The 70,885-nt window shown below is 48.7% G+C and overlaps 1 protein-coding gene across 1 annotated transcript; it reads left to right on the forward strand.

Moving 5' to 3' along the window:
* Positions 1-9,967: 9,967 nt before the first annotated feature.
* Positions 9,968-34,347, forward strand: LOC140691659 (small ribosomal subunit protein uS3m-like). The gene is made up of 5 exons (XM_072955523.1): positions 9,968-10,004; positions 10,867-10,927; positions 11,336-11,543; positions 32,246-32,357; positions 33,913-34,347. The coding sequence occupies exons 1-5, from the start codon at positions 9,968-9,970 to the stop codon at positions 34,194-34,196; spliced, it is 702 nt and encodes a 233-aa protein (XP_072811624.1). The 3' UTR covers positions 34,197-34,347.
* Positions 34,348-70,885: the final 36,538 nt, after the last annotated feature.

The following is a 70,885-nucleotide window of genomic DNA, read 5'->3' on the forward strand; positions in this document are numbered from 1 at the left end:
TAATGTGGAGAGGCCGAGGGCTGTCTTCCAGGTGAGGGCATAAGAGATCGAGGCAGATGTTTGAAGGCTTCTGACAGCCAGCTGCAACCTGGGATTCTTGTCTTTGTTTCTTTGTTCTGCTTGAGCTGGCTTCATTGCAGTCCTGGTGTGGTAGATCAGAAGCCACCTGGCAGCCTGTAAGCCGTCCGGGCCCCTCCTCTGGCACCCTGTTCCTAGCCAGCACCACGCAGGAAGATTGCAGGCGGGGGTTAAGCTAGCAAGGGGTCCTTGAGCAGGGAGAGGGTTCTGAAAGCTGTCTCAGAAGGGCTTTCCTCCCCTGCCTCACATCCTCTTAAAAAATTCACTTTGCTTCTACACAGAAAGACTGCGTGTTTGTTACTTAGCAAGCACTTCCAGAGTGTGTACCCTGAGGCACGCATTGTTCTGAGCACTTGACAAACATTAACTCCTTCATCTTATCAATTGCTTGTACCCGTTTTTGTTTCAAATGGGAGGTGTTAAAAGAGCTTGTCTGCCGTCCCTCTGCTGTGAGGTGGGAGGGCTTGAGATGTCAGCTCAGGCGGTGGCCCCCGCTCCCTGTGCTGTGCTTCTAGACAGACAGACATGGAAAGGGTTTGTACATGGGTGCTCCCAGGGCCGGTGGTGGGCTTGGAGAGGTGTTCGGTCCACGCAGGAGCTAAACCAGCAAAGTGCCCTCTAGGAACTCAGCCACATCTCCTTAGGGGACCACAGAATTTAGCATCCAAACTGAAATCGGGGGCTGTACCCCAGGCAGCAGAACCGTCCTGGAAGCCCTGGTGTGCACCCCTCGCCAGAAGCCCAGGCAGGGCTTTAACAAAGTGGGAACAGGCCGCTGATCGCAGCGTCCCTTCCCCGGGGAGGCTCCTGATTCCCGCAGTGGCCTTTCCTTCCTGTTAACTCAGAGTTGCCTGTGAGTTGCATGGGGAGCCGGCGAGGACCCTTGTTTCATCTTCCCCCTTCCCCGGTCACTCTGCGTACATCCCAGGCCCCCGGGCCATGAGCGTGGCCACACAGTAGGGGTCTTTTGGGGTCATAAAATTCTATGATGGTCTTCTGTCCCCTGGTTCATGTGAGGCCCTGAGAACAGCGCCTTTAGGAAGAGGGAGAATGCTGAGATCCGCCTCCCAGAAGCCCTGGTGAAGCAGCTCCCAGTGGCCGTCCCTGGGCTGCAGAGCACCTTAGAAACTGGAAAAGAAAAGAGGTTGGAAAGCTGATGGTGCCTTTGACCCTGGGGAGCCATTAGGCCCCGAGCATACGCGCTCCTGTGGGCCTTCATCAGAGGGCGTGGCTTTCTAGCTCTGTCACTGCAGTTTCTTCCCAGGGGCCGGGTTGTTGACACTTTTGTAATAGACTGAGTGGTGTTTGTTCTGGCTTCTGTCCTTCCGGAAATGAGCGCAGACCTGCGCAGCGCCCCGTTCAGTGTGACACCCTCCCGTGCCAGTGTCGGGGGTCCCGCTGTGCCCATTCACGGGGGAAAGAACTCTGTGCCAGGTGACCTTATTAAGAGACTGGCATCAGTAGCTTTCTGACCCTCTCCTGGAGCCAAAAGCTGGAAAACTTTAAGCAAGGCCACCGTGTGTTTCATAATTATTCTGGCCAATGAACAGCCCTCCTTGGGCTAGAAAGAAAGGAGTGGTCTTGTCTTAGAGAGAGAGGGTCGGGAAGGAAGCATTGTCTTTTGCAACTAGGGAAAAATAAGAGAGTTATTGAGCATTTTTCTCAAGTCCTTTGTATTTTGAGGCCCAGGAGTCTTGAAATGAGACCCAAGTCATGTTTTTAGAGTGTTTCCTGTTGCCACGAACGTGGCAGCCTCTGGGTGCCAATTTTCTGAAATCCATCGTTTCAAGCCTCCCGCTCTTGAAGAGTTTTTAGATTTCTGGGCAACATGCAGTTTGAATGAGAAAGGAGCCTGTAGGGAGTCTGTTAGGGCTGGAAGCTCCACGGGAGGCCGGGGGCACGAGGATGCGAGGTGGCAGTGATCAGCGAACCTGGTGGCAAGGACACCACTCCGAAGTGGGGCAAACTGGCTCCCGGTGTGTGAGGAGGTCTCAGAGCTCTGGGCCCAGACCTGGGAGCCTCGTGAGCCCTTGCTGTCCTTTGGTTTGTACACAGCTTGGGGGGGAGGTCGGTCAGTGACTCCAGAAGTCCATAGATTAGGCTGGTGGCCACTGGATATCTCACCATGGGGTGGCACGTCATTTTTTTAGAACCCATGTGTGTCCTCTCAATGAGGCCTACCAACATCTTGCTCTGACCAAGCCCCTCCTTTTTCTGTGTCTATCACCTTCAAAACATGGAATTTACTTTCCATAATCTAGTGGTCCATTGTGTTATCTGAAACCGTATCTGGCACAGAGCAGGGACTCAGTGCGTATTTGAGTGAATAAATAGATCAGGGGGTGATGACCATGGAGAAGAGTCTGAATAGGTCTCTAGAAAGAGAGGGGAAGGCGATCCATTAGCCGTGGGCTCTGAAGGGGGCCACGTGTGCTTCAACTTGGAGCTGACTTTTATTTGAATATTTCTAGGGCTGGAAACTCACTGTCTCAAAACAAAGCATCAACTCTGCGGCCCATTTCCGCAGTTAAAGTTTTCTGTTAACGTTGAGCGGAAATGTCTGCGCCGTTGCGCCTGGCTCTAGCTCTGTTCCTTGGGCTTTTTCAGAGGAAGTGCCATCACGATGATGGCCCCTTGGTGTCTGAACACAGCTGTGCTGGTCCCCACTGTGTTCTCCCCCAGGCTCCATCTCCATCTGTCGTTTCTCACAAGATGTGGTTTCGAATTTGAAAACCACCAAGCTGCATGGGCAGCGCTCAGGAAACCATCACTGTCTGAAAAAAGTGGTCCTAGAAAACGGCCCCTCAGAGTGGATCCACTTCAAAAGAGGGATCAAAATTTCATAGCTGATAGTGGGGGGAGAAAGCTTGATGGAGCGTTGTTTTGAGAAAGCAGAGCCCAGATGAGAAAGATGAATTAATTTGTTGTTTGTCTTATCATTTCTCATTTCTTTTCTTTTTTTCCTTTGAGAGGGAATGCAATTTGGTTTCTTCATTTTTCTTTTTTTTTTTTTCAATGGCAGTGCTGGGGATGGAACCCAGAACCTCATGCATGCTAAGCACGCTCTCTACCCCTGAGCTGCACCCTCCCCCAAAGATGAATGAATTTTATCCTAAGTACCCATTTTTAGAATTGAGTCAATGTGGGGGCGAGGAAGGGAGATTCACTTTTCTGCTAAAATCCTGTGATGTGTAACAGCACAGTCTTCACTTGACTTTGCAAGTTAAGGGCATGATCATAGTAAGGGTTTTATTTCTTTTTTTTTTCCCCCAGAATTATTTAGTCTCTTAATCAAAGCCCACCTTACGTCCACCTCCAGCTTCTCTTGGTCTTTTTAATTCATATCACTTTTCCTTTGGGCATCTGTTGGGTTATTTCTTTTTAATAGGCTTTATTTTTTTAGAGGAGTTTCAGGTTCACAGCAGAATTGAGCAGAACACACAGAGTTCGCACAGAGCCCTCCCCACCCACACATATGTCCTCCCGACCCTCAACATCCCTCGTCAGTGTGGCATCTTTGGTGCCATCGATGAACCAACATGGGCACATTATTATCAACCAAAGTCCACAGTTTACATGAGGGCTCGCTTTTGATGTTGTACATTCTGTGGGTTTTGCCAAAATGCATGATGACATGTGGCCACCACTATGGTGTCACACAGAATAATTTCATCGCCTTAAAATTCCCTTGTGCTCCATCTGTTCCTCCCTCCCTCCCTCCTTCTCCCCAAACCGCTGGAAACCATGATCTTTTTATTGTCTCTGTAGCTGTGCCTTTTCCAGAATGTCATTTGGTTGGAATCGTACGGTTTGTAGCATTTCCAGACTGGCTTCTTTCATTTACTAATGTAACTTTTAAGTTTCTTCTATGTCTTTCATGGCTTGGTAAGCCTTTTTTTTTAACTGCACATATATTTTTAAATTTTAATTTACATATATGTACTGTTTATTGTTTCTAAGAATGTTCAGAGCTTTAGCTTTTTGAACTTACATAGTTATCAAAGGAATGAAGCCACTTGTTGGCTTGTTACCAACAGGTACCTGCCACATCCGTTTGTCTGTTTCATAGACTTCATGAGCCACTGCGTCTTTGGGAGATCTGCATGGTCACGGTCATGGTCACTGTGTTGGACTGTCCTGGGATCCTGCCCTCTGAGGTTGACCCGGAGCAGCTCGTGCGACATGGCGCTGTCTGAGAAGGGGTGACTTCGGTGCTGAGTGCATTTTGTCAGCCGGCGTGCCTCCCATCTCTTCCCCGCTGGGCCTTGTCTGAGCGGTAGACACGCTCCGCCCTGCATGTGCCGTCTCTCTGGCACTGTCACCGCCCCCGTTTGGACCTTTTCATCCCGAAGAGAAGCCAAGAGTTGCACATTGAGTTTGCAGTTGCAGAGCTGTTTAGCATCATATTTAAAACCTAAATTGAGGATGATATCTTGATTCTAATTATATTTTACATTACTTTTCATCTCAAGTTCTTAAGCCTGTCAACATCTGTTTGAATACTATTTTTTTAAAAAATCCAGTATCCTTTATGGTTTTGCTACATCAAGGGTGAAGTATATGGTGAAGATTTTTGACACCGATATTCTTAATTTTTAAAAGTCAGAATTTAGCTGTAAATATTCAGTGTTTTTAAGTGCTTGATCACTTGCCCTTGGTGAAGAAAGACCCAGCAAATGAGGGCCTGGAACTCTGGCAAAGTATCTAAATGTGGGACTTCTTTGCACTCATGCTGCCGAGCAATCCAGAAGCCTTATGCGACACCGTTGTTTGGTGACCAGGAAACGGTGACCCTTCGCTACTTAAGGAGTCAGGTGGTGGATGAACACAGGGAGGCAGTGGGTATGAATATATACACTTTCAGGAAATGCAGCTGTGGACTTCAGAGCTTTTGACAAGGGCACAGAACTGAGGTAGTATCTTATAAATCAGGTTGGACGTTGATTGATGATTGATTTTGAACTTGAAGCACAGAAGACGCCTGCTGGTGGTGTTTTGTTTAGATGGTGTCAGTTCATCTGAGCCGCCGTAACAAACTTCAGAACACTGGGTGGTTTGCAAAGAGCAGAAGTTCTGGAGGCTGGGAAGACAGCAGCCTGGTCCAGTCCTGGTGAGGGACCTCTTCCTGGTTCATACCTGGTTCGTACCTGGCACCTCCTCACGTGGTGGGAGGGACACACAATCTCTGCGCGGTCTCTTTTATAAAAACATTAATCCCATCAACCCTTGTGATCTAATCACACCCCAAAGCCCCCCACCTCCTAAGTCACCACATCGGCGTTAGGATTTCAACGTGAATTTTGAGAGGGGGGGGACATGAACATTCAGGCCAGAGCAGGTGGCGCCATAGCCCCGTGTTGTGGGACCTCGGCACTTTGTGGATCGGCTGGGAGCCTTTGTAGTAAACTCAGGCTGTCCTTGGCTTAGCTGAGCCCCTTGTAGGAAGAGAAGGCCCTCGTTGTTGAGGGAAGCGGTGGGAAGGGCCACCGGTTGGAGTTTAGCTCCGCACAGGTTGCGCCAACAGATTGCGAACACGGTCAGCTGTTTGTGAGCAAGGTTTTTCACCCGGGTTTCCTGCCAGAAATGGAGGCTGCACATCTGCAGAGAGGGAGGGCCCCAAATACCTTTTTGTTTAAAAATGATGCTTTTTGGGCCTTTTTAGGGTATATGTGACTAGGCTCGGTCATTAGCGGCCGAAACAAAGGAAGATTGCGATTACTGTCACCTTTGGCTCGTAATTTTTGCCCTGGGTAAGGTCATCAAAGGGTCCCAGCGGGCATTCTCTCCCCGCGTCTATGCTTTTTTGGGTGGTGGGCTGGAAGGCAGCAGCCACGCAGGTCACATCTTGACTTTTTAACCAAGTGACAATGAGTGACACCCTTGTAGCTCATCTCAGTCTCGTGGCGTTCGGTGATTTGTGTCCAGTGTTGTCCCAAGAATCAAACCAACCATGGCTTCGCAGAGGGTGGGGACACATCGCAGACTCTTATGGGGGGTGGGGAGTGTGTTTGTGAAGTGTAGTTGTGGTACCTCGTTTCCTCAGTCAGATGGAAAAGAAGCAGGGCTGGCAGGGTGTGGCGTGTATGAGGCAGGTCCCCCAGCCTCAGGGCACCCCTGTCTTTGATGAAGCCTCTAGAACCTCATTCTGCTGTCTGCTGACCTCAAGATACAGTCCAAGGAGTTCAGCCTTACGCTCTCTTTTCAGGAACCCTGGCTTCTTTTTTCTGTTTGTTTTTTTTTTTTCAATTTATTTCATGTCGCTTTCCTCCTGACCACTTTTCTCTAGCTCAGAGATTGTCAAAAATTGGGTTTGTATGCTCTCTGGAGGCATTTTCAAAACCCGTATACCCCTTCGCACATTTTATGGAATCCTTTGCATTACAGATTTTAAATGATCGATAAATTTATTCCAGTGAGATCAATGGGTATTAATCGCTCCGGTATTCTGAAAACTACTTGAAATTAAACTAGAACATCATTCTTTTAATGCATCCAATGGAATCAAAATACCAGCTGCAATTTGATACTGATTCTTGTGGATGGAGAGCGTCGCCTGCCGTATCAGTAGACAAAGGATGCTGCGGCCGGCAAGCCATCAGCCACTGCAGCTGCCATGACTGGGCACCCTGAGGGGATTCAGGATGCAGAAAAACAGCATACTGGCCTTAGTAGCTAAGGTGCACGTCAAAGAAATGATTTCAGAGTCCACACTATTGCATCTTCCCATGGAGAGAAAAGTGCAAGATGTCTGGTTTTCTTTAATTAACAGCAATGTTTTGATGTTCAGACTACCTGGTCTTTGTTGCAGAAACTCCGATATATCCCTTACCTCTTTGGAGCAGTCCCTCCAAGCTATCTGAGAGGCTGTCTCCAGGGCTGAAGTCCTCAGTATGTCCGCCAAATAAAACATAATTCTCAAAAAAAATTAAAAATTAAAGAAAAAAAGAAATATGAGACCAAACCAAAAATAGAAGGGGAAAAACCCCATAATTCTCAACTTTCAGGTTGTGCATTTTTCTTCAGTTAACATTATCATTCCTTTAAAAATAGACAAACAAGCTCATCTCTAACAGTTGGAAAATTTATGTCATCTCCTTTTCTCTGACCTTCTGCTTCCATTCTTTTTACCCTGCAGAACTCTAATGAAACCCATGCTTAAGTCTGTTTTTTTTAATATCTATCTTTTTTTGTAACAGAAATACATATCTTGAGTTAATTTTAAAAGCATTTCCTCAGATAAGCCATTCAAAGATTAGAAATTGGAACCTGACTATAACTCAATAAAAAAAATTGACTAATGGATTTATCATTACACATTTGACTGAAACAATAACTACATTCCAAGCTGAATAGTCTTCAACAGACAAGTTTACTGGAAGCGAATTTCTGGGTGAGCTGGGTGAGGATTTCTTTTTTCCAGTTAGATCATGTATCACTGGTAGAAATGGAAGAAGTTTTGTACTGAACTTCTTTTGACTCATGTGCCCAAACCTCATAGTCAGCTGTGATCAGGTCATTTTTTCACTTTAGCTGGAAGCAAAGAGTTTAAGAGCAGCAGTCAAGTGTGTCCTGACGGAGACCACCTCCTTGACAGACCCTCAGTGAGCTTCTTCTGAGGGTCTCTTGACCAGGCCCCTGAGTTGCCCTTCTGGGTCGGTCTGCACAGAGCCAAGTTCAGCAAGAATCTTGCCGAGTAGCCCCCTACCCTTGGTATCCAACTGCTTTGACCTGCCTTCAGCAAGAATTCTGTTCAGTCAGTTTCGCAAAAATGTCCCCGCCCTCAGTACGTCCTCCCAGTGATTTTTCCACTCCCTGATCCCGTCGCTCTGCTCCGTGGCTGTAAACCCCCGTTTGTCCCCGTTGGGTTTGGAGTTGAGCTCTGTCACCCTCTCTGCAAGTGCAGAGCCGTGAGCGAACCCTTTCCTACCGTCTCAGCAAGCAGCAGAGTCAGTCCCCGCGGACAGGGTTGGTATCTGATGCCCGGGACAGTTTGCAGTTCGAGGACAGCGCATCCCAGTAAGAGCAGGAGTCGGGGGGGAGGTGTGCCTTGCTTTGTAAAGAGGAGAAGGGTGACCGGGAAAGGGGGACCACCTTGGTCACTTGACCAGCATCTTCACCAGAACCTGAGTTTCCTGGCAGGTCAGTTTTAGGAAAAGAGGGCCTATGGGAGTTACGGTCTAGAAATCGGGTTTTTAACAGCACGAAGGAGTGTCCATTAGTTAAGTCTCTGATCCTCCGAGGACCTCCCTGCCAGTCTGATCCTGGGGAGCTTTGAGCCATTACCTGCGGCTTGGGCTGCAGCGCAGAGCGACGGCGTGTGTCCCCGGGTGTCGGCCCCGGGCAGCTCTGCTTTCTGAGAGGCGCTTCTGATGAGATGGTGAGATGGGAGCCTTCGGTCCTTCCAGCCAGGGTCCCTGAAGGCACCACACTTCCTCTGCGCGTTTCCCTTCCCCCTGACTTTGGCATTTCAGCTCCCACTGTGGTTAAAGACCCTCAGATGATGTCTGGGAAGACAGTGCTGATGGTCCCCGCAGGTAAGAGTAGCAGGACCTGGCCAGTCTCCTCCCAGAAGCTCCTAGCTCAGGGGTCTTCCTCGCCTGCCTGTTAGGTCTTCTCGAGCAGAGACGGGGGGAGAGCAGAGCTTGGATATAGAGGTTAGCGCCAGGAAAGAGAGTGGGGGTCTGAGGAGGCAGATGAGCTGGAGGGAAGTTGCACGTATATTTGAGGTTTAGTGGAAAGAGGTTGAGGCAACACTGGTGGGATGTCCTGAACTTTTTGTTAACCATGAAGATGAGTGAGAAGGGTCTTACTTCAAGTAGTGGGGAAGGTCCAAAAGAGCAGCTGGGGGACCGGTCCCCAGGGAGCTGCATCCTAGCATCTCAGAGCATCCATGGTGGAGGTGAAGGTGAGCCTTTCTTTTTCTTTTTCTTTTTTTTTTTAATTGAGTTATAGTCAGTTTACAATGTTCTGTCCATTTGTGGTGCACAACACAATGCTTCAGTCATACGGGAACATACATATATTCATTTTCATATTCTTTTTTTACCGTGAGCTACTACAAGATATTGAATATATTTCCCTGTGCTCTACAGTATAATCTTGTTTATCTGTTTTATATTTACTAGTCAGTATCTGCAAATCTCAAGCTCCCAGTTTATACCTTCTCACCCCGCCCCCCCACCGGCAACCGCAAGTCTGTATTCTATGTCTGTGAGTCTGTTTCTGTTTTATATATAAGTTCATGTGTCTTTTTTTTTAAGAGTCCACATATGAGTCATCTCATATAGTATTTTTTGTTCTGTTTCTGGCTTACTTCACTTAGAATGACAGTCTCCAGGGCCATTCTTGTTGCTGCAAATGGCATTAGTTTATCCTTTTTCATGGCTGAGTAGTATTCCGTTGTATAAATATACCACAGCTTCTTTATCCAGTCATCTGTCGATGGACATTTAGGCTGTTTCCATGTCTTGGCTGTTGTAAATAATGCTGCTGTGAACATTGGGGTGCAGGTGTCTTTTAGAATTAGAGTTCCTTCTGGATATAAGCCCAGGAGTGGGATTCCTGGGTCATACAGTAAGTCTATTCCTAGTCTTTTGAGGAATCTGCACCCTGTTTTCCACACTGGCTGCCCCGGGGTTGAGCGTTTCTGATAGTCCTGTGGATACAGCCGGGAGTCCTTGGCTTGCCCCCCAGTGGCATGGGGACAGACGAATGGGAAGGTGGCACCAGAGCTGGGTTTAGTGCTGTGGGCCTGGCGGCGTGCCTGGAGTAGGAGTTCTAAGGGGTTAGTGTTCAGGTGGCTGACAACCACCTGAGGGTCACTGAGGGTCATTGCTGGAGTATGTGAGGCTAGAAGGGGGTTGATGGCTTGGGAAATGAGGACTGCATGATGGCAAAGAAAAAAGTGGAGGTCCCTTGGGAGCCAGGTGAGTCTGTGTGGCAGATCCACCAGACGGGAGCCTTCGGGAGAGGGTGAGGGTGGAGATGCTGTGCTGTGAGCTCTGTGTTAGTTTCCCATGGCTGCCGTGACAAATTACCGTACACCGATGGCCTGAAACAACGCAGGTTTTTGTCTTACAGTTCTGCAGGTCAGAAGTCTTACAAGAGTCTTGCTAAAACCAGGGTGTCAGCAGGGCTGCACAGCTGCACTCTTTCTAGTGGAGAATCTATTTCCTCATCTTTCAAAGCTTCTAGAGACTTGTCCCCAGTCCTTGGCTGGTGCCCCCTTCTTCCATCTTCAAAGCCGGCAGCGTGGTGTCTTCCAGTCTCCCTCACCCTTGTGCCTCCTTCTGTCAAGTACAACGGTTGTCGGGGTGACACTGGGCCCACCTGCATTAGCCGGGGCATCTTCCCAGCTCAGGATCCTTGGCTGATCCCACCTGCAAAGCCCTTCTGCCGGGGAAGCTTCCGAGAGTGGACCGGGGACATCTCTGAGGGGCAGAAGAGAATTCTGCTCACCACAGGGTTGAAAAAAAATTACTTCTTAAAATATGTACTGCACCTGAGCCACTGTTAGTGGCATATTTCTGCAGTTCATTGGCAAATAATGAGGCGGCTCTTTGGTCACTGACCTGAGCAGTTCAAAACCTCATTAAGGATTTGCTGAGTTAAGTTTTGGTCTGTCTCGTGCTCTGGGTTCTTGGCGGCAGTCACATCAGTGGAAGGTGAGGGTTTCCTTCTAACTTTTCTAAGTTCCTTCAGTATCGCGGACAAGGAAGAGGTTTCTGGCACGACGGAGCTGGCTCCGGGTTATTTGGTGCCATTGGTGTTTCGACCACTTCCTCGCAGGCAAGGAGCTGCTGTTTGAGCTCATGACCCCCGGGCTTCGGTCAGCTGAGCCGGGCGTGAGGTGTGGTCCCTGGGACAGCTGGCCAGGGGCTGTTCCTGGAGGCTTCCTCCTGGATGAAGGACCGCCTTGACTGTCCACCTTACACCTAACGTCCTCCTGACCTAAGGTGTCTGTGTACTTGGAGCACAAACGTCAGTAATGCAGTTAAGCCTTCGGAAGGAAACCTGAAGTACTAGAAGGCTTTCCAGTGAAGCTACTCCTCGCTGACCTTGAACCCCGACCTCCCCTTGGCGTTCTCTTGTTTTTCAGCAAGTCCACATTATTGCGGAAAAGGTCTCAGGGCACTAACATGGCTCGCTCTTTGACACCCAGCGCCATCAGTGATGCGGGGTCTGGTGGCAGCCCTTGAGCATCCCATGTTTCAGGCCGCAGTCTGAAGTCCTTACCCCGTGGGGTCTGTGTCCACAGGGAGGCTGGGGGGAGCGCGCGGGGGGATAGGTGGGTGAGCGTGGGCGGTGGGGGTGGCACAGCCCACGGCGCGGTCTCGCTGCCCGTGTCCCAGGCTCTGATCGTGGCTCTCGGGAGCCCGAGCACAGATGGCTGGAGTTGGCGTCACAGCATCCAGGGGGGCAAGGTCCACCCGCTGTTGAACCCAGTGTCGATCTTCCGTGCGATTGTGAGCATGTACACAAGTCAGTGGGTGTGAAACATTCACGTCATTTGTGTGAGTGTACGTTTTTTTGTTTGTTTTGTTTTTTTTTAACATTTTTTATTGATTTATAATCATTTTACAGTGTTGTGTCAAATTCCAGTCTTCAGCACAATGTTTCAGTCATTCATGGACATATACACTCATTGTCACATTTTTTTCTCTGTGATTTATCATATCATTTTGTGTATATTTCCCTGTGCTATACAGTGTAATCCTGTTTATCTATTCTACAATTTTGAAATCCCAGTCTATCCCTTCCCACCCTCTACCCCCCTGGTAACCACAAGTCTGTATTCTCTGTCCATGAGTCTATTTCTGTCCTGTATTTATGCTTGGTTTTTGTTTGTTTGTTTTTGTTTTTTAGATTCCACATATGAGCGATCTCATATGGTATTTTTCTTTTACTTTTTGGCTTACTTCACTTAGAATGATGTTCTCCAGGAGCATCCATGTTGCTGCAAATGGCATTATGTTGTCAGTTTTTATGGCTGAGTAGTATTCCATTGTATAAATACACCACATCTTCTTTATCCAGTCACCTGTTGATGGACATTTTGGTTGTTTCCATGTTTTGGCTATTGTAAATAGTGCTGCTATGAACATTGGAGTGCAGGTGTCATCCTGAAGTAGATTTCCTTCTGGGTACAAGCCCAGGAGTGGGATTCCTGGGTCATACGGTAAGTCTATTCCTAGTCTTTTGAGGAATCACCATACTGTTTTCCATAGTGGCTGCTGTGTGAGTTTACATTTATTTCTCATGTGTTAGACTGTGTTACCGGTTGGGTTACCAGGAGGAAACCCATTCAACTGATGTAAACTTTGAGGACGTGTATTCCTTCCTCTGGTAAGAAGTCCTGCGTGGTTGGGGTCCCCTCAGGGTCAGTTCACGCGGCGGCTCTGTGCTGTCCTCGGGGCCTTTCCGCTTTGTCATTTGGCCGCGACTTGGGGCTGCTTCTGTCCTTGTGGTCGCGTCGTGGGTGGGGGTAGTTGGTTCTGCGCGAGATGCAGATAAGCCAGCTTCCCACGCGTCTGTTAAGACATCGATGTGTTTGTTCTGTTCCGGCCGAGCGGTGCTGCTTGGCTCCCCCAGCCCCAGGTTTCCCCGGTGAGAAACGCATTTTGGACGAGGATGGTGTTAGATGGGTCCTTAGGGATCAGCATTGTGGAATCAAAAATCAGCCCAGTGATTCAGGTGTAAACACACACAGAGACCTTCTTGCTGAGATGTGGGGTTTTGTAACTGTTTTTTTGAAACATCTTACACTGGAGTATTTTTCAGACTCTCCAACATTCTTTACTTTTTCTGACTTAAAAGATGATGGGGGTGATGCGGTAGCTGGCACTTCCTGCGTGTTTATTCTGTGCCAAACACTATCCAAATAAAAAAATTTGGGTCTTTCGAATTTTCTTTTCTTTTTTCCGAGTTTACTGAGATCTAGTGGACAAGTTAAAATTTTACGTACATTTAAGGTGTATAATGTGATGGTCTGATATATATGTACATTGTGAAGTGATTGACACAGCCAAGCTAATTAACATCCCCGCATACAGTTACCTTTTGTACGTGTGTACTGAGAACAAGTCTCTTGGCAAATTAATGGTTTTATTAATTGCAGTCACCATGCTGTGCTTTAGATCTCCAGAACTTACTCCTCCTACATAACTGAACTCTTTTTTTTTTACAAATTTTTATTGATTTATATAACTGAACTCTTGTACCCTTTAACCAACACCTCACCATTTCCCCATCCACTCAGCTCTTTGGCAGACATCATTCTACCCTCTTTACGAGTTTGACTTTTTTAGATTCCATGTATACGTAAGATTGTGTAGTTTTTGTCCTTGTGAATCTGCCCTATTTCATTGAACGTAATGTCCTCCTGGGTCATCTGTATTGTCCAGTGGCAGAATATGCTTTTTTATGGCTGAGTAATATTTCACTATAAATATAATATTATATGTTTTAAATAAATATATTTATATTTATATATAAATAATTACTTGTATTTAAACACATGTTTATTTATGTAACTTTTATTTAAATAAGTAAATATAGTGTGTGTGTATATATATATATATGTATATACATCACATTTTCTTTTTTTTTTATAATTTTTTTTTTGCGTTGGGGGGAGGTAATTAGGTTTATTTATTTATTTTCAGAGGAGGTACTGGGGATTGAACCCAGGACCTCACGCCTGCTAGGCAGGTGCTCTCCCACTTGAGCTGTACCCACCCCCACTACATCACGTTTTCTTTATCCATTCATCCACTGACAGACACTTACATTGTTTTGTGATCTTAGCTATTATGGAAAATGCTACAGTGAACATGAGGCTTCAGATATCTCTTCAAGATAGTGATTTTATTTCCTCTGGATTTGTACCCCGAAATGGGACCATTGGACCTTGTGTTTGCTCTGTTCTTCATTTGTTGAGGAATCTCCACAATGTTTTCCATAGCGGCTGCACCAATTTACATTTCTCACTGATGGTTCCCTCTGCTCCACGTCCTTGCCGACCCTTGTTCTCGTGTGTTTCTGGTGATGCCCATTCTGACAGGTATGAGGTGATAACCTCATCGTGGTTTCAATTTACATTTCCCTGATAATTCGTGATGCTGGGTACCTTTCCCTGTGCCTGTTGGCCATTGTATGCCTTCTTCGGGAAAATGTGTATTCAGGTACTTTGCCAAATTTTTCTTGTTGTTTTTGTTGTTGAATGGTTTAAGTTCCTTGTCTATTTTACATGTGAACCCCTTGCCAGATGTACGGTTTACAAATATGTCCTACCACTTTGTAGGCTGCCTTTTCCCCTTGTTGACTGTTCCCTTTGCTGTGCAGACGTCATTTAGTTAGATGTGGTCACACCTGTTAATTTGTGCTTTTGTTGCCTGTGTGTTTGGTGTCATATTAAAAAAATAATAATATGGGTAAGACCTATGTTAAGGAGCTTTCCCCCTATGTTTTCTTTGGGAGTTTTATAGTTTTAGCTCTTAAAATTTAAGGCTTTAAACTTGGAATGCTTTGATTTGTTTGGAATTTTTTTTGTGAACTAACACGTGATCTATGTTGCAGGATGTTCTGTATGCACTTGAGAAGTATGTATGTTCTTCTACTGTTGGTGGAAAGTTCTGGATATGTCCTTTAGGTCCATTTGTTGTGCAGTGTACTTTGGCTGCTTCCTTCCTGACATTCTCCCTGGGTGATTGATCCATTTGAAAGTGGGATCTTGAACTCTCCTAGTATTACTGTACTGCTGTCTATAATTCCTTTCAGACCTGTCAATATTTACTTTATATATTTAGATACTTTGATGTTGGGTGAATATTTATAACTGTCATAGCTTCCTGTTGAATTGACCTTTTATCATTATATAATGACCTTTTTGGTCTCTTTTGACAGTTTTGACTTAAGGTCAATTTTGTCTGATATAAGAACAATGGAGCCTTGAACATTTTGGTGGATAGGGTGCCAACTGCCCACGCAGTTAAAAATCCACATGTAACTTTACAGTGAGCTCTCTGTATTCGCGATTCCACATCCATGAATTCAACCGTGGCTCGTGTAGTCCTTATTTAGTATGTATGTATTGAAAACAATACCAGTTAAAAAAAAAAGGGAGAAAGAAAAAAGAAAAAGACAAATGAACATAAATACAAAACTGAAACAGACTCATAGACATAGAACACCAACTTGTGGTTGCCAGGGGGGATGGGGTGGGAAGGGACAGACTGGGAGTTCAAAATTTGTAGATACTGACAGGCATATGCAGAATAGATGAACAAGATTATCCTGTAGAGCACAGGGAAATATATACAAGATCTTGTGTTAGCTCACAGCGAAAAAGAATGTGACAATGAATATATGTATGTTCACGTATAACTGAAAACTTGTGCTCTACACTGGGATTTGACACAACATTGTAAACTGACTAAAACTCAATAAAAAAAAATTTTCAAAAAGAAAGAAATGAAAGCAACACCAGTGTAGTATGTAAGTGGACTCGTGAAGTTCAAGCCTGTGTTGTTAAGCTTATAGACACCACATTCTCTTTTGGTTGCTGTTTGCATGGAATATCTTTTTCCATCTCTTTGAGCCTCTGTGTGCTTTTGAAGCTCGAGTCTCTCATGTGCAGCATACAGCTGGATCTTCTTTTTCCATTCATTCAGCCACTCTTTTTTTTTGATTGAAGAATTTAATCTAAATTTAAATTATTAATTATTAACAGGTAAGAACTTGCTCTTGCAATTTTGTTTATTATTTTCTGACTTTTTTTTTATAGTTTCTTTGCTCCTTTCCTGCCTGCTTGCTTTCTTGCTTTGGGATTCGATCATTTTTTGCAGTATTTCCTTTGAGTCAGTTCTCTTAAGCTTTCGTTCCTATGCTGTAGGCCTTAGCTTGGTGATTACCATGAGGTTTATATAAAACAGCTTACAGTTCTAACAGTCTAATTTAAGCCAGTCGCTTACCGTCAGCCGCACACAAGAAGTCCCCACAGCACATTGTATGCTACGGATGTCAAACTTCTTTTTGTATTTGTCTGTCCACTAACAAATCATCGCGGCCATAGCTGTTTGTAATATTTTTGTGTCTAACTCGCATACTCGAGTTGAAAGTAATTTTCCCATCAGCCCTGCTGTATTAGAGTATTTTGAATTTGATTATGTGTCTACTGGTGAGTTTGATGCTTCCATCATGTCTTCGTGTTCCTCAATCAATAGCCTCCTTTCATTTCAACTGGAAGAATTCCCTTTCGCATGTCTCGGAAGACAGGTCTAGTGGTGATGAGTCAGTCCCTCAGGTTTTGTTTATCTGAGAAAGTCTTTATCTCGTCATCATTTCGGCAAGAGCAGCTTTGCTGCGTGTAGAATTCTTCATTGGTCATCTTTTTCTCTCATCACTTTGAATATATCTTTGAATTATCCCAGTATCTCCTGGCTTGTAAGTTTTATACACTCATAGAAATCCACTTACAGCCTTTTAGGGGTTCCTCTAACTGTAAATCTTTTTTCTCTCGCTGCTTTTAAAACTTCCGCCTTGCATTTGACTGTGGATAATTTAACTAATGAACTCCCTGCCCTTTTCTCTCTTCCCTCCTTCTCAGAGTCCCGTGGTACATCTTTTGGTTTGCTTGATGGCGTCTCATACGTCCCATAGGCTTTTTTTCACTCTTCCTCATTTTCGCCTTTTCACTCTCCCTGGATAATTTCAGATGACCCGTCTTTGAGTTCATAGATTCTTCCTTCTGCTTGATCGCAGAGCGTTGAAGGAATCTACTGGATTTTTCATTTTGTTCATTGTGTTCCTCAGCTCCAGCGTTGCTGTTTGCATCTTGTGTGTGTGTGTGTGTGTGTGTGTGTGTGTGTGTGTGTGTGATTTCTTTTGGTTGGAATTCTCATCTCATTCACGTAGCATTATCCTGATTTTGTTGGATTACGTGTCTGTGTTCTCTTGCAGTTTGCAGAGCTCCCTTAAGACAATTATTTTGAGTTCGTCGTAGGGCGGAGTCATTGATTTCCAGTTCTTTGTGGTTGGTTTCTGTGGTGGCTCATGGTTGCCTGACTCATTGTGGTCCACGAAGCCTGGCATTGCTGTCTGTGCATTTGAAGGGGCAAACCCCTCCTCCTGTCTTAACAGGCTGATTTTAGGGGGAACCAAGACTGGTGGCATTGCCTTTGCACCTGAATTTGAGCGGGCTGGAGCCTGGTCACACGGCTGCTGTCAGATCTACAGTTGTGTCCACCGTGGGCAGGCCCATTACTGTCTGTCCCCTGGGCGACGGGGCTGCCTCTAAGCCTGTGGTTGGGCAGGGCTGCAGCCTGGTCACAGTGCCACTTCAGGGTCTGTGTTGGAGGTCCCGTTACCAGGGATGTGGGCACGTGGGGCCCCCCTGGCCCCTTGGCAGCTTGGCTCTGTGCAGGACCATGGCCAGGCTGGGCCAGAGCCAAGTCCACGGGGGACAGAGCTGCGTTGGGCCTGTAGCCAGGGCTGCCGTCAGCCAGCCTGCCTTCTCCAGGTCTTGATCTTGGGCTTCACTAGGGTTTTGCAGCTTCCTGCCTGAATCGAAAAGCTCCCACGAAGATACTGTTGCCTGTGGATGGATGCCAGTTTGTTCTTGGGGTGGGGGGCATGAGCTGGGGACCTCTTACTCTACATCACGCGGATATCCTGCCAAACACTGCTTTAGACACGTGGCGTTTCATCTCTAGCGCCCTTCTCTGAGCGTAGTGCTGTGTTGTGTCCATTTTGCAGATGAACCAACTGAGGCACAGGAGATGGAGAAGCTTGCCCCAGACTTTCCAGCTAGAGCCAGGATGCTAACCTCATCAGACTGATTTCAGAGTCTGTGTCCTTAAATACTGTGGTCCCCCTGCCCCAAATGTATATATTTATATAATAATAATAATAATATTTTCTTCTCTGGGGGTCTTGCCTGGCCTGGCCTGGAAGGAGGTCCTGCTGGATGGTTCACATTTAGGGCTTTCTGGTTCTTAAGAGTCTGAGAAACTCAGCCGTGTTACCCTAAGTGGTGCGACTTTATTGTAAATAGGATGTGGAAATGAGGAAGATGGGGAGTCCGGCTCATGGAATCCAGAAACGGATAAACCAGCTTAAGTTCAGGAAGGCAGCTCAGGAACTAGTGTGCCCCACTGGGTTGTCTCTGTGGCCTCTGTGTCACATCTTCTGCGGGGCAGCCCTGCCAGCGCCCCCCTCCCCCAGACCCCCACGTCACCAGCTCGGCTGCGCAGGTGGCAGGCAAGGCGGTGGCCTTCTGCCTCGTAACTGTGAGCGCGTGGTGCCTGCACAGGCGGGGTGGGAGGCCCTGGGCAGACGTCCCCACTGGGCCATCGCCAAGCACGAGCTATTAGGAGAATCTGTTGGCAAACATCTTATAATACGTGTAAAAGAAAACAAGTGGGTGTTGGTTCGTAGACAGTTTGGCCTTATTTGTTATTTTATATTTGTGGACTCTGTTTTACTTGCACTCACTGAAGGAATTCTAGTGCAAGCCGTCTTTAAATCAGTAGGATTATAGTCCTTGAAAGGCCTCTCTAAGTAGAAATTATGTGAGTGAAATTTGGTCTCTTTTTAAAATTCATCATAAAGCATCATGCTCGCAGCCAAAGGCATACAGCTCCTGTGAAAGAAACTGGCCGCCGCTGTGCTTAATAAGGGGGCCTGGGGCCGGGGAGTAGGAGGGGAGCCCGGGGCTAAAGAGCTTTTGACAGGGGGACATTTAGGGACAAGGCCACCCAGGACAACGCGCCAAACCACAATGTGCTGCGTGCCTTACCTGTGTCCCCACGGTAACCCTGTCACACGGTCACTCCGCTGCGGCTGAGAAGTTAGGTGATTTGTTACAGGTCACACGTGCAGTAAAAGGAGATGGGGGTTTTCTGTTTAGTTTTGACATGTGCGGAAACTGAGGCACTGAAGCTTGAAGACTGTTGCAAGTCGGCATCCGTGAAGCCCCGTTATGCTTCGTGGGCTGGTGTCTGATGGGGGAGGGGGAGGGAGCAGCCGTGTGCCTGGTGGGGTGTGTGCCGACACGGGTCCCCGCCTTCCGTTCTGGCCCATGGTTTGCCGCTTTCTTTCAACTACTTCTCTGAAGTCTGCAGGCAGGCTGATAATTGAAAAAAAAAATTTTTTAAAGACCTTTAAAAAGTGTATTTCTCCAATAGCCAAGATTTGGAAGCAACCTAAGTGTCCATCAACAGAGGACTGGATAAAGAAGCTGTGGTGTATTTATACAATGGAATATTATTCAGCCATAAAAAAGAATACAATCACAACATTTGCAGCAACATGGATGGACCTGGAGAATGTCACTCTAAGTGAAGTAAGCCAGAAAGAGAAAGAAAAATACCATATGAGATCGCGTATATATGGAATCTAAAGAAAGAAAAAAAGAAGACACTAATGAACTCATCTACGAAACAGAAACAGACTCGCAGACATAGTAAACAATCTTATGGTTACCCCAGGGGAAAAGGGGGTGGGAAGGGATAAATTGGGAGTTCAAGATTTGCAAATATTAACTGTTATACATAAAAATAGGTAAACAACAAGTTTCTTCAGCACGGGAAACTATGTTCAATATCTTGTAACCTTTAGCGAAAAAGAATATAAAAACGAATATACGTATGTATGTGTATGACTGAAACGTGAAAGTTGACACATTGTAACTGACTATACTTCAGCTTAAAATACATGTATATATATTTCTCTGTGAAACTTGTTCCCGATGGGTTTGTCTTTGGCTTCCAAGCATGTTTTACTGTAGTGGTTTAGCGTGGAAACAGCACGTGTTGGTGAAGGTGACATCGCCTGCTCCTTCCCGCCTGCTCCTTCCCTTCCCGGCGCACGGCAGAGTTTCCCGGCCCCGTGGTTCTTCCTCCTGCGCCCCCTTCCCGCACCTCTCACGTGCACCTTGGCTGCTGACGTCCTCCAGGCTTGGTTGAGGACCTCTTCCTCTTCTGATTCTCTGAACGATCCTGAGGGATCTCAGCCTCCTCTAAATCTTCCATCACGGTACTTATGCTGTCTCCCAAATCTATGCTTCTAGCCTGAGTTCCCTGCTGAGTGCCGGTCCCTGGGGATCCAGTGATGTAATAGGAATCTCTCAGGTCCTGTATCCAAAAGAGAGCCCATCCGTGGATTTTTATCTCAGTCGGCGGGCCCTGCCACGCACCCGGCACGCTGCCCCGGAGACCTGGACCATTCCAGCCCCACCCTCCGTGCGGTCTCTGCCGTCCCCAGTCCTGCGACTCGCCCTCCTCCCAGGTCCCAGAACTCACCTCTCTCAGGCCTCCATCTGGCTTGCCTGCCGCAGTCCAGGCCCTTCTCCCTGTGGAGGACCCTCCTCCTTCTGCCTGTATGATCGTTTGAAACCCTAATCCAGCCTGTCACTTCCTTACTGGCAATCCACAAGTGGCCCTGAAATTCCGCCCCACCTTAGCTTAGTTGATGGCTCCCGTTGGCACCTGTCCATTCCTTAGGGAGTGCGTGGTGGTGTGGCCGTGCTGCCCCTCGGCTGTCTGGCTCCACGCCCTTGCCCGAACCAGCTGCTCTGTCCAGGAGTGAGGGAGCAGACATCACACATTTTTAAGTGTGTTTTATCGTAGGAGAATTAACTGATCATTGTACAAGTTTCAGAGCCTGTCTCGTCAGCAGTAAGCAGGTGAGGAAGGGAGGGCCTGTGAGTGGCAAGTTCTCTCTGCCTCTCCTCTTTGTCGGGGATCACAGCCCCGGATAAGCTTTCACAATTTGGAAATCACAAAGGGTGGGAGGGAAAGAGATCCAAGATTGCAAATTTGGAACAGGGTACATTGCTAAGCTGCAACCAGGACGTGCAGTCTTTCTCAGTGGCACCCACTGATTTGTGCAGTGCGCCACCCATGAGACTGAACAGGGCAGACCTGGGAGCCGTCCTGCTGTGAGGACGGAAATGATGGCTGACTGTGATGCCACAGGAGGAGAGTGAGTGAACGTGTGTGTGCACGCGTACATGTGTATACGGGGTGTGTGTTGAGGATGGAGGAGAGGGAACACAGTGGAATCAAAAGTAGGGGGGCCTTCTTACATGGTGATGCGTGACAAGTAGGCATGGTGTGTGGGGGGTGGGGCTGGGGTTGAAGACACGGAATGGGGGCACCCGGCAGGCTTGAGGGCCATATTTACTTCTGACCCCCAGTTTGTCTTATTGGTTTTGGTAAAGGAAATATTTAAAGAAAAACCAAAATATTTTGGCCTAGGTTTATAATCAAAATTTTATTCGTCTTGCAGCAAATGAATTGGCACATGCAGCCAAACCTAGTAACTTTGTCTCAGGGTCTGTGTTGTAGGTAAACAGCCCATTTCCCCAGGCTCATCTTTCCCTCCCTTTGAAAGCGGGCCTCTTAACAAAGATTGTTCACTGATGCGGATTCCATCAGCCTGCCCTGACTCCTCGTCATACGCGGTGCAGGAGGAGAAATAACAGGATAACTTGGGAATCTGAGATTTGCAGATACTAACTACTACATATAAAATAGATCAACAAGTTTCTACTGTACAGCACGGGGAACTATATTCAATGAAAAAAGTATGAAAAGAATTATATGTATGTTCATGTATGACTGAAGCCCTGTGCTGTGCACCAGAAATTGACACAGCATTGTAAACTGACTGTACTTCAGTAAAAAAATAAAGTATGTGTTTTACACACACACACACACACACACAGAATATAGCCCCGTTAAATTCTGTGAGGGGGTGGAACTAAGTAGGGGTGTTAAAAACTCCCCCCACCAAAAAAGTAAAATAAAAAAGAAGCTTTCCCCCAAACTTCTCCTTTTTGCAAAAAAAAAATTCTTTTTAACATTTTTATTATTGAGTTACAGTTATTTTTCAATGTTGTGTCAAATTCCAGTGTAGAGCACAATTTTTCAGTCATACATGAACATGCATATATTCATTGTCACATTTTTTCTCTGTGAGCTACCACAAGATCTTGTATATATTTTCCTGTGCTATGCAGTATAATCTTGTTTATCTAGTCTACATTTTGAAATCCCAGTCTGTCCCTTCCCACCCCTGACCCCCTTGGCAACCACAAGTTTGTCTTCTATGTCTATGAGTCTGTTTCTGTCCTATATTTATTTTTTGGGGTTTTTTTTTTTAGATTCCGCGTATGAGCGACCGCATATGGTATTTTTCTTTCTCTTTCTGGCTGACTTCACTTAGAAGACATTCACCAGGGACATCTGTGTTGCTGCAAATGGCGTTATGTTGTCATTTTTAGTGGCTGAGTAGTATTCCATTGTATAAATATACCGCATCTTCTTTATCCAGTCATCTGTGGATGGACATTTAGGCTGTCTCCATGTCTTGGGTGTTGTAAATAGGGCTGCTATGAACATTGGGGTTCAGGTGTCATCCTGAAGTAGGGTTTCTTCTGGATATATGCCCAGGAGTGGGATTCCTGGGTCATATGGTAAGTCTATTCCTAGTCAAAAAAAAAAAAATTCTTGAATCCAAAATTTAAAAATAGCCGACACAATAGATGAATTATGGTTCCTTTCTAGCAATGCTTCCTGGCAGTGTTAACGTGCACTGGCAACGAGGTTATGAGATGTAATTAACTCCTGGGCCTACACAGTCACTCCCTGAATGTTTCCAAGCTTAATACATTTTAGAAAGAGTGACAGTTGTAATTATGTTGTCAAGCATTTGTCGTTTTCTGCTGTAGCAACACCGCTGAAACCCAGACAGAGAGCTCCACCCGGACTTTGAAGGGTGCAAGGCATGGGTGTTGGTTGCACGTCTTTCCCAAAGTGTGTAAATGTTTATCAGCAGTGTGTAGACAGCCCCGCGTAGACTTTTTCCTTTGGGTTCAAGGGTCCAGTCTGGGCGATCCTGTGTCTTGTCCCCCCAGTGTACTGTCACCTTTCTGACTTCAGCACAGGTGGCTCTCGGAGAGGTCCCCTGCTCCCCCGGCCGCCTTGTCACTTTCTTCCATGAGTGAGTTCCCCATCAGCGACCTGGGAGATCAGACGCCTGCCTTAGGAGCGAGGTCGGGCTGCACGACCTGAGGTCTAACCCCCAGTTTTTGGAGGTGACGTAAATGGGGTAGGAAAAAGGGCAGCTTTGGAGCCAGGCAGACCTGAGTTTTAAGCCGGTTCCAGCCTTTCATTTTGGGGGTCATGTCACTTAGCTTTCCTGGACTTTATTTGTGACACCAGGGTCTCCAACCTGGCTCCCAGCGCTGGGCCTCCACCTCTCCATCCTTTGTTACCTGTTTAATGGGGAGGGTGCAGCTCAGCGGCAGAGCGCATGCTTAGCATGCATGAGGTCCTGGGTTCAATCCCCAGTACTGCTGTTAAAAATAAATAAATATACCTCATTTTTTTAGAAAGCAAACACCCACTTTTGCCTTGTCTTCCTGCTTCAGCTTCCAGTCCCCCCCAGCCCCAATTCGGTGCGTTTCTGTTTGCCCCCCTGCTGTACCAGAGAGGGAACTTGCCCCCTCCCCACTCAGGGTTGCTCTTAGGAAGAAGGAAAAAGATGTACCTTCTGTGATTTTCTGCACTTAGACTTCTCCTTGGATGGGAAGATTGACCTTTGAGATACGCTTCCGGAAGTTCTCAGAATCCGATTTGGCACTGAGCGCGCTGTGTGCTGTTTCAGCCCAGGAGGAAATCTGTGGGGAATTTGCCGACCAAGCAGGAATGTTCTGTGTTTTCACGGAAGAACCCAACCCCATTGCTTCTGCTGGGGCTGCTGCCTCCTCTGGGAACGCCCTCTCTCCCTGGCTTTCTGTTCTCATTTCAAACACGGCCCCCTCCAGGAAGCCTGCCCTGATCTCTCAAGCCAAAAGGAATCTCCGACTTCCAAACTTCATAGTTAAACCATTGCGATATTTATTACGAAAATAAAACGAATGCATTCTAATCATGGAGTAATTTTAAAGCAGAGAAATATGCAGAGGAACAAAACCATGCCCCTCCTAATTCACCAAGACAGGAGCCATTAACCTCGAATGACGTCTCCTTGCAGCTTTTGTTTTCTGCATTATTCATACAGTGGTCACAGCATGCGTAAATTTTCGCATTCTTCTGTCATGAGCACTTGCATTCCATTAAAAATGAGCCCATAAACATGGCAGTGGCTCTGTAATATTTCGAGGTGGTTTTTGATGGAGTGAGTCATCCATTCTCCAGATGCTGGACATTCAGCTTGTTCCCCATTTTCCTAGGTTTTAAGGATCCTAAGATCAGCCACTTTGTGCATTTGTGATTTTTATTTTATTGCATTTTACTTGTTTTGGATTTTTTTTAAGGTAGATTTCTAAAAATGGAATAACCAGACAGACCAGAGCTGATTGACGGATTTAAGGGCATCTGCTATGTCTTACCAGCTTGACTTTCAGAAAGTTAATTTTTTTTTAAATCAAGTTTATTCTCCCTCCGGCGGCATGTATGATTTCTGGGTCAAACGCTATGTTTGCTCATTTGGACAGAAGTAAGTTTTCCCCCCGTTACGAGACACAGAGGTTTAAAACACCAGCGCGTGCGTGCGGACACTGCAGGTGTCTTTCAGAGGCGGGTTGACCGTCCGCCCTGCGCCCAGGCTGTCGTGGCAGGTAGACTGGCCTGTTGGCTGATGTTGTTACCCCTTTGGTTCTGATGGCCGTGTTATGCAAGGTGAGGAAGCTGGATTCCGCCTGGAGTCCTTGGACCAATGCTGTGCCCTCTCCCCAGCACGGGTGTTGTCTGGCGGCCCCCCTCGTTGTGCCCGACTGTTCTGGCCCCCGGACCCCCGGCACCTGGGCTCCGGGGGGCACCCTGGGGAGCGGCCCGGTCTTGATGTGGGCGACCCAGGGGCTGCTCTCCTGGACAAGGCTCTCAGTCCCTGCAGTCACCCTGGTGGGAGTGCGTGGAAATGAGCCTTTTTCTGATTTGGGAGTCCCATTTTTTTTCTTTAGAAAGGATGAGAGTGCAGGCTTTTAAATACACAGATTTTATATATATATATATAAAGGGGATTTATTTTAGAATATTTCCACGCTCTCTTGTCTGGGAAGAGGGCAAAGTATTCTCCGTAGAGTTGGGTGTCTGTTCAGAATGTAGTTTTGGGGGCAAGGAAGTACCTCCTTTTGTTCAGTGCTCAGGGTAAGTGTCCAGTGCTCGGAGTGTCAGCCAGGGTAGCCCTGCCCCTCTGGGTCACACTGGGGAAGGCGGTGGAGATGGGCAGGCTGTTTCCAAGGGTGGGAAAGTGGGGGAGAGCTCTGAGAACCCAGAGCCTGGTTCGGCCCCAGTTGCAAAAATGGTACCTGAGGGTCCCTTCCTTCCTCAGCCTTTGTCCAGACAAGTCACAGACTTGGGTCTTTGGGCCGAAACCGAGCCATGAGCCGCGTGCATCCATCACCAAGTCTCCTGTCCCACGGGGTGTGCATGTCTGACCTGGGGTCACTTGCCCTAAGGGATGGGCGAATGGTGAAGGGCCCGGGGCCCTCCTGCCCCGTGACTGTCTATCTGAGCGGGCCTTTGCTCTAAGAGCCGGAGTGTGTTCAGTGCTTGGTAATGGTTTGTGATGAACTCGTCCTGGGTCCTTCATGAAACCTTTAGGTAATCTGGGGTCCATTTGGAGCACCAGGTCCCCAGCTGCCTGGACTGTCCATTATCCGCTAGCAAACCTCTCAGAATTGTGTTCTCTTTGCTAGGCCGGACCCCCACGTGATCCTCGTCCAGTGCCTACGCCCCCCAACTTCCCTGTCTCCAGGTGGCCGGCCCCCCCGGGCCCTGCATCTCCAGGTGGCTGCCCTCCTGGGCCCTGTGTCTCCAGGTGGCTGCCTTCCTGGGCCCTGCGTCTCCAGGTGGCTGGTCCCCTCAGGCCCTGTGTCTCCAGGTGCCCCTCCCCCGACCCTGCGTCTCCAGGTGGCTGGTCCCCCCCCGTGTCCTATGTCTCCAGGTGGCTGGTCCCCCCCCAGGCCCTGTGTCTCCAGGTGGCTGGTCCCCCCCGGGTCTTATGTCTTCAGGTGGCTGGTCCCCCCCAGGCCCTGTGTCTCCAGGTGGCTGGTCCCCCCCCAGGCCCTGTGTCTCCAGGTGGCTGGTCCCCCCTGGGCCCTGCGTCTCCAGGTCACCAGCTCCCACTGTGGTTGCGCTAGGCTGGTCGTAGACGTGAATGGTGACGAAATAAGATCTCCTGCTCCCCCCTTAGGAGTGTGGATTTTGCTGGTCATTGGGAGATGCTGGTTTTTCATTATCCTGAAGTGCCTGTTGCAGGTCCCATGATATTTGCCTCATGTCTCATGGACCCCAGCTTTGTCGCATCCTGAGTGATGGGAAAGAAGTGGTGTGACCTTGCCTCATCGTGTGAAGGGCGTGTTGGGACCGGGGTGGGAGGGACAGGGTAGGTACCACTCGTGGACTAGGCGATCGTGGACAGGCCTTTGGGCTCTTCAGAAAAGTTGGAAATCTAGGTTTCTCTGGAGAGTTTCCTTATCTTAACAGTGCTGTGGGCCAAGCAGAATAAACATGTCCACTGGTGGCCTTTGAAGCTGACCCTTCTCAAGTCACCTGCCAGCAAGGGTTGAGTGATTGCTACACGTAGGTCTGTGTGTTCAGAGGCATCTGTCAAAGGTGTTTTCTTGCTTTTATTTATTTACTTTTTTTCGAGTTTACATGATTCTGTAACTCCCAAGAAGCTGGCTATCATGTACAGAGACTTCAGTTTAAATTATTGACCCCTATACTTACATGTTGAAGAGCAGGTCTTCACTGTAAAATTAGCCAAAATGTCCTGCCACCGTCTTCCAAGTGACAGCACAGAAAGAACGTCCGAGGTCACCTGGCTGCCCCTCCTCCTCTTCCTGCCTCGTGGGGGTGGGGGTGTCCTGCTGGGGGGGTTCTGTCTGAAAAACCTGGAGTCTTTTTTGACTTTCTCCCCAGACCCAGAGTTGGGACAGGGTGTGACCTGGGTGTCACGATACCCGACCCACCACTGCTGCCTGGAGCTGTCCGGGGGCTGCTCAGATCCAGGGTGGAGGGGTGACGAATGGCCTCAGCTCCTGCCACGCTGGGCTCCTGGCACACAGCGTGGGCCGGCAGGGCTGACTGTCCCCTCTCTTCTGGGCTCCGGGGCTGCTGGCTCAGTCATGTGCAGAACGAGACTTCCCCTCACCCTCCAGGTGCAGGCTGTGGGCCTCACAGCCAGGCTCTGAGGGGCATGCACCCCGGGGCCACCCTCCCCAACCCGCACCCCCGCCTCTGCTCAGGGTGTTTCACCTCGGGGAGCCTTCATTCAGGTGTTACTCTTATTTTTTGTTTTGGACTGCAAGATCCTGGCTTCGGGCGTGGTTTGGGCCAGTGGTCGCAGGGGCCTGGCCTGGGGAGCGGTTTGGGCCAGTGGTCGCGGGGGCCTGGTTTGGCCAGTGGTCGCGGTAGCCTGGTTTGGGGAGCGTATTGGGCCAGTGGTCACGGGGGCCTGGCCTGGGGCGCGGTTAGGGCCAGTGGTTGCGGGGGCATGGCCTGGGGAGTGGTTTGGGCCAGTGGTCACGGGGGCCTGGCCTGGGGCGCCGTTTGGGTCAGTGGCTGCGGGATCCTGGCTTGGGGCGCGGTTTGGGCCAGTGGTCAAAGGGGCCTGGCCTGGGGCGCGGTTTCGGCTAGAGGTCGCGGGGGCGTGGTTTGTGGAGCGGTTTGGGTCAGTGGTCGAGGGGGCCTGGTCTAGGGAGCGGTTTGGGCTAGTGGTCGCGGTGGCACGGTTTGGGGAGCGGTTTGGGCCAGTGGTCGCGGTGGCCTGGTCTGGGGAGCGGTTTGGGCCAGTGGTCGTGGGGGCCTGGTCTGGGGAGCGGAATGGGCCAGTGGTCGCGGGGGCCTGGTTTGGGCCAGTGGTCGCAGGGGCATGGCCTGGGGAGCTGTTTGGGCCAGTGGTCGCGGGGTCCTGGTCTGGCGAGCGGTTTGGGCCAGTGGTCTCGGTGGCCTGGTCTGGGGAGCGGTTTGGGTCAGTGGTCGTGGGGGCCTGGTTTGGGGAGCGATTTGGGCCTGTGGTCACGGGGCCTAGTCTGGGGAGCGGTTTGGGCCAGTGGTCGCGGGGTCCTTTCCTGGGGAGCGGTTTGGGCCAGTGGTCGCGGGGTCCTGGTCTGGGGAGCGGGTTGGGCCAGTGGTCGCGGGGGCCTGGCCTGGGGAGCGGTTTGGGCCAGTGGTCGCGGGGGCCTGGTCTGGGGAGCGGTTTGGGCCAGTGGTCCCGGGGGCCTGGTCTGGGGAGCGGTTTGGGTCAGTGGTCGCGGGGGCCTGGTCTGGGGAGCGATTTGGGCCAGTGGTCATAGGGGCCTGGTTTGGGCCAGTGGTCACGGGGTCCTGGTCTAGGGAGCGGTTTGGGCCAGTGGTCGCGGGGGCCTGGCCTGGGAAGCGGATTGGGCCAGTGGTCGCGGGGGCCTGGCCTGGGAAGCGGTTTGGGCCAGTTGTCGCGGGGGCCTGGCCTGGGGAGCGGTTTGGGTCAGTGGTCGCGTGGCCTAGTCTGTGAAGGGGTTTGTGCCAGTGGTCGCGGTGGTCTGTTCTGGGGAGCGGTTTGGGCCTGTGGTCACAGGGGACTGGTTTGGGCCAGTGGTCACGGGGGCCTGGTTTGGGGAGCGGTTTGGGCCAGTGGTCGCCGGGGCCTGGTTTGGGCCAGTGGTCGCGGGGGCATGGCCTGGGGAGCGGTTTGGGCCAGTGGTCTCGGTGGCCTGGTCTGGGGAGCGGTTTGAGTCAGTGGTCTCGGGGGCCTGGTCTGGGGAGCGGTTTGGGTCAGTGGTCGTGGGGGCCTGGTTTGGGGAGTGGTTTGGGCCAGTGGTCGCGGGGCCTAGTCTGGGGAGCAGTTTGGGCCTGTGGTCACGGGGCCTTGTCTGGGGAGCGGTTTGAGCCAGTGGTCGCGGGAGCCTGGCCTGGGGAGCGGTTTGGGCCAGTGGTCGCGGGGGCCTGGTTTGGGGAGCGGTTTGGGCCAGTGGTCGCGGGGGCCTGGTCTGGGGAGCGGTTTGGGCCAGTGGTCGTGGGGGCCTGGTGTGGGTAGCGGTTTGGGCCAGTGGTCGCGGGGGCCTGGCCTGGGGCGCCGTTTGGGTCCGTGGCTACGGGATCCTGGCTTCGGGCGCGGTTTGGGCCAGTGGTCGTGGGGTCCTGGTTTGGGCCAGTGGTCGCGGGGGCCTGGTCTGGGGAGCGGTTTGGACCAGTGGTCGCGGGGGCTTGGTCTGGGGAGCGGTTTGTGTCAGTGGTCGCGGGGGCCTGGTGTGTGGAGCGGTTTGGGCCAGTGGTCGCGGGGGTTGGTCTGGGGAGCGGTTTGGGCCAGTGGTCTTGGGTGCCTGGCCTTGGGAGCGGTTTGGGTCAGTGGTCGCGGGGCCTAGTCTGGGGAGCGGTTTGGGCCAGTGGTCGCGGGGGCCTGGTCTGGGGAGCAGTTTGGGCTAGTGATCGCGGGGGCCTGGTTTGGGCCAGTGGTCGCGGGGGCCTGGTCTGGGGAGCGGTTTGGGGCAGTGGTCACGGGGGTCTGGTCTGGGGAGCGGTTTTGGCCAGTGGTCGCGGGGGCCTGGTCTGGTTAGTGGTTTGGGCCAGCAGCCGCGGGGGCCTGGTCTGGGGAGCGGTTTGGGCCAGTGGTCGCGGGGGCCTGGTTTGGGCTAGTGGTCACGGGGGCCTGGTCTGGGGAGCAGTTTGGGCCTGTGGTCAGAGGGGCCTGGTTTGGGCCATTGGTCACGGGGGCCAGGTTTGGGGAGCGGTTTGGGCCAGTGGTCGCGGGGGCCTGGTTTGGGCCAGTGGTCGCGGGGGCATGGCCTGGGGAGCGGTTTGGGCCAGTGGTCTCGGTGGCCTGGTCTGGGGAGCGGTTTGAGTCAGTGGTCTCGGTGGCCTGGTCTGGGGAGCGGTTTGGGTCAGTGGTCGTGGGGGCCTGGTTTGGGGAGCGGTTTGGGCCAGTGGTCGCGGGGCCTAGTCTGGGGAGCAGTTTGGGCCTGTGGTCACGGGGCCTTGTCTGGGGAGCGGTTTGAGCCAGTGGTCGCGGGAGCCTGGCCTGGGGAGCGGTTTGGGCCAGTGGTCGCGGGGGCCTGGTTTGGGGAGCGGTTTGGGCCAGTGGTCGCGGGGGCCTGGCCTGGGGAGCTGTTTGGGTCAGTGGTCGCGTGGCCTAGTCTGTGAAGTGGTTTGTGCCAGTGGTCGCGGTGGTCTGGTCTGGGGAGCGGTTTGGGCCTGTGGTCACGGGGGCCTGGTTTGGGCCAGTGGTCACGGGGGCCTGGTCTGGGGAGCGGTTTGGGCCATTGGTCGCGGGGGCCTGTCCTGGGAAGTGGTTTGGGCCAGTGGTCGCGGGGGCCTGGCCTGGGGAGCGGTTTGGGCCAGTGGTCCCGGGGGCCTGGTCTTGGGAGCGGTTTGAGCCAGTGGTCGCGGGGGCGTGGTCTGTGGAGCGGTTTGGGCCAATGGTCGCGGTGGCCTATCCTGGGTCGCGGTTTGTGCCAGTGGTCGCGGGGGCCTGGTCTGGGGAGCGGTTTGGGCCAGTGGTCATGGGGGCCTGGTCTGGGTAGCGGTTTGGGCCAGTGGTCGCGGGGGCTTGGCCTGGTGTGCGGTTAGGGACAGTGGTCACGGGGGCCTGGCCTGGGGCGCGGTTTGGGCTAGTGGTCGCAGGGACCTTTTTTGTGGAGCGGTTTGGGCCAGTGGTCGCGGGGGCCTGGCCTGGGGCGCCGTTTGGGTCCGTGGCTACGGGATCCTGGCTTCGGGCGCGGTTTGGGCCAGTGGTCGTGGGGTCCTGGTTTGGGCCAGTGGTCGCGGGGGCCTGGTCTGGGGAGCGATTTGGGCTTGTGGTCGCGGGGGCCTGGTCTGGGCAGCGGTTTGGACCAGTGGTCGCGGGGGCTTGGTCTGGGGAGCGGTTTGTGTCAGTGGTCGTGGGGGCCTGGTGTGTGGAGCGGTTTGGGCCAGTGGTCGCGGGGGTTTGTCTGGGGAGCGGTTTGGGCCAGTGGTCTTGGGGGCCTGGCCTTGGGAGCGGTTTGGGTCAGTGGTCGCGGGGCCTAGTCTGGGGAGCGGTTTGGGCCAGTGGTCGCGGGGGCCTGGTCTGGGGAGCAGTTTGGGCTAGTGATCGCGGGGGCCTGGTTTGGGCCAGTGGTCGCGGGGGCCTGGTCTGGGGAGCGGTTTGGGTCAGTGGTCACGGGGGTCTGGTCTGGGGAGCGGTTTGGGCCAGTGGTCGCGGGGGCCTGGTCTGGTTAGTGGTTTGGGCCAGCGGCCGCGGGGGCCTGGTCTGGGGAGCGGTTTGGGCCAGTGGTCGCGGGGGCCTGGTTTGGGCTAGTGGTCACGGGGGCCTGGTCTGGGGAGCGGTTTGGGCTAGTGGTCGCAGGGGCCGGGTTTGTGGAGCGGTTTGGGCCAGTGGTCACGGGGGCCTGGCCTCGGGCGCGGTTTGGGTCAGTGGTCGCGGGGGCCTGGCCTTGGGAGCGGTTTTGGCCAGTGGTCACGGGGGACTGGCCTTGGGCGCGGTTTGGGCCAGTGGTCGCGGGGGCCTGGCCTGGGGCGCCGTTTTGGTCAGTGGCTCCGGGATCCTGGCTTCGGGCACGGTTTGGGCCAGTGGTCGCGGTGGCCTGGCCTGGGGCGCGGTTTGGGCCAGTGGTCACAGGGGCCTGGCCTCGGGAGCGGTTTGGGTCACTGGTCACGGGGGCCTGGCCTGGGGAGCGGTTTGGGCCAGTGGTCGCGGGGGCCTGGCCTGGGGAGCGGTTTGGGCCAGTGGCCGCGGGGTCCTTGTCTGGGGAGCGTTTTGGGCCAGTGGTCGCGAGGGCCTGGTCTGGGGTGCGGTTTGGGTCATTGGTCGCGGTGGCATGGTCTGGGGAGCGGTTTTGTCCAGTGTTCGTGGGGGCCTGGTCTGGGGAGCGATTTGGGCCAGTGGTCATAGGGGCCTGGTTTGGGCCAGTGGTCACAGGGTCCTGGTCTAGGGAGCGGTTTGGGCCAGTGGTCGCGGGGGCCTGGTCTGGGGAGCGGTTTGTGTCATTGGTCCCGGGGTCCTGGTCTGGGGAGCGGTTTGGGTCAGTGGTCGCGGGGGCCTGGTCTGGGTAGCGGTTTGGGCTAGTGGTCGCGGGGGCCTTTCCTGGGGCGCCGTTTGGGTCAGTGGCTATGGGATCCTGGCTTCAGGCGCGGTTTCGGCCTGTGGTCGCTGTTTGTGTTAGTGGTCGCGGGAAGTCATGACTCTTCTTTTCTTCTAGAATCGGGCTGCCCGAGTCAGAGTGGGTAAGGGGGACAAGCCAGTGACCTACGAGGAGGCACACTCGCCTCACTACATCGCGCACCGCAAAGGCTGGCTGTCGCTGCACACAAGTGAGGGGGCGATGCCTGTCTCGGTGGTAGAGGTGGACGAGGACGTGCAGGGGGTCGGTGATGCGACCCCAGGCCCCACCGCAGGAGTTCTTAATCGTGATTGTCACAAAAACAGGAAATGAACACGTGTCAGAAGTTTTATTTGACTCACTAATCAGTGGCAGAGACAAAAATCAGTTAGCGCCTTCAAAGGAGAAGTAAAAAGGCAGAGACGTGATACGGCTGGCAGTTATTTTTCATTCACGGTGCCTGAAGGCAATTATTTTGTATTGCTATTGGGTGTCTGTAATTTAAGGAGATGTAGACTAGCTCAGAGGCAGTGGAAAGAGTTATAACCCAGTAGAAATCGATGACCCGGAAAACTGAATATTGCAGTTTCCCCCCGAAGCACACGTTTCACTACAAGTTGCCCTCCATTATTCACAGATTCCATGTTTGTGAATTTGCACACTCTTGGTCTTTCACGTTCATTCTGAGACATGGGCGGAGCAGAACCCCTCATGCATCTTGCCATGCAAGCAAGGCTCTGCCTTTTAGCTTCAGCTTTCATGCTGTAAACAGATATCCATTTTGAAATGTATTAGTGCTGTGTTTTCAAGTTTTGTGCTTTTTTTTTTTTGGTGATTCCACTGCCTCAAAGTAGCATATAATACTGAAGTTCTGTCTAGTGTTCCTAAGCACAAGAAGGCTTCAATTTACCTTACAGGGAAAACATGATAAAAAAGCTTTCTTCAGGCATGAGTTAATAAAGGTGTTGGGAAAGAGTTCAGTGTTAACCAGCCACACGTAGATATCTTTAAACAGAAAAACAAAATAAAACCTTACATATTGATCTGTTGACAAAAATATTGTAACCAAAGGCTTGAGAAACCTAACCATGTATTTCCATCAGGAACAGTGATTCATTATTTGCTAATTCATTATTCACGGTGATTTTATGGAACATAACTAGTGAGTTTATAGAATATAACTACTATGGATTAATGAGAATCAATAGTATTTTGTTTCCTATGAGAGTCTCAACTTGAATGTTTGAGATACATGTATCTAGAGAACGTACTTAAAATACGGATTTCTTTTCCCCACCCATTTCAAGTTCTGGGTCTAAAGTCTGGGGGTGGGTGTAGAGACCCTTAACAGCTAAGGGTCCAGAACGAGAATCCAGTGGTTGAGGTCACGGCGCTGGCCAGTGAGAGAACTCACATCCTTAAACTCAGAAGTAGCTGGTGGCCTCATCTCTGGCCCGTGGGCTGGCGAGGGCTTCTATACGGTGGTGAAGAAGGAGCGGGAAGGGGGCTGGCAGAGGAATCACCTGAGTCTTGTGCCCTGGTGAATTTTTTTTTGTAAAACAAGGGTACTGATCATATGTACTTCACAGGATTTGTTTGGGGGTTATTGGCATAATTTACTTTGCGTTTAAAGTGTATTTCTTTTTATCCCCTTTATAGGACAAAAGAGAAGAGGCTGGGGTCGGGTGTGGAATCAAGTGCCCAGGGCCCTTGGATGTTACCGCTAGAGTTTTGACCAACGTGCCGTGCTGCCCTTCTCTTTTCAGGTAACCTGGATGGGGAGGAGCATGCCGCAGAGCGGACAGTGGAAGATGTCTTCCTCCGCAAATTTATGCTCGGCACCTTCCCAGGCTGCCTGGCTGACCAGCTTGTCCTCAAGCGCTGGGCTAACCAGCTGGAGATCTGTGCCCTGGTCCTGAGACAGCTGCCCGCACACAAGTTCTACTTCCTCGTGGGCTACAGCGAGACCCTGCTGTCCCACTTCTACAAGTGTCCTGTGCGTCTGCACCTGCAAACTGTGCCCTCCAAGGTTGTGTATAAGTACATCTAGGCCATCTGCCCCTTCTGCATCAAGCTCTAGCCTGCGAAGGACAGAAACCTGTGGGAAAGGGCTGAAGTAGAAATGGGGGAAGTAGGTCCCATCGGACTACTGAGGCTTTGTTTTCAAAGTTGCCCTCGAATAAATAGACTTTTTCCATGTTGTCCTGCCTTTCAGTCCATCTAGGGAACTAAAACAGGGTTTCCTTGAGGATGCTGTAGGCTTCCCAGGAAGGTGGCTAGTTACATAAGGTTTAGGTAATATTTAACAGTTCATTGAGTATTTTGTGCCAATTGTGTCAGGAACTTTACCTGAAGTTCTTCGTTGCCTCTTAAAAACGGAAAGATTCAAGCAGTGTTAATTTTCTAAAAATCAAAACAATACCGACATGGTGGGGAAGGTTATAGCTCAGCGGTGAGAGTACATGCTTAGCATGCACGAGGTCCTGAGTTCAGTCCCCAGTACCTCCATTGAAATAACTAAATAAATAAACCGAGTTACCTCCCCCTCAAAAAACAAGTAAAAACAATATGGACATGTATGACGTTAACCATGAAGCTTACTTGTAATGCTTCCCCAGGAAGGACTACTGTAAACTGTTGTAGTTTATTTCCAGGTGTACTTTTCTCCCCAGAAATCCTGTACTGCATGCTCATTATTTATTAAGCTTTTAACTGCCCCTACACTGTGCCAGACACTCAGCTGGGAGCCCATCAAGGAACAGAACCTTCCATTCCAGGATCCTTGCCTTCACAGCACTTGTATCCCAGTGGAAGGGGGCAGACGGATGGGCAGCATCGAAGACTCCAGGCAGTTGAGGGAGGTAGGTAGGCCGGTAAACGAGGGAAGAACGTTTCAGGGACGTGCTATCTGCGGGAGCTGCACGTGGTACTGGGAAATGGGGCAGGGTTTGCTGACCTTCGACTCCACCCAGATGCCGATGACCCTCCCCTTGTCCACGACGCTGATACCCTTAACTTGGTCCTGGACGCTAATGCCCACTCTGATCCTAACCCTTGATTCTCCCTGATTCTACCCACAACTCGACCTTTACCCTCAACCTCACTTACCTGAGGGTGTCCACCAGGGCCTTAGACTAACTGACGGACTCACCCTGGCCCTGACCATGACCCTGTGCCCTTGACATGCAGAAAACCTCGCTTTGAAAACTTCATGCTAACACTGTCCCGACCCTTCCTGTGACCCCAACTCAACTCATCCTAACTGGTAACACTGATGCTTCCTTTGACCGTGATCCTCACCCAAACGTTCATCATAACCTTTTCCACGAACCAGAAAATCATTTAAATATGACCCTAATTCTGGCTCTCGCTCATCACTAAACCAGACTCTGAGGCTGACCTTGACCTTGAAACTCAGCCCTCACCCAGACACTCCCTCACACAGATCCATCCTTGCTCTTGACCCTGCTCTAAGACTCAACAATCGCAAAGTTGTCGTTCAGGCCCTGAGACTCACACTGGTACCCTTGTGACAAAATTCAAGCTGACTGGACTTTGACCCTCACCCTGACCCTCTCTGACCTTCACTCTGACCAAACCCTCACCCTCAATCTGATCCTGAACCTGCCTTTTCATCTGAACTTGACCCTCTGTTCCACGTTTTCATCCTAATACTGGCTAACCAGAAGTTCTGACCCTCACCATTATGCTGACTGTGACCTTGACAAACTCAGCTGGACTTGATTATGTCCCTGACCCTCAGAACCCAGATCCACCCACATACTGATCATGAAACTGACCTTGGCTCTGAACTTCATATAAATCCTCAACCTGACCCTGGCCCTTATCCTGTATCTGACTGTGACCCTCATGCTCACCCTTGCCTTGATACTGAACATGACAGCCTCACCCAGACCTTCCTTGACCCTGATCCTCTTTTTTTTTTTTAATTAAAATGTATTGGACAAATAAAGGTATGTAAATGTATGGTGTAAGGTATGTTAATGCATGAATGTATTGTAATATGATTGCCGTTATAGTGATAATTAGCACTTGTGTCTCATTAGAAAATTCTCCTTTCTTTTTAGTAGTTGGAAGAATTATTATCGTGTCTTGGTTTTTGATCATTGTAATATAATATAGTCTCTGTTCACTGTAGTGTGCATCATATCTCTAGGATTTACATACTGCTTGTTGTAAGTTTGTATCCTAAACATCTGTCGAGTCCTCCCCTCCCTGCATCCCCTGGTAGTCATCATTTTATTCTGGTTTTAAAAAGTTGGCTTTGTTAAATTCTACATGTAAGTGATGTCATGCAGTATTTGTCTTTCTACGTCTGGCTTAACTCACTTAGCATAATATAGTCAAGGTCCATCCATGTTGTAAGTGTCAGGATGTCCTCCTTTCTCAAGGCTGAAGAATAATTCCGTTTGTGTGTGTGTGTGTGTATGTGTGTGCGCACGCGCGCGTGTGTTCAACATTTTTATCCATTCATCATTTAGAAATTTAAAAAAATTATTATTTTCTATTTTGTGAATTTAAAACATTTTTATTGAGTTATAGTTAGTTTACAATGTTGTGTCAATTTCTGGTGCACAACACAATTTTTCAGTCATACATGAATGTACATATATTCATTTTCATAATCTTTTTCACCATGAGCTACTATAAGATCTTGTATATATTTCTCTGTGCTATACAGTATAAACTTGTTTATCTATTCTATATATACCTATCAGTATCTACAAATCTCAAGCTCCAAGTCTGTCCCTTTGCACCCCCCTCCCCCCTGGCAATCACAAGTTTGTATTCTATGTCTGTGAGTCTCTTTCTGTTTTATATATACTTTCATTTTTTTCTCTGCCTCCTCCTTTTACATTCTTCAAATGAGTGATATCATATGGTATTCTTTCTCTTTCTGGCTTACTTCAGTTAGAATGACATTCTCCAGAACCATCCATGTTGCTGCAAATGGTGTTATGTTGTCATTTTTATGGCTGTATAGTAGTTCATTGTATAAATATACCACTTCTTCTTTATCCAGTCATCTGTTGATGGACATTTAGGCTGTTTCCATGTCTTGACTATTGTAAATAGTGCTGCTATGAACATTGGGGTGCAGATGTCTTTTTGAAGTAGGGTTCCTTCTGGATACATGCCCAGGAGTGGGATTCCTGGATCATATGGTAAGTCTTTTCCTAGTCTTTCGAGGAATCTCTATACTGTTTTCCACAGTGGCTGCACCAAACTGCATTCCCACCAGCAGTGCAGGAGAGTTCCCCTTTCTCCACAGCCTCTCCAGCATTTGTCATTTGTGGATTTTTGAATGACGGCCATTCTGACTGGTGTGAGGTGATACCTCATTGTAGTTTTGATTTGCACTTCTCTGATAATTAGTGATATTTAGCTATTTTTCATGTGCCTATTGACTATTTGTATTTATTCCTTGGAGAATTGCTTGTTTATGTCTTCTGCCCATTTTTGGATTGGATTGTTTTTTTTTTCTTATTAAGTCACATGAGCTGCTTATATGTTCTGGAGATCAAGCCTTTGTCAGTTTCATCTTTTGCAAAAATTTTCTCCCGTTCCGTAGGTTGTCGTTTTGTTTATGGTTTCCTTTGCTGTGCAGAAGCTTGTAAGTTTCCTTAGGTCTCATTTGTTTATTCTTGCTTTTATATCTATTGTTTGGGTAGACTGCCCTAGGAAAGCATTTTTGAGATGTATGTGAGATAATGTTTTGCCTGTGTTATCTTCTAGGAGGTTTATTGTATCTTGTCTTGTGTTTAAGTCTTTGATCCATTTTGAGTTTATTTCTGTGGATGGTGTAAGGGAGTGTTCTAGCTTCATTGATTTATGTGCTGCTGTCCAGTTTTCCCAACACCATTTGCTGAAGAGACTGTCTATTCCATTGTATGTCCTTGCCTCCTTTGTCGAAGATTAGTTGACCAAAAGATTGTGGGTTCATTTCTGGGCTCTCTATTCTGTTCCATTGGTCTATATGTCTGTTTTTGTACCAATACCATGCTGTCTTGATGACTGTAGCTCTATAGTAGTGTCTGAAGTCTGGGAGAGTTATTCCTCCAGCCTCTTTCTTTCTCTTCAATAATGCTTTGGCAATTCTAGGTCTTTTATGGTTCCATATAAATTTTATATGATCTATTCTAGTTCTGTGAAATGTGTCCTGGGTGATTTCATAGAGATTGCACCAAATCTGTAGATTGCCTTGGGCAGTGTGACCATTTTAACACTGTTGATTCTTCCAATCAAGGAGCATGGGGGATCTTTCCATTTTTAAAGTCTTCTTTAATTTCCTTCATCAGTGGTTTATAGTTTTCTGTGTATAATTCTTTCACTTCCTTGGTTAGATTTATTCCTAGGTAGTTTATTACTTTGGGTGCTATTTTAAAGGAGATTGTTTCTTTACTTTCTTTTTCTGTTGATTCATCATTAATGTAAAGAAATGCAACGGATTCTTGTACATTAATTTTGTAGCCTACTGCCTTGATGAATTCTTTGATTAGTTCTAGTAGTTTTTGTGTGGATCTTTTAGGGTTTTCTATATATAGTATCATTTCATCTGTATATTGACAATTTTATCTCTTCTTTTCCATTTTGGGTCCCTTTTATTTCTCTCTCTTGCCTGATTGCTGTGGCTAGGACTTTGAAGACTATGTTGAATAGCAGTGGTGACAGTGGGCATCCTTGTCTTGTCCCAGATTTTAGTGGAAAGCTTTTGAGTTTTTCACTGTTGAGTACTATGCTGGCTGTAGGTTTGTCATATATAGCTTTTATTATGTTGAGATATGTCCCCTCTATACCCACTTTGGTGAAAGTCTTTATCATTAAATGGGTGTTGAATTTTATCAAATGCTTTTTCTGCATCTTCTGAGATGATCATGTGGTTTTTGTCCTTTCTCTTGTTGATGTGATGTATTACATTGATTGATTTGCATATGTTGAACCACTCCTGTGTCCCTGGGATGAACCCCACTTGATCATGATGTATAATCTTTTTTCATGTGTTGTTGGATTCTATTTGCTAATATTTTGGTGAGGATTTTGGCGTCTATGTTCATCAGTGATATTGGTCTGTAATTCTCTTTCTTGTTAGTGTCTTTGCCTGGTTTTGGTATCAGGGTGGTGGTGGCTTCATAGAATGAGTTTGGGAGTATTCCCTCCTTTTCAATCGTCTGGAAGAGTTTGACAAGGACTGGTAAGAGTTCTTTGTATGTTAGATAGAATTGCCTGGTGAAGCTGTCCAGTCCTAGACTTTCATTTGTAGGGAAGTTTTTATTGCTAACTCAATTTCATTTCTAGTGATCAGTTTGTTCAAGTGGTCAGTTTCTTGTTGATTCAGTCTTGGTCGACTGTATATTTCCAGAAACTTGTCTGTCTCCTCTAGGTTATCCAGTTTGCTTCCATATAGGTTTTCATAATATTCTCGTATGATATTCTGTATTTCTATGTTATTTGTTGTAATTTCTCCATTTTCCTTTCTTATTTTGCTGGTTTGTGCTCTCCCTTTTTTTCTTCTTTGTGAGTTTGGCCAGAGGTTTGTCAATTTTATTTAATCTTTCAAAAACCAGCTTTGGGTTTGATTGATTTTTTCTGTCTTTTTTAAAACTCTATTTTACTTATTTCTTCCCTGATTTTTATTATTTCCTTCCTTCTGGTGACTTTGGCTTTTTTGCTCTTCTCCTTCTAATTATTTAAGCTGGTTGGTTGGATTGTTTGAGATCCTTCTTTTTTGAGGAAGACCTGTATTGCTATAGCCTTTCCTCTTAGCACTGCCTTTGCTGTATCCCATAAATTTTTTGTGCTTGTTTTTTCATTTTCATTTGTCTCAAGGTATTTTTTAATTTCAACTTTGATTTCCTCATTGACCCATTGGTTTTTTAGTAGCACGTTGTTTAATCTCCATTCTGTCATTATTTTCTCCTTTATTTTTCTGTAGTTGATTTCTAGTTTTGTGGCATTGTGGTCAGTAAAGATGCTTGAGATAATTTCTGTCTTCTTAAAATTGTTGAGGCTTCTTTTGTGTCCAAGTACATCATCGATCCTGGAAAATGCTCCATGTGAACCTGAAAAGAATGTATATCCTATTTTTGGGAGGTGTAATGCTCTGAAAATATGCACCAAGTCTGATTTTTCTGTTGTATCATTTAATTTCTCTGTTACCTCATTTATTTTCTGTCTGGAAGATCTGTCTAGTGATGTTAATGCATTGGTAAATTCTCTGACAATTGTATTCCCATCAATTTCCCCCTTTATCTCTGTTAGTAATTGTTTTATGTATTTAGGTGCTTTTATATTGGGTGCATATATATTAACGAGTGTAATGTCCTCATCTTGGATTGCTCCTTTAATCATTATAAAGTGTCCTTCTTTATCTTTCTTTAAGGCCTTGTTTCAAAGTCTATTTTGTCTGAAATCTGTATTGCTATACCTGCTTTCTTGGCTTTTCCGTTTGCATGGAGTATCCTTTTCCATCCTTTCACTCACTCTGTATGTGTCCTCACTGAAGTGAGTCTCTTGTATGTAGCATATTGAGGGTTCTTTCTTTATTATCCCATCTGCCACTCTATGCCTTTTGATTGGAGCATTTAGTCCATTGACATACACAGTAATTAATGATAGATGAGTGTTTATTGCCATTTTGAACTTATTTTTTCAGTTGATTTGATATTTCCTCTTTGTTCCTTTCTTCTTTTGTGGTTTGATAATTTTCCTTTGCATTATGTTGGATTTTATTTAGTTTTTGTGACTCATTTGTAAGTTTTTGTCTTGCGGTTACCCGTTTTTGTAAGTCTATTAACCTACTACTGTAACAGTTTGTACTAAACAAGTAGTAATATTAGCTCAAGCCCATCCTACCGAGAACAGAAAATTTAAAAAAGAAAAAAAAATTCTGTATTTTCCTGCTTCCCTCTCCCACTCTTAATGATTTAGATGTCTTCTTTTACAATTTCATGTTTATTCTATTTGTAACTTATAGTAGTTACCACCTTTTCAGTTATGATTTTCTCAGTTCTGTGACATCCTGCTTCTTTTTTATTTAGTGTAGACCTGTCAGTATTTCTTTTAGCATGGGTTTAGTGTTGCTAACTCTTCTAGTTTTTGCTCATCTGTGAAGTTCTTTTATCTCCTTCTCTTCTAAAGGGCAGACTTGCTGGATAAAGTATCCTAAGCTGCATCTTTTTTTTCATTCAGGACTTTGAATATATCTTGCCACTCCCTTCTGGCCTGTAGAGAAATCAGCTGAAAGCCTTCCCTTGTAACTCACTATTTGCTTTTCTCTTGCTGCTTTTAGGATCATTGTTTATCCTTGGCCCTGGCCATCTTGATTCTAATATGTCTATGTGTGGGTCTGTTTGGGTTCTTCCTGTTTGAGACCCTCTGAACTTCCTGTACTTGGATATCTGATCCTTCTTTAGGTTCGGGAAGTTTTCAGTCATGATTCCTTCCAATACCTTTTCAGTCCCCTTTGTTCTTTCTTCCCCTTCTGGGACCCCTATTATGCGTAGATTGCCTTGCTTTATATTACCCCATAGATCCCTTATACTGTTATCATTGCTTTTTACTTATTTTTCTCTCAGCTGTTCTGATTGGGTGCTTTCTGTTGTCCTGTCTTCTAGGTCATTTATTCATTCCTCTGCATTATCTAGCCTGCTTTGTACAGCCTTTAGGTCAGCTCTCATCTCAGCAAATGAGTTTTGCAACTTTACTTGGCTCTTCTTTATAGCTTCAATTTCATTTTTGACATATTTTATATCTCTTAACACTCTCTTTTAGTTTCTTTAGTACTTGATCACTCCTTTTTGGACATCTTGATCTAGTAGGCCATCAATGTCCAGTTCATTGATCGTGGTTTCAGGGATGTTCTCTTGTTTTAATTGGGAGTGGTTCCTCTGCTTGTTCATCTTGCTCATATCTCTGGCACTGTGGCCTATGGAGTATCAGTTATCTATTGTGGTCCTTAAGGAGTTTATTTATCTATCTAAAGCTTATGCAGGAATAAAGGTTAAAAAAGTGAGAGAGAATTGTAAAAGAAGGGAGGATAAAAGGTTTGAAAACTCATATAATCAATAACAGAAGAACAAATTGAAGCAAAATAACAATTGAGTTGAGAAGTCTTTTAAAAACCTTAAAAAAGGAGAAAAAGATATTTGAAACCTGAGTGTAATCAATAACAGGAGATCAAAACCAAGAGAAATAAAAATGAAATTGAGGTTAATTAAAAAAATAATAAAAATATTTGAAAAGAAAAGTTTTAAAGGGATTAAAACTGGAGACATACACAATTGTTTAAAAAGTAAAAATTTAAGAAGTAATAGAAAATAGAACAAAGAAAAAAGGATAAAAGAAAAAAAGTGGATGTGTTCTTATGGAGACTGTGCACTCTCAATTATTTTATTGAGAAGTCTTTCTGTTCCCTCCCTGATGCGTGGACATAGCCCGCTGCTTCCTGAGGCCGTCAGTTCATTCCCCTGGTTTGTGGTGCTCCCAGTAACGGTCAGCAAGCAAATCATGCCCCCTCCCAACACTGCAGTCAGGAGCTGAGCTCCTGTATGGTAGGCGATGGATCACTCCCCTTCCCAGTGCTGTGGTCATTGCTGCACTTGAGCAAGTTAGGTGGGCAGGTCGTGCCCCCCCCAACAGTACGGTCAGGTGCTGTACTCTTACAAAGTAGGCGGGCTGGTCTTGCCCCCTCCCAGCACTGCGATCACGTGCTGTGCTCCTGCTGGAAAGAGGTGACCACTCACCCTCTCCTGGTGCCGGTCGCTTCCTGCTCTGTGCAGCTGCCCACTCCACCTCAGGTCCACGCTTCATAGGTGGGCTCGGGGAAGACCACAGAACAGCCCTGCCCCATTCCATGTCAAAACTCAGCTCCTTGTTTGTGTGAAGGCACAAGTTCTCAGAGGTACCAGGGCAGAACGATCCTATCTGCCTCGGCCTGTAAACAAGTCTCCATCTCGCCTTTGCGGCTCCTAAGCCCTTAGGTACACCTAAGGTCAATTCAGGATTTGACCCCACCCATATCTGAGTGCTAGGCACTGTAGGATATGGCAGCTGTGGCTGAGCTGCGCCTCTCTTCTGAAAACCAGTTTGGTGGGTATTTGGAGATGCGGTTATGGCACCCTTCTCCCCAGGGCACATGAGCAATGTTGCTTTTTTTCCATATTTTGTGGAGGGCCCAGGTTGTTCTGCCCTGTGTACCCACACATCCATGGCACGCAGCACCCTGCAGTCCCCCGGGATTGTCTCAGGGCAGCCTGCCCCAGTCCTCTGCCCTACTCGGTCAGCTTGTCCCATTCCCCACCTGCCAATTTGCCTCTGTGTCTGGGGGTTGTGCAGACCCTCTGTGCCCAATTAACTTATTTCTGTGAGTCAAGATCTGTTCCATACAGATCTGAGACTCAGAGGCTCCCCCTCCATCCCTCTGACTTCTACATTGGAGGGGGCAGACCCAGCAAACAAGCACTATTCCTTCTTTGCTGCTCCCTCCCCACGGGACTGGTCCCGCACTGTTTTGCTTTTTCTTCTTTTTTTCCCCTTTCTCCTACCAGATTAATAGTGTCTTTGTCTTTTGAAGAGGGTGATGTTCTGTCGGAGTTCAGCAGATGCTCTGGTTGGCTAGGTGGGTCTGTGGATGTGAGCGTGTGGTGTATCTGTGGGAGAGGGTGAGCTAAAAGCGTCCTTCTACTCCGCCATCTTGGCCCATGTCCGCAAACACTTAACACTTATTATGTGCCACATCCTATTCTAAGTTCATTATGTATTTTCCTCAGTTTTATCCTCCCAACTTCCCAGTGAGATAGATGCTCTGATCATCTCCACTTGATGGATGGAGAAGTACAGACACAGAAAATGTAAGTAGTTTGCTCAAGGACACACAGCTTAACTGGTGGAGATTTAGACTCAGACCCATGCTTTCTGCCTCCTGCATAGATACAGCCTCTCTAACTTGTACATGAAACTTCTGGTTGTCACCCAAAGCAGTGTTAACTTTTATTTTCACTGAAATAGCCCTGATCATTCACATATGTAAATATTTTAAGTTATAGCTGATGTGGAGCTTGGAGTCCAAAAATAAAAATATTTACCGTAAGGTAAATGTCTTTTCCCATTTGGCCAATTTATAAAATTCTGTATTTACTTGATAAAATATATTTTCAAGCACAAATAATGTTGCATTTTAGTACTAGAGGAGAAATTGGTAACTTTTAAAGGGCCAGATAGTAAATATTTTAGGCTTTGCCAGCCATGAGGTCTCTGTTGTAACTCAGCTCTGCTGTGATGACCCCAAAGTAGCCATAAACACTGTGCAGATGAAAAACACAAAATAGACAATGGCAGATACGTACTAGGCTATCCATCATTAAAAACATTTTTTCCCTTTGTTTTGGTTCCGAGAAGTACAGGATTGATATACAGAGACCGTGAGATGTGCTGGGAAGATGCAGGGTCACATACAAAAGTAGAATTTGAAGCAGCAAGAAAGTAATGAGTATAAGTAGAAAGCAGTAATTAACCTGAGAATTAAGTCAGTAATGATAGATAATACATCTTTGTGAAGCTGGGTAAAATTTTCAGTTTTGAGCTGTTTTGAAATATGTAATTTTTCCCTGTTATTTGTAAATTTTGCACATTCTCCACAAAACCCAACTAAAAAAAGGCCACAATTAGCAAATCATCTACTCTTCAAACTTTTAAGAACTTACGTTCTTGAACACGGAGTTGTTTGTTCAGAAACTGTGTAGTATTTTAAAAATCAGAATAATTATTTTAAAATAGACATGTAGGCTTGAAATTGAAGATTCCAAGTTAAAAGTTATAATCAAAAAGCAAGGGGGTAAAATTGAACAGCTTACGAAGAACCTGTTAAGTGCAAATTTGGTTGAGTCAATCTCTTAATTTGTGTCATAGAGAAGAAGAATTCTAATTTCTTTCCTAGTAGTATGTAAGAATATTTGAGATAATATGAACTGTCTCATTGATAAAAGTATTTTTTGCATTTATACTGATATTACTTGGTACTAGTAATATAATTCCCTTTATAGAGGAAGCTGACTAAATTCACAAATAATTTTCATAGTAAGATTTTAGTTGAAAAGTTTGTGACAGTCCAAAAGCAATATATACCCCATTTTGTTCATTGAAATGTCAGTGAACATCTGTGTTTGTCTACATTTTGGCTATTGTTTGTAATGCTGCTATAAACATGGATCTACAGATATTTCCTGAAGTCCAGAAATCTGAGTAATGATTTGATCTGGAATTCTGAATTTCTCTTGCGATCTAAATGCTTCAGTGGGGTTTTGAGACTGAATTACCCTTAATGTATTCTGTTCTCTTCATCAAGAATGATTACTGGGTCACTATACAAGCATTTTACTAAAAGGAATAAATTTTTCCTTTGTTGGATTAAAATTAAAAAGGAAAGAGATAGCAGAGCAAAAGTGGAAATGGCTGCTCAGTCAGGGCCTTACACAGGAACAGGTGCTCCCGGTATTGCAAGTTCAGAAGTAATTTCTTTTTCCCATTAGCTTGAGTTAATCAGCATTTCAAAGATTTAACAGCCAGCCTCAGAAAAGATTGACGTGTAATTCAGAATTGCAATTTGTCGATGGAGAATGAAAACTATTTATCAGTTTAGCAAGCAGAGCAGGATTCTCCTTCCATTTATAGTCTCCTTTGTAGAAGTTACCCACGATATAAAAATCAGAAGATTGCATTGTGAACCCTGAGATGGAGCAGTGAGGTGTCCAACTCATTTCTTTTAGTCACAGTAGCTAGATTCATGCAGGGTCACTTTGCAGATATGCACCTATCAGGGGAACTTGAACATTCAGTTGACTAATCCTTCCTGTGTTTGAAGAAAGAATGAAAATTAGTTATTTAGACTTGACATGAAGTAGTCACATTGTATTAAAGTACTTTTCATACAAGTGACAACACAATTTGTTGATAAAAAGACTTTTCTTTGAATGTGCCAGAAGTCCCCTTACATTGTGAAATGGAAATCTATTAAGGTATCAGAAATGGAAAAGAAATTGTAGGAATACCGAACACTGATTAAGCATGTTATTTTTAATACTGAGGGATTTTCTGTAAATTCCTATAGAAATGAGTTAGGGTTGTGACATAGAATTATTAGCTACTTTAAGGTCGACCTGAATGAAAAATTTAATGAGTCAGGTTTTAACAAACTCAGTCAATAGCGCTAGCTTCTCTGCAGGGTTTTCAAATCATGAATCCCCTGGCGAGAGTTTAACCTGGGTTAAGATATCTGAACAACACAGTTTTGAGGGGAGGAATCTGGATTGGGAAGAAGAGATGACTCTAGCTGACTCAAAGCTCCAAACAGTTAGGTTGAGTCATTCATCTGAAAGGAGCATCAGAAAAAGGCTTCCATAAGATCAGGTCTCTATATGCGACTGGAAATTATTCAAGAGAAAAGAAAGGTGAAAACCTGACCTTTGTGGAAAACTTTTGCATTTTTTTATAACAGAAAACCGACACAATATGCTTATCAACAAGACTGGAAAATAACACTCTAATCAAAATAACACCAATGAGAATAATCCTCAAGTGTCTTAAGATGAGCGCGCTATAGAGGCAACCCCACAGCAAGTGATGGTTCATGAGTGTGGCTGAAGATATTGTGTAGGAGGACCTAGAAGGGAGAGGAAAAATACAGATGACCTCAGTAAAGGGGTCAAGTCAGAAATGTAGGTTCAGGAATCTGAATTGAAGCCTTGGAACTTAAGGAACTCTGAGAGAATTCCAGAAGAGGATCAGGAAGGGTCAAGGACCGAACTTTAGACATGAGGTCGGCTTAGAGGAGCAAAGGGAGGGTGTGGCCATGTTATCAGTTGCTGCTGAGAAAAAAGCAGGAAAAAGACTAAAGAAAAAGGTTCCTGGTAACCCTCAATATTTTTTTAGGGGAATTATAAAGTTGAAATTCAGATTGTAGTGTCAAAGAAGAACGAGATTTTAATATAAAAGAAAGATGAATCTGTGGATGAGACCATGCATTCAAGAATGTTAAGAGTCCAATAGAAGGGGAATAAAAAGGATGATAGAAAAAGCTACAAGGGTCAAGAAAAAGTTACATATTTATATAGTATAGAGAAGACTTACACTTAATTTAAAGAGAAAAATGGTTGATAGAAAAGGAGAAATTGAATCCTGTGGAAGGATACTTACAGAGAATGAGAGGCTTTATCAAAAGCTGTAGTCACCTGATCATAAAAAATGTAATGCAGATTGCATGAGAATTTTTCAAAGAGTGTTTTAGTAAGTTGTGATTTAATAAAAACTGCAGTTATCTTGGAACTATTGATGAAAATGTTTCTAGGGCATCTTTAGAAGCTAAAATGTAAATGTAGCCACTCAAAGAATTTCATTAACACTTCACATTTTATGTGTAAAAACCTTTGCTTGTAACAGATACATTTTGGCAATTAAAGTTTCAGAAAATGGATGATGATAATGAAAAATCAATTAAAGCTCTTTTAAGGAAAGTCATTTTTTTTGGAAATCTGTCGCCATTGGCATTAGGTTTATAAACTATGTTTCAGTATTAACACACATGACTCAAACTCATGAAAAATAATATTTTTAAGGAAGAAGTCTCTAGGTTTTTAAAAATAATTTTCTTTAATTTTTTTTTCAAAGTCTGAGGATGAAAAGGAACAATGAAAAAATTAACAGAGTTAAAGCGATCTCTGGAATATAGTTTGGGTCACGAAATGAAGAAAAATAGTGAATTAGAAAGAAAGAGATTACTGGATAAGATTTTAATATTTCAGATCATTTCAATTATTAATTCATTGATTTAACTATGATTATATTTTATTAAAACCTAGATGCAAATTCATTTTATGTATGTATTTTCATAAGTAAACAAACTATCATATTTAAATATTTACTTTGGACACTCACAGCACATTCTGAAACTTTTGTGAATGCGACAATATTACACTTGCTTTATAAAGATCTAAAACAATAAGAATCATGCCGCTTGCATATAATAATATTACTCTGCTCTTCATTGTCTTCCTTGAATTTTCATCTCTGTAAGATATCTTCGCTCTCTTTGGTAATTTTTCCTTCTTTAAGTAGTGTTGTTCAAAACTCAAGTACTTAGTATCGAAAAACCTACCTGTGTCAGTGTTTAATATCAAAATTTATCTTAATTGGGCTTATAATTTCTTCTCATTTTAGTCATAAAATGTACATACAAAAATATATGTATGACTTAATAATAAAATTAGTGATCATGTTTCAACCACTCAGATTTTTTAAAGTGCGTCCCAAAGTCTGTGAAGTGCCCACCTGGCTTCCTTTCCATTTATTTGCTGAGCACAGTTAGCTCTAGCATCCACAGATTCAACCAACTTCAGATGGAAAGAATGCAGAAAAAAAGTTCCAGAAAGTTCCAGAAAGCAAAACTTAAATTGGCCTCAGGCTGGCAAATATTCACATGGCATTTACATTGAATTTACAACTATTTACATAGTGCTTACATTATTTTAGTTATTATAAGTGATCTAGAGATGGTTTAAAATATGTGGGAGGATGTTGTGCAGGTTACATGCAAATACTATGCCATTTTATGTAGGAGATCGAGCGTTTGTGGATTTTGGAATCCATGGGGTGTGAAGGGGTATTGCAACCTCTGTGCACACTGAGAGATGGTTATACTTACGGTGGTTCCTGATGCATATCAACATTGTTCTCTCATTAAATTTTCTCTACATTGTTTTATATTTTGTCAGCATTGCGCTCGCCAAGATTTCTAGATCCCTTAAAACATTCTTGAGGAGACTTACACATTCCCTCTCTGTTGATTCCCCTTCTTTCAAGCTCTGGATCCCCCCCGCCAACAACTCAGACGCTAAAGGTTTATCTTCCTTGTTTCTTTTTCTGTTTTGAGTGAGTACCTTGATTTTCTGTGTGTGTTCTTTCTTTTCTTTTTGTAGGCTGTGGTCCAGTATGTACCAAAATGTATTTTTGTGTCTTTTCAAAACATTCATTTTATAAATATGGTCTTCTTCACTTTGGATACTTTGACCTTTGGTTTACTGTTAATATTTAATAAGTGAATGTTTCATATTAATATACTAAAAATGGATATTAATTATAACTTATGTTTAAAACTGTTTATGTAATACATATATTATGTTAAATTTTACCTGCCATATACTTCATAAGGTTTTTCTTCATATTATTTACCTAAAATTATATTTATTATGATTTCAAACAATATTAGATTAGAACAAATGAGAAAAGATCATAGTTTATTGGTTTATTTTATATGCTAGAACATATATATCTGTTTAAATAATAATTCGATATTTACTTTTAAAGAACTTGACTTACTCATTGAGCACATTTCTACAGATTTAAGAAACTTTAAAATGACAAGAAGGAAGTTGTATGAATATGAAAATGGAGAGATTAGTTTCCATGGAGATTTGAAAAATAATCAAATTGAATTGGATATTCAGATTAATATGCTAAAGCATAAGGCAATTTTTAATCAATTTTGGGACATCAAAATTACTTAATTTGGGGAAATATAAGTCACTCAGTGCTTTGACCACTGAAACATAGATTTTTTTAATATTAATTTTCCAGATTTCATACCAGTAAAAAAGACAGCATTTGTCCTATATCATTTTCTATAAAAAGGGCTTAATATTAACTCCCTTATGTCATGAACCCCGACTAGTGATCTGAACCTGAGCAGTGCACCATCCCAGACCCCCAGGCATCCATTGTATTTTGGTGACAGTTTTATTGAAATATAATGGACATACCATGCAGTTCGCTCATTTAAAGTGTTTGATTCAGTACTTTTAGTTATTCAAAGTGTTATGCAGTTATCCATTTTAGAACATTGTCATCACCCTAAAAGGAAAGCCTGTATCTTTTAGCCATCACTCTGTGCCAATTTCCCCTTCCCCACTCTTCCCAGCCCTAGGGAACCACTACTCTACTCCCTGTCTCTGGACATTTCATATCAATGAAATCACATAATATGGGGTCCATTGCGACTGTCTTCTTTCATTTAGCATAATGTTTTCAAGGTCCATCTATTTTGTAGCATGTATCAGCATTTCATTTCTTTTTCTTGCCGAATAATATTCCATTGTTTGGACATACCATGTTTTACTTACCCATTCATCAGTTGACTGACCTTTGGTTTGTCTCCACTTTTTGACTACTGTTAATAATGCTGCTGTGAACATTTATGCCCAAGTTTGAGTGTGAACATGTTTTCATTTTGGGGGGATTATACTTATGAATGCAATCACCATATCACACGGTAATTCTGTTTAACCTTTTGAAGAACTTCCATTCTGGATTCCAGAGTGGCTGCACCGTTTTATCCAAAGTGTACAAGTGTTCCAATTTCTGTACATTCCTGTCAACAATTTTCAGTAGCTGTAATTTTTTTTTAACACAGCCATCCAGGTAGGTGTGAAGTGGTATCTCATTGTGGTCTTGATTTGCATTTTTCTGATGACTAATAATGTTGGGGATTTTTTCATGTGCTTATACATTTGTGTATCTTCTTTGAAGAACTGTCTATTCAAGTTTTTGCCCATTTTTAAATAGGGTTGTCTTTTATTATTGAATTGTATGAATTCTTTTAGTATGCTGGATTTAAACATTTTATCAAATATAGGTCTTTCAAATGTTTTCTCCTATTCAGGAGCTTGACTTTTCACCTTCTTGATGATGTTCTTTGAACCATAGAAATTTTTAATGTTGACGAAGTTCAGTTAATCTGTTTTTATCTTTTAGTGTCCTATCTAAGAAATAAGTGTCAAATCCAGTCATGAAAATACATACTTATGTTTTCTTTTAATAATTTTGTAGTATTAGCTCTTTTATTTTGCATTGATTTTTTTTTTTGCATTGATTTTTATATATGGTGTGAGGTAGAGGTTGAAATTTGTTCTTTTGCATGTGGATATCCAATTGTGCCAGTATCATTTCTTAAAAAGACTATTATTTTCTCATTCAATTATTTGGAAAATCAGTTGACCATAAATGTGAGTTTTTGTTTTTGTTTTTGTTTTTTAAGATTCTCAGTGGTAACGCATTGATCTTGATGTCTGTCCTATGCCAGTACCTAGTCAGATTTTATGAGAACTTTTTCCCAGTCCTCTTTCATATTACCAGTCATTTTACAAAATAAAAAGTCAGTGTAGTGTAATGTTTTCAACTCTATTTTGGTGGACATTTTCTGCTTCTTGAAGGAGCCTGTGACCAGCTTATGCCTTGCTGACTCCATGACATGATGGGAAGTAGGCTTACAAAGATAAATTCCATTCCTTTCCCCCCCTCCATTCAAACCTTTAGTTTCTCACCCAGTGCCTCCCACTGCACTCCAATTTCCATCAAATCATGGTCTCAGGATCTGCTGAATCAGTCTGCAATATACTTCATTATGTTGAACTTATTATAATTCATAGACTCATCCATAGATTTCACTCTCCAGAAGCAAAAGATTAAATCTAGGCTGTCAAATTTCCATTTTGGAAGTCTCCCTAATCCATCATCTTGCAGTTCACAATCAAATTCTTTTTTGACTTGGTTCTTGTGCGTAACACTGGTGCTGAGCTTGTTCTTAGCATAGATCCTGCATTCTCAGAAACCACTGCCCCCTGTGTCTCCCTCCTTTTGCTTATAAAAGAGAGATGCCCAGCTGTATTCTATAGCTTAATACATGATTAGTGAAACAAATATTTCATCCCATCCAAGGAAAGTTTTTCAAGAGTACAGCTGTTAAAATCAGATAATAATCAATCAATTCATCAGAAACAGATAATATATTAGGCACTTTAATTTCTAAGTTTCAAAGTCAATCTATATGATATCAAGAAGCATTGTGGACATGAACATAAAGCACCCCAATGGTCACAGCAGCACTATTTACAACAGCTAAGACATGGAAACAGCCTAAATGTCTATCAACTGATGACTGGATAAAAGAAGCTGTGGTATATTTATACAATGGGATTCTATTCAGCCATAAAACCCGACAACATAATGCCATTTGCAGCAACATGGATGCTCCTGGAGATTGTCATTCTAAGTGAAGTAAGCCAGAAAGAGAAAGAAAAATACCATATGAGATCGCTCCTATGTGGAATCTAAAACAAACAAACAAAAAACCCAACAACAAACAAAGCATAAATACAAAACAGAAACAGACTCATAGACATAGAATAGAAACTTGTGGTTGCCAAGGGGGCAGGGGGTGGGAAGAGATAGACTGGGATTTCAAATTTGTAGGATAGATAAACAAGATTATCCTGTGTAGCACAGGGAAATATGCACAAGATAGTGTGGTAGCTCACAGTGAAAAAATGTGACAATGAATATATATATATATGTTCGTGTATAACTGAAAAATTGTGCTCTACACTGGAATTTGGCACAACATTGTAAAATGATTATAAATCAACAAAAAAAAGTTAAAAAAAGAAGCATTGTGTTACAACATAAAGGTGAGATAGTCTTACATTCCCATGCAAACAAGTTTAAGTAAAGTAAAGGAAAATTTGTATTTAATTTAAATGCTGCCCAAGGACACTACATTTGTTTTATGACTGAGAAGATTAAAAATGATTTCATAATATTTTATTTTCTCTCTGATGAAAGGAAAATAAAAATTGAGTGCTAGAGTAATAAATCTCAAAGTTGCCTATCTCTTTTAGAATTTCAGTTCAATAAATGAGGTAAAAAGTCTGATTTTGGTAACTAAACTGACTGTTTCCAGTTGTTTTTCAACCATTAGGCTTCAGACCATATGTCTCCCTGCTTACTTGTCTTCCTTATCCTCAAACTTGAGGGGAAATTCTAAAGAGGCATACGTGCCTATGTGTAAGAAATTGTAACTGAAGGAAACTCTGAAAAAACTTTCTTCTCAATCGTTCTTAGCACTCACTTCTCATTATCTGCTGCTTCTCATCAGCATTGTTTGGTATTAGTAAGTTAATCTCAATTTTCATTAGATTCCCATTTATAGGAGCCAATGTCTACTGTATTTAAATTACATTTCTTATTAGCTTTTAAAATCCACTATTCTATGTATCTATTTTCCCTTAACAAACTCCCCCAAAGCACAGCGGCTTAAATAAACATTTATTTTGTTCACAGCCTACACTTAGGAAAAGTGCGGCCAAGACAGCTGGCCTGTATTCCTCTCAGCTTCAGGTGGGGCAGCACGAAGGCTGGGAGCTGGAATCACTTGAAGATTTGTCCACTCATGTTTGAAGTTGGTGGTTGGCTGCAAACTTAGCTGGGGTACGCAGGTGGAGCACCTCCCCTGGAACACCTACGCCCTCTCTGTGGCCTGAGTTTCCTCCACACACGAGGCTGGCTTCCAGGGTTTAGAGCCAGGAAGATGCTGTGTTGCCTTTTCTAACCTGGCCTTGCAATTCCCCCAGGGCCACCCTCACCACATTCTGCTCATTAGGAGCAAGTGATTTAAGGTTGGACCAATGTCTACCTTTTTATGGAATTAATTTAAAAAAAGTATGCATACCTTGAAAAACCAGCATAATCTAATCACTTGCCATGCTGCTTTATATTGCTTCCACATGAAAAATACACTTCTCGGTAGTGACACACGTCTCCATTGCTGTGGTGTTAGGGTCGGGCTCCATCCCAAGATCTTACCATCTTCATCATATAAAGATGGGGCTGAAGGTGTGATTTCTAGAGTTTAGCCTCTTGAGCACGCTCCTTTCAATGCTGAGACTTGATGATGAAAGGGACAGGTTATTTACCGCCACACAACCAACCTTCTGCTAAACTTCTAAAGACCTTCCCATTCACAAATGGAAAATGGAGGCACACTGGTCCATAGCATTTCCGAAATACAGCCTGATGCTTGGTTAGGACTTAGTCCTAACCATGGGAAGGGTTCTCCTTTGCTGTCCTCTCTGAACTCTTTGTTCTGTCCCTTTCATAACAAATGACCTGTGTTTGCAGCTGACTAAAATTTTCCCCAAGCCCGCTTCCTCCTTATAGAACTTCTAAGAAAAAAACCCGAGGTCTCTTCGCATTTTGTACTGTCTTTGTCTCTTTCAGTCCAAGCTAGCAAAAAGTGTTTCTGCTACCCCAGTTCTCTTTAAAACTTTGAGTTTCCTGTGAATTTTTATTGGGGTTCATGCTATTGGAAAAGCTACCCTCACAAGTCTTTTTGAGATAAGCTCTTCACTTGGGGCTTCCTGTGAAGCTGTAGTGGGACAAAACCTTTAAAATTCTTAAGCTTTTAAGACCCTTAAAGGAATCTGAGGCAGCATCTTGAATCTTTCCAAGATCTTAACAAAGTCTCGGCTTCATCTTTATACCATGTTTTCCTGGCTGCATCCTAGACTTGATCTTAGCCCAGAAGCCGTTTCTCTGTTTTACCATTATTTGACAGTTGGACACGTGGAGAGTCTGTAAATGAGATACAGATATTAGAAACCAGTATGTCCTGATTCCTTTATATTTAATACTCTTTTTTTTTAATTATCTCCCTCATCAATTTTACTTTTAACTGTTTGGTAGCAAGAGTCCCATTTCCTCCAGTTTCAGTGTCATTTTCTTCCCTGGCCTAGAGGCCTTCACTCTCAGCCCTTCAAGGGCCCTGAGGCTTCCACTAACAGTCTTGTGGAGCCCTTTGTGTTTCCATACTTACTCTTCTGTATATCCGTTCAGAATGCAACTACCTCTAGGTCCAAAGGCATCCCCATATGTTTTCATTCTTTTTCATGGCTGCACCCCACTTTTAACATCAACATGTGTGCCAGTTATTTATTGCTAGTAAATCATATACTAAACCACGTAAAACATGGTGGCTTAAAAGAGCGTTTGCTCGTTTCACAAATCTGCATTTCAGCAAGGTTCAGTGGAGCCAGCTCATTTCTTCTCCATTTGGCATCAACCAGGATGACTTGAAGGTGAGGACTGGAATCATCTAAAACTTGTTCATGTACATGCTTGGTAGTTACATTTGGCATTGGTTGGGATGCCTGCATGTACAAAGACTCACTATGTGGCCTGGAATTCTTCACAACATGGTAGCAGGATTCTAAGGGTGAACATCCCCATGGAGTGAAAGTTAGAATATATTTAGCCTTAGAAATCACACAGCAGTTCCCCCATATTCTGTCCCCAGGAAACCAGTTACTGAGGCCTGCATATATTTAAGGGGAGGGAAGTCCATGAGAGAAGCCTCAAAGAATCTGTAGACGTGTTTTAAAACCACCACATCCACTCACCTTGTCTTACTAAATAAATCCTTATATCTGAAGGAAAGTATTTCTTCGCAAGTCAATGTCACTGAGATTCCAGCAGGTTGGTTGGTTCGTTTCTTTTTGTTGAGCACGTCCCCTTATTTTGTGGAGAGTCACAAAGGATTATAAGAATCAAGGCTTTATGTTTTGTTTTGTTTTGTTATGTTTAGAAAAATGTGTGGATCATCTTACTAAACTACGAGGTATGATTTCTCCTTAACCCTGCAAGTCACTGCCGCTTAGAATGCAACTCAAATTAGCATCAAATACTTGTAGTTCAGAGAAAGGCTTAGGGCATTAGAACCCATCTTTATAAGCTGTATTAATTACAGTCTTATTTTCAAAGACTTATTTTAGGAAGCATTTATTAACTCAGCCATAAGTAACTCAAAATGATATCCCTGAAACTTCTTCAAAACATCATGTACACCAGAAATTAATACAACATTTTGAATCAACTGTGCTTCAATTACAAAGCAAACAACCCATTTAAAATATGAGCAGAAGAACTGAACAGACATTTTTTCCAAAAGAGGAAATGCAGATGGCCAAGAGGAACACGAAAAGTTGATCAACATCACTCACATCGGGGAAATTTAAATCTAAATCACAATGAGATATCATCCAACACTTGTAAGAATGAGCGTTCTCCAATGGAACACAAAAATGAATGTTGGCAAGGATGTGGAGGAAAGGGAACCCTTGTACAGTGTTGGTAGGAAAGCAAATTGGCGCGGCCACAATGGAAACCAATTTGGAGGGTTCTCAGAAGCCTAAACATTGAACCACCATACGGCCCAGGAATTCCACTCTTGACGTATATGCCCCCCAAATAAAAACATTAATTCAAAATTAGACATAGAACCCACTAATAACAGCAACATTATTTATCATTCAGTTAAATCTAAGATTTAAAAGGTCAGTATTTGTTAAAGATTAGCTGTGTTCATTTATTTCCGTCTGGAGGAGGTACTGGGGGTTGAATCCGGGACCTCGTGTGTATTTAGCACGCACTCTGTCACTTGAGCTGCATCCTCTCCCCAGTGACGTGTCTTGCTTCTCGAGTATCTGAACCAGCCCTCTTCAGCGCTAGTCCTGAAAAAGTAAATCTCGTTTATCCATGTAACACTAGGCGGCGCTAGTCAGCAGCTGCGAGGATGACAGGTGCCCCCGGGCCTTCCACCAGGACCGGCATTTCCTGCTCATCCTGAGAGCCAGGCGTCCGGGTGTCCTCACCCAGCGCGCCTGCCGCAGGGACAGGTCCGGACTGGGGGCCCTGCCCTCCGGGAGCCACCAGCTGGGCCAGCCCCGCTGCCACCATCGTCCTCGTCCCAAGAGCGGGGGTCCGTGGCTGGCCGGTCCGGGGTTCAAACCCCAGCTCAGTTTCTCATGGTCCAGGCCTGGACACTGTCTCAGGCTTCCTCCTCCGAGTGGAGGGAGGGACCCAGAACCCAGCTTTCCTGCTGGCTGAAGGCTGCTGGGAGGGTCAGGAAGGGAGAGCACCCTGAGGCCTGGGGTGACAGGAGTCAGGCTGGCTGGGGACAGCAGCCTGGCAGGTTCCCAGGCAGCGCTGGTGGCCCTGCAGGGCACCAGGGTGACAGCTGCCGGCCACCTCTGACTCCCCTCACAGGATTCCTGCTACGGACACTAACAAGCTTGTCAGCCTCCCAGCGGAGGGGAGGGCAGTGGGCATGGCCCACGCCGCTGAGGGGCTCAGCCTGGGCCTACGCCTGCAGCCTCCATCACAGAGGGTGCCAGGAGGCCTCTGCCCCTGGTCCAGACAACCAGCTGCTTCGGCTGGCAGCCTAGGAGGTGGGTAGCTGGGGGAGCAGGACTGTGCTGCAGGCTCCTGGGCCTCAAGGTGTCCCCCATCCAGTGTCCCCTGGCTCCAGCAGGCCCTGGCAGCCGGGATCAGGGGAGCACGTGCAGGCTCCTGACCTCCAGCACCTGCACAGGCCGTTTCTCCTTGTCCCTTCCCACCTTTTCAATGTTAACAGCTTCCTGTGCATTTTATCATTTAATCTCAGAAGTCATCCTCAGCTCAGCTGTGTAGATATAGAAACTCAGGCTCAGAGAGGTGGTGGGATTGCCTGACGCCACACAGCAAGACAGCAGGAAGGCGAGGGTTCCAGCAGATTGTATCTGTCTGACCGCCTCGCACTGCCCCTCCCCACGGCCTGCAACATCTGAGCCACGGGACTCTGAAACACAGACTTGACAGTGACCTTCAAGGATGTCCTAACACCCAGACCAGGCGGAGAGGGGACTTGCCTAAGGCTCATCCCACTCCAGGGCAGAGCCCTTCAAAGGAGGTTTACAAAATTGTTTGCACATCCTTCTGGGCTGTGCTGGGCATCGGCCAAGGACTGGCCCCAGGCAGGACAGGTGCGTGATGGTCTCTGGCTAGAGGACCCTCACTTGTATCTTAGGCACACCCTGCCCTGGCAAAGGTCAGGGGCCCCTTGGCCCTCCTTCTTTCAGTGAGACCTCTAGGACACATCATCTTGTACCCACAACATCTGGAAGTTCTTCCCCACGTCTGACTGCAATCCTTCCTGCTGCAGGGGACACCTGTTATCATCGCTGCAACACAAGCAGGTCACTGCTTCCTCGGGCACACAGCGACCGCTCCCACGCGTGGGAGACCACTTGCTACCTCTCGTCTGAGCTTCAGAAACTTGGAACTTTGGGGGTCACAGAGCCAGGTCCCCACTCCTGGGCTCAGATCGGAGGAATGTAGGTCAGTGACACCTGTTGCTCCCCACCCTGCAGGTCCAGGGTGACAGAAGGAGCTGGAGCAGTGGTCCCTCCCAGCACTGGGCGAGGGGAAGCCCTTTTCTGCCTGAGTTGAGGACAGGATGCATGTGGCCCTGGACCCCTCAAATCAGAGCTCCCAGAGAAGAGGCTGTTCCTCCCCCATCAGACCAGGGTCTCCAGGACAGAGCCATGCCTTCCCCTTCAGACTAGGATCCCCCAGAGCAGGGCTATGCCTCTCCCATTGACCAGGGTCCCCAAGAAGGTCCAGCCACTGCCCACACCTCTGCAGGCCACCAGTTCCTCACCACGTGCTCCTCCCACCCTGCTCTGGCCAAAGTCCCCATGTCATCAAACCCCAGGGACAGCTGCCTGTCCCTTTTGCTCCACTTCTGGGCTCTTCTGCTGCCCTGAGCCAGCAGCCCCTACATACTGGCTCCCAGGGACTGACCCTGAGCAGACACCTGAGTTTCCTCTGCTGCTTCCCACCCCTCGGACCCCCTGGCCAGTCCTGAATACATGCAGCGTCCTCCCTTCACCCCACACCAGCCCATCCACCCACCTCATTCCCTGGACAGCCGGCCTTCTGATCCTGTGTACCCCCACCCCAAGTTGTCCTCTGGTGGCTGTCCCTGGCCTGCACGCCCACTGGCTGCATACCACCTGTGGGTTCTCCCAACTCTGCCGGGTTCTCCCATCACATGATGGCTTTATGTTCCTGCTGGCATCCTCCTCTGGGAGGGCGGGCCCGGGGCCTGGCTGGCTCACCCCACTGCCTGCACCCCAGTAGGGGCAGAGAGCCCAGCCAAGACTTGCTATGGGTGTATAAGCGAGGTCCCGATGCTGGGCAGTATGGCCCGCCTCTGCCTGTCCCCAGAACACTGCCATCATTTGCAATTTGCCAGGACACACGCTCTGCTCAAAACCTCCCCGCCACTCCCTCCTCACTCAGAGCAAAGGCCATGTAGCCCTCAGGGACCCACAGCCCACAGGGGCTGGCCCATTATCCCTGACCCTCCCCACCTCCCCTCATGTGCACCGTTCCAGCCACACTCAGGCGGGGAACCCCAGCTCACTTCAATCTCCCCCTGGGAGACCTGCCTCGTTTTGACTCCAGCGCCTGTGTGGGGCCACAGCCTTATCTTGGTGTCCCAGGTGAGGTGGCTCAGAAAAGGCAGCCTGGCTCCGGCCACCAGCCACCAGAGGGAAACAGCCTGGCCCCCACTCGGCTCAGAGCAGGCCCCAGGGGACCTCCCCCAGGGCCCAGGCATGTTGGAGGCCCTGGGAGGAGGCTCAGCCTGGGGTCCCATGCCACCCTACTCCCTGCAGAGCCCAGATATTGCTGGCCCAGCCCATCCCCAGGAGGGGAAACTGGGCAGCAAAGACCACCGCGGGCCACTCAGGTCTGAGCTGCCTCGTCTATCGGGGGCGCAAACCCTCACCCCATGTGCTGTTCAGGGAGGCCGCAGGGACACAGGGCTCAGCACAGGGTCCAGCATGCTCATGGGACAGCAGGGGCCAGTAACACAGTGTGCATGGAGAGCACCCGTCTGCCCGGCCTCCCACTGGGCCTAGGCATTCTCGGCATTCAGGATGCCTCGTGCTGGCCCAGGAAGCAGGTGTTATTATAGGACTGTGTGCATCGGGGTCTCCTGGGGTGATGGGCTAATTCACACTGGAGTGGGAATGACTCTTAGCTGTCCTTCCACACAGAAAGAAGCCAGAGAGGGCACAGCTTGCCCCAGTGAGGGAACAGGGGTTGGGCAAGATGTTTCTGCAGGCAGGGGCGTCTAGGAGACCCTCAAAACTCCTCAGCTGTGCCTTGATGCTCCTGAAACCACCCATTCCATTTACAGGCCCTGGTGAATCAGGCTTCACACGTCCAGAGTGCCCACTTCCCACGTCTGCCTACTGAATTCCCACCCACAGACCACGGCTTGCGCTGGGTTGCCGCCTCCAGGGAGCCCACCTGGATAAGCTGTGAGTTCCTGCACACTGCACCTGGCTCCTCCTACAGGTCCTACCCGGCTGCTGGACTGGTGATCCCTTCCTGGGTCCTACCTCCCCCAGCATCTATAGCTCATCAGGACTCTTAAGCCCCCCTCAGGCCTGGCAGCCCTGCCTTCCTGTGCCAACCAGGATGGAACCACTGGTGACTCAGAGCACAGGCGCCCTTTCCTGCCTCCAGGTCTTGATCTTGGCCGTTCCCTCTGACCATATCCCCTCCTGTCCGCTGGCTGACTCAGCTTCATCCTTCAGGGCTCTCCTGAGGCCCTGCCATCTCCTGGCAGCCTCCTCAAGCTCCCACTCCATCCCAGCTCCCATCTGACCACTAGCCTGTTAGAACCAGCCCACCCCCGGGCAGGCCCACGTCTGCTTCCCCAGGTCAGTGCCATGCCTTCTCGGTTCAGGTCCTGGGGGCACTGCTTGTCACCAAGGGGACCTTAGGGGATGGAGATCTGCCTCATCTCAGTCTTGCTGAGCCATGTCCCCTCAGGCCTGTGTTCCTGCCTGTGGGCGGGCTCTCCAGGCACTGACAATGTCTAAGGCTCTGTCCCACCCACTCCCCAAACCAGTGCCTGCGCAGATTCTGGCTGGATGATGGCAGAGGCCAGGAGGCAGGGAGTAAGGGAGGCCTTGAAGCTCCCCTGCTGGTGCCACTCTCCCCGACCACTCAGCATTTGACTCCACCTGGCCCCACCCCGCAGCTGCCCTGCGCACCCCCATCCCATCCAACACATCCCGTGAGCTCAGGGCTGGCCATACCCACTACCTCCCCTGACTGTCAGTCCCAGCCCCTTACCTTCGAGTATCTGTGAGCATCACGCTCATTGCACTGCAGACCCCCACCACCGACACACGGGGACCCAGACACGGGGGCCCCACAGAGGTGGGGAAACACGGATGAGATGCCATGGGAGACTCCTGCGCCCTGACTCCGCCTGGGAAACCTCCCACACCCAGGTGCCCCCTGCCGCCACCACGCCAGTGTGCCCCGACCCTCAAGCGCATGTCTGTGATGGTCCCCCCCAGACACACCTCATCAGCATCACTGGCCTAGCAACAGCTGGCAGCCCTCTTCTCCCCAGAATGAGGAGCGGTGAGGAGGAGGCGGCTCCAGGCCGGCACTGGCCGCCCATCTTCTGCGGGAGCCTGGGAGGCATCTGGCGGAGGCTGGGGCTGGGTGGGGCGGTTGGGCCGCGCCTCCTTAGTCCCATTGCACAGCTAAGGAAACTGAGGCTGGGGCTTGTGTGGCCGATGCGGGCAGAGACAAGGATTCCTCGGATGGAAGGATTGATCATCCTGATCTGCCACCCAAGGACATGACAGACCCCAAATGCTCGGATGTACAGACCTAACCAGGCACTGCGCTGGGGTGGGGGGGCAACTAGGAGCCCAGCCCTTCTGGTCCCCAGCCTCCTGGGTGGGCCCCTCTCCCCATATCCAAGAGTGGGAGGGGGTGGGCTTACCGGGGCCAGGCACCGTGGTGGATGTCCTGCGGGGTGGGTGGTGGATGGAGGCACCTGGAGGCAGGACCCCGTCACCACGGTCAGACCACCCTGGGCAGACTGGATGCAGGAATGACGTGTTTGGGGGAATGAATGAGTGAGTTCATGAATGAACGAATGAATGAGTAAATCCCCGGTCCTTGGTGGATCATGGACTCTCTTCACATGCGGCCCATTCCAATGGCTTCTGTTTGCCTCCCGAGGGCTTGCTGCACAGGTGACAGGGGGATATGGGGCTCACGCTCTGCTGGGGGGGGCAAACTTGAGGATACACGGACTTCCTGCAAAATTGAGGTCCAAGCTGTGGAAGTCGACAGGGCCAAGGACGTCGGAAAATGGGCAGAAAGGCCTCCAAGAGCAGGTGGCTTTTGAGGCTGGAGGAGAAGAGGGTGGCGGGACCAGGGACAAAAGCACCAAGCATTCCAGCTGGCGCTGCGGAGGAGAGTGACAAGGGGGCCCACAGGGTGGAGGGCAGCAGCTCAGGGGGACAGGGCTGCATGCCTGGGCAGGGGAGATGATCACTGCCCCAGGCTCAGAGCACAGTGGCAGTCCCTAAGCCACGCCCTCATTGTCCCCTCCAGCTCCCACGCCTGGCAGGGGACAGGCAGGTCCGGGCTCAGACACCCTTGAGGAGAGGGCAGGCCCACAGTGGGCCTCTGCCAGCCCCGCTGCTCCCCAAGGACAAAGTGGTGTGAACTCAGAGAAGGGAGGGGCACTGGGGAAGGGGCGGGGGGCTGAATCCAGGGCCCTCTGAGAGAAGCGCATGGGTAGGTGACCTCCCCTCTGAGAGCAACAGAGCATCATCTCCCCAGCCCCAGCTCCCCACCCAGATGGGGGGGTACAGCACACCCCCCTCCCATGCTCACTGGCGGTGCGGACCCTGAGACCCTTCCCAGGCCACCAAAGAGGACGTCTGTGTCGATCCCGTCTCCCGTCCCATCCCCCTCATAATCCACCCACTCGGAGCCGCCTCCTCTGCCCCCATCGAGAACCAGCCAGCGTGGGAGACATCAGGCAGGGAACTGAGCCGCGGCTGACAGTGACCAAGGAACCCTGAGAAGTCTCCGTTTCGCTTGCCTCCCTGGGCCTGCCCCCTCACTACCATCTCCAAGGAAACCAGGGATGGGGTGGGGCAAGGCTCTTTCAGGGACCAACAAGCACTTGGGCTAGGAACACTGGGAAAGGGCTGAGCCTGGGTCCTGAGTGCCCCCTGGACGGCTGCACCCCACACTGTTATGGTCTGCCTGGGCAGGGAGACGGCACAGACTGTCATGACCCATGGGGCAACCCTGGGCATGTCAGTGCCACCCCGTGTCCCAGTCTCCTCAGCCAGGCTGGTCTAACATTGCCTAGAGCAGGGTCAGGCCTTGAGAAAAAAACCTAACAGACTGTGCAGGAAGGTTACACCCTCCACCAGCCAGTCCCAGTGTCTGATCTGCCAGCTCAGCGAGGGTACCCAGTGCCCACTATTAAGGAAACCCGAACCCGACTGAACAGAAGCCTGCTGCAGGACTTCTCAGAGCCTTTACGTTTGCCAAGCCCGAGGACCCAGGAGCAAAAGAGCTGGCGGGTATGGAAGTCTGCCCTTCCTGGAGCCCGCGTGGCATTGGCGTCAGGCAGAACATCTCCTAAAAGGCTGCTGTGGCAGCAGGAGCACCCTGGAGGGTGTCTGGCCCAGGCCTGGCCTGCACTGATGTCCCTAAGCTGGCCCTCACCTCCACCATTTTCAACTGAGAGCAGAACAGGTGATTCACAAGGATCTTGCCAGCTCTGAATTTTTTGCTCCTTGTAACTCCGGGTTACGCGCAGCCTCCATGAGGGAAAGGAGCTGTCCCTTCAGAACCACAGGACTTAATTCCCACGATGTGCTCCTGGCCTTCCTTAACCCCCAGCACCAGTCCGTCCGTCCTGGGCCCATCCTCCACCCACCAACCTAAACGTCTGGGAATTCTGCAAAGACCGCCCATTTCCCTCCCTAGTGGCCCTGCTCCCAAGGCCCTCAGTGCCACTGGCCAGGCTGGTGTAGGGGTGTGTGTGGGAGGTGGGGCCCTCGGCCCTGTTGGGAGCAGTCACCTCAAGTGTAGAAGTTGAGCCCATGTGTGCAAGTGTGTGTGTACAACTGGGGGCGAGGCAGGCAGAGGGTCTGCTCTGTTGGTGGAGCCTGTGGCTCAGACTTTCCAAGACAAGCATGTCACATGGCTGACAGCTGCGTGTGGCTAGAAAAGCGGGCAGCCCTTCAAGAACATGACACATGCATAACTATATGTGAACGTGCACAAGTGGCTCCAGATGAGACACAGGGTCAGGGCTCAACGTGTGACCAGGGTCAAGACTCAGCGTGTGACCAGTGACCAGGACCAGGGCTCAGTCTGAGTCTGGAATCTAGGCTCCATCAGTGACCAGGGACAGAGTCATGGATCACAGTCATGGATCAAAACATTGAACTCCTGCTCAGAGGATGGTCATGTCACTGATGGTTCTCAGCCCTCAGTGGCACCCACCCCAACACACACAATTTTGCAGACGTGAGACATTTTCTCACCCAAACACACACAAACACAGACCCTTCCCTGTGGAAGGGTCAGCACAGACGCAATCTCTGGGCTCACTGGTGGAAGTAGACCTGGGCTCTGTCCTTGGTCGCCATTTCAGGAAATGCTTGGCTCCTCTGAGCCTGGCTATGTGAGGGGCGGTCCCATCTGAACAAGGAAGGAGGTTCTGTCCAGCACAGGGCAGAGCAAAGTGGGGAAGGCTGGGGGAGGGGTGAGACAGCCCCCACCCTCACCTCCCCTTCCCCTCCCCAAGCCTTTGGCCCAAGCTTCCCAGTTCTGATCAGATACCACATTCTCCATCTTGAGCTGGACCGTGGTCCTTTCAGAGCCTCAGCTTCCCCAGAGGTAACAGGCACAGTTAACCGGGCTCCTAGGGCCGTGCCCGGGACTGAACAGGGAGCTTGCGGGCAAAGTGTGTTCTGGAGCACCTTCCTGCTGTCCTCAGAGCCCTGGGCCCAGGCATAGTGACCCTGTAAGTCTCATCCAGGGGTGGGCAGTGGGTGGGCCCTCTGCACCTGAGGTGGAGGCCACTGGTGAGCACTCCATGGACCTGGCTGCAGCCCACTCCCCATCGCCCACTCTGCCCCCTCCCACAAGCAGGCAGACTTTGGTCCTGGGGGTGGGAGGCTGAGGCACCTAGACGGTGGAATCTGCCCCAGGTCACACAGCCCTGGGGACCACACTCAGGGGACTGGCCAGACCGCTCACAGCCTGCTGGCCCAGTGGGAGGGGCCAAGGGGATGGGGCCAACTTTCTGGAAAGCAATTTGCCACCAAGATCTTTAAACTGTCCAGGGGGCTCAATGGCAAAGAAACAATTAGAAACATGGGCAGAGCTGTCCAAGTGAGGGTGCCGGGCCGCTGGGTGAACGGGCACCCCTAGGGCATTGCGGGCAGCCTTGGAACAGCCCCTGGGGAGGGTTTCTGGGCTGTGGGGGGGGCTTGTTCCAACATCAGCGGCCAGACAAAATGGATTTGCAGCTGCAGCATAACCACCCACGATGGCCAGCATGGGTCCTGTGAGCACGTGGGCCCTATTTCTTGCTTTTAATTTTTTCATCATTTTTAAATACTCCAATTTGTACAAAGAGCATGTGTCACATGCAAAACCCAGAGAAAAGCAGTTGACAGCAACTAAAACCAGAGGGCCAGTTTCCTAAGGGTATGAGGTTCCCCCAGCTCTCCCCTCACCCAGGCCCCTGCCCCAGCCCCTGTTCTCACAACCCCAGACCTAGAGATGGAAAGGGCAGTGGAGTCTGCCATATGGCCCTGGACATTCCCACCACAGGGCCTTTGCACTGCCTGTTACTTCTGCCAAAATACTTGTTCCCAGACACCCACGTGCACAGTGCTGTGTCAGGCTTCTCACACACAATCCCAGAGAGGCTTCCGTCCACCTGCCCTGAAAGGCACCTCACCCCACCTGCCACTCGGTCCACTGGGTCCACTTCTTGGCCTGTGCCATGACCTGATGGTTTCACAGAGATCTGTATGTTCTTCTTTCCTGTCCCTCCTCACTGGGGATTGGAGGAGTCTGAGGTCTTGAGTGATTACTGACCACGCACAAGGGAGTCGTCAAAGAGCAGTGCCTTGTCAGTGGCCAGAAATCACTGAAGACTGGATGGGTGGGTGGATGGGTGGATGGATGGATGGATGGATGGATGGATGGGTGTGTGAATGGGTGGATGGGTGGATGGGGGCTACATGGGTGAGTGGATGGGTAGATGAGTGGATGGGTGGATAATTAGGTTGGTGGATGGATGAGTGGATGGATGGATGGATGGATGGATGGATAAGGGCTGGATGGGCAGATGAGCGAGTAGATGGGTGGACAGGGAGGTGGGTGGGTAGACAAGTGGGTGGATGGATAGAAGGTGGGTGGGTGGATGGCTGAGTGGGTGGATAGATGAATGGAAGATGGATATAAGTGGATGGAGGGTGGATGGATGAATGGCAGTCACGTTCCTCCACAACAACTTCCAGACTTGCTGACACACAGCCCTACAAACTGACCCCACCCCCTTGCAGCCTCCCCCCAGCACCCTGCACACATCCAGCCTCCCCTCTGGTGGCCCACTCGCCCTGGCCTCACATTCCTCCTGTACCCTACAACTTCCACAACTGTGCACCGACTGTCCTTCTGCCTAAGCCACTTTTTCCTGTTCTGTCAGAAAAAGACACCTACCTCTAGGGGCAGCCACTGTGAGAGCCTCCCTGACCTCCCAGACTCACATCCATCGCTGCCCTGCCCCCGGCATGAGGGACTTGCCACATGTACCCTCAGGCCTGCAGCTGGCCTGGGGATGCCAGAGCCGGGGCTGAGGGGGGCGGGTGGTGACAGTGACATGCAGCTCTCACCACACCCACCTCAATGGACACCGAAAATCTGGGAAGGGAGGCCCCGCCCCCACAAGGCCCACCTGGCACGTTGGGATCCGGTCACTAAGTTCTTTCCCATTCTATCTCCCCAAATTCTGACCCCCTTCATCTCTGGTTGCCACCCCTACTTTGGGGCCTTTGCACAAACTCTTCCCTGTGACTCCAAATCGCAGCCCGGCCAGTCCAGCCCAGTGCCCTGCCCCCCTGGTTCCTGCTGCTGCTGCTCCGGACACAGGCTGTCGCTACTGCCTGACAAGGGACTGGGCCCGGGACCCCAGGAGCCACTGGGTCTGCTTCCCATCTGATCACTGGGGGTTGCATCCCACCACCCCAGTCCTTGATGGTGCTCCTGCAAAGCTAAACTACCTGCCTGTCACCTGGCCGGTGTGAGGGGCACCTCGACACGCCTCTGGACCAGCAACCATGGCCTTCCCTGGGAGGGGTGGGAGGCCGGCTGGGCGGGCCCCCTGCTGCCTCAGAGCCTGACCTGTGTATGGAGAGACTGTGCAGGACAGACAGAGTGGGGGAGTAAGCAGACCCCAAACCTGAAGGCTGCACCCCTCCCCTGCATGGTTGGCCGTCCCCCAAGCCCGAGGCCCCGGGGTCACAAAGTGCAGACGAACTGACAGGTCAGTCCCATCGCACAGGACACAGAGCTGGTCGATGGGGCCTTGGGAGGGAGGGGGAGCCATCAGGCCGCCTGTCCGCCCTGTGAGCCCCACCCGCCCATCCCTGCGGGACCCAGCCTGTGCTGGGCATGCTGCCTAAGCTCTTCCCACAGAGGCAGAGTTTGAGGAGGAGACACTGAGGCCCAGAGAGAGGAATGGCCTGGCTCGGGCCCCACAGCCCTGCTGTGTGGCCTTGGGCAGCTCCTGTCCCCTCTCTGGGCCAGGCTGGGGGGCAGGCGCTGAAGCCCAGTTCTTGATGTCCAGGTGGCCAGTCCAGCTTAATGCACAGCGGGGCCACAGGGAGACCCTGGGGCAAGGGGCGCAGGTAGGGCCTCAGCAAATGCCCCTGTCCCGCAGGCTGCGGTGTGACACCAGCGGGGCTTCCCACTTGGTAAGGGAGGGAGCCAGGGCACTGGGACGGTGAGCAAGGCCCAAGGCCACACGGCGGCGGGAAAGGGCGGCCCGGCTCTCCCCGCAGCCCTGTCCTGGCCCTCAGCTGGCCCAAAGGGCATCAAGGTGCCCACTGCCCCAAGGCACAGCGCACGGAGGGCCCGTGATGGGGGCAGACTCATTTCTTAGCAGAGGATGGTTCTGTCTTCCCCAAGGGAACGGCCAGGCCGAAGATGCCATGGGTGCAGTGGCATCAGACGTGGGTTGGGTGTTGGCCCCCACACGACCTTGCTGTGTGACCCCGGTATGTCCCCTGCCAGCCTCGGTGTGCCCCAACCATCACCTGGAGGTAAAGGCAGCTCCCTCTGAAGGCTGCCATGAGGCCAAGATGCGCAAGCACGCTCACCACACGTGGGGTCAGGTGTGACACGTGCTCTCAGACTTGCACATGGAGGGCACCACATCGCACACATGGACAAACTTGATCTCCAATGGCAGCGAGGTATGGGCTTCATGGTCACGGAGATGACCTTGGAGTTCAGAACCGTTGTGTTTCTGGGGGAGCCAGCGGGCCATGTTGGGGGCAAAAGCCGCAAATGGGTCCCCACTTTCCCCACCCTGGCCCCCCCCAGCCCACATACCCACGGTGCCTCCCTCTGCAGGAGAGCGCCGCCAGTCACCCTCCTCCCGACCCACCCACAGGCCAGGGACCTGCTCAGCTGAGGGGAGCGTGTGCCCGAGCTTTGCCGTCACATCCACCCTCACCGCGGATGCAGTATGCAGTGGAGATGGGGTGGCTGCCATGGAGCCCTTGGTGACCCCACAGGGGACAGTTCTTCTTCCTAGGACCCAGAGTCACCTGCTGTGTGACTCTAGGTGAGGCCCTTGCCCTCCCTTCCAGGAGGCAGTCCACTGGTCCACTCAGCCAAGGTCGCTTGAGAGCCTCCCAACACAGGGAGGGCAGGGAAGGCTTCCTGGGGGAGGGGGCAACCGCAGAAACATGGAGAAGAAATGGATGCCACCCTCACCCTTAAAACAGGAGACCACACTCCAGAAGGTAGATCACAGGTGGGTGGGCCTCAAACACTGCAGTGCCGCCTTCTACACTCTGAGGACCCTCACCTTCCCACCCCGTGGAGAAGATCATCTTGGACACAGTGACCCTGTCCTTGGCCCAGTCGCCCATGGCCCACCAGCCCTTCATGGCGAAGCTAATGTCCATGGCTCCTCTGGCCGGGAGCTCATGTATGGCGAGGACTGGAGAGGGTGGCAGTGGGTGAGAGACAACAGAGACAGAGAGAGGGAGGCAGAGACGGAGAGAGGATTCACGCTGAGGAGCCTGGGAGCGGGCCCAGGAGTCCAGTGTCATCACACGGGGGTGCTCGTGGCTCAGCGTGGGTGCAGGACCCCCGGGGCCACCCAGTCAGGTTGCTGCCCGATGCCAAACTCCCCATGAGGCCCAGGGCCTGGACAACTTCCTGGTCCCTTCCAAGCCCTCTGTTGACACCCCCGACCCCAGCAGGAGTCCCCTGGCCCCGGTGAGAACCCAGGCCTGCACACAGCCGTAGAGGGTGCCAGAAATGCGTTCCAACAGCAGGTCTGAGACCACAGGGAGTGGTGTCCCCTGGGCGTCCCTGCCTGGGATGCTGGAGCCCAAGCCATCCCCCCTGGCTCTGCTTTGTAAAAGGGGCTGGCGACTGTAATGGGACAATGGATGGAAGGAGGTGAGAGGGGGACCCGGGAAGGATGGTGCTGGGCATGGGGAAGGGGCTGATGGGGACACAGCACATTTGGGGAGAATCCAGAGCAGAGACAGCTGGTGGCATCTGCAGTCCTTCCTCCTTCCTCCTGCTGCGGGGGCCCAGCTGACCTCCTGAGAACTCTGTGCCCCGCTAGGCCCCCAGCAAGCTGCGCCTGAAAAACAGCCACAGTGGGCTCTGTCTGGCCCTGACAGAGACATCCCAGGCAAAGTGGCAGACTGGCCTGGGAGGACAGGATGAGGTGGAGGCCCCAGCGTCTCTGAGCCCCTTAATTCCAGGCCCACCCACTCCAGGCAGACTCTCCTCCCGTCACCCAGCACCCGTGGCCTGGGTCTGGGTGTGCACGGGGGGGTGCTTTCGGTGTGCGGTGAATGGGGAAGGCCGTAGGAAACAGCCTCACACGTCCAGCTGTCACCTGAACGTCCTCCATCGCCGGGGTCTTCCCCCAACAGCATCCCACCCGCCCCCGCTGATTCCCACTTCTGTGCCTTTGCTCACGCAGTGCCTGGCCCACGTGCACTTCTCCTCCAGGCCCAGCGTGCTGGTCACGCCCTCCCTCCCCGACAGACCACGCCCTCCCTCCCCAACAGACCACGCCCTCCCTCCACGACAGACCACGCCCTCCCTGCTCCCTCGTGCACAGCTCTGGGGCCCAGGAAGTCTTCCCTGCAAGAGGCTGGGGACAGGGATGCGCCCCACCTCTGGATGCCTAGCCCCGCACGAGGCTGGCCCTCTGCTGCTGGGGACATCACTGATGACAGCACAGGGCAGCAAATGCATCACGCACACGTCTCTGAGCACCGACCATGTGTCCGGGATGGGTCTAACGCTGTGGATGCAGGAGACAGACCCTCTCCTGGTGTTGATGTGTAGCAGGGGAGACAGACTGCGGCCGGAGCAGAGAGGAAAACAGGTGGTCTGTGGTCTGTGGGGCAGTGATGACCCCGGGGGGGTGTCCTTCCAAACAGGTGGTCAGGAAGTCCTCCTTGAGGAGGTGGCCTCTGGATGAAGGCCTGGAGGGGGGCAGGCTGCTTGGGTCCCTGGGGTGAGCGCTGCAGGGGCAGGATGGAGGGAACCTGTGGGTGGGCCGGGTGTACAGAGAATGCGGGGTGTATAGTGTGGATGGGGTGTGTGGGGTGCACGGGGTGGGTGGGGTGCATACAGGTGCATAGAGGGTATGGGGTCTATGGGGTCTACGGGGATGTTGGCTGTATGGCGTGTGTGGGGTCTATGGGGGTGTGGGGGATGTACAAGGTGGGACTGGTCATGAGTGGAGGTGGGGAGGTGCTCAGGGCTTCCTTTGGTGACAAGAGCTGGCACTGGATGTCCATCAGTTATGGACTAGCTTCCTGGAGCCAGGAGATTGCAGGACCCACCCCCTGCGAGCAGACCTCCACAGTGAGAGCCTGCAGCGGC

Source organism: Vicugna pacos, chromosome 36, assembly GCF_048564905.1.
Source record: "Vicugna pacos chromosome 36, VicPac4, whole genome shotgun sequence".
In the NCBI taxonomy this organism is placed as follows: domain Eukaryota; kingdom Metazoa; phylum Chordata; class Mammalia; order Artiodactyla; family Camelidae; genus Vicugna; species Vicugna pacos.

What these genes read in the sequence shown, in the direction of transcription:
- LOC140691659 (XM_072955523.1), top strand. Translation starts at nt 9,968, where the DNA reads ATGGCAAAGAAAAAAGTGGAGGTCCCTTGGGAGCCAG. An exon ending in GGAGGTCCCTTGGGAGCCAG is followed by an intron (nt 10,005 to 10,866) that starts GTGAGTCTGTGT and finishes ACTTCCTCGCAG; the next exon opens with GCAAGGAGCTGCTGTTTGAG. An exon ending in TGTCGATCTTCCGTGCGATT is followed by an intron (nt 11,544 to 32,245) that starts GTGAGCATGTAC and finishes CTTTTCTTCTAG; the next exon opens with AATCGGGCTGCCCGAGTCAG.